Consider the following 72,089-nt stretch of genomic DNA (forward strand, 5'->3'; position numbering starts at 1 on the left):
GTGACTGGAATTGCTTAAAGAAACCACATTACCGTGTCCGCTTGCACATGGCCGTGTAAGTGTATTTAATATTTTCACCAACCCCCAGCAATATTGTTGTAACCACATTAATTTTATTGTATTTTATTGTCAAATGTTTTTCTAATCCCACGCTCCCCCATTGCTTGTATGTCTCTATATCTTTAAAAGGGTTCCGGATTAACCCTTCCCTGGGGTTGCAGCAGAGGGGAACTCCATGCTGGCTCAAAGCATCTGTCATAGAGCCGTGGTCTAACTTACTGCCACATTGTAAGCACACCTCATATATTAAGCTTAAGGTAAGCGCCAGGTTTTTTCCTATTGAGCAGAGGGTCTCCCAACTCATGCGGGTCTGGAAGATAGGACGCAGCGTGTATATGCACCAGGTGGTATACTGTAATGAGCGGGGATTGCCACGAGAGTATAGTGTAACCGTTCATGATGCAGCGGGGCGGGAGGTGAAGAAACCAGACCCTCGACACTACTATTAGGTCCGTCAATGAGTGGTCTGCCTTTATTCTTTGCTGCTTACTGCTGGTCAGTGAGCGGATGTTCCGTCATTATTATGTGAAGTGATAGTGTTTAAATGCTAAGTTTGTGTGTTCTTTTTCAGTGTTTCCTGGAGCAAGGTACACCAAATTTAGGACCCAGCCGGGACGGTGGGGATTCACCAGGGGGAGTATATAGCCATGTATAATAATGGTATATTGCTTTCCTCTCTGTTGGCAGTAAGTCCTGGTAAGAACAGGTATGCCAGCAGTAGTTAAGGAGGTTTTCCCTCATCCAATGGTGATGTGCCCTATGTATGGAGGGGAGTGGCTGTATGCTCTGAGTCCCTGGATAGTGACCTCAGGGATGCGCCTGCCTCCTGAAGTATATAAGGCACAACACAGTTAGTTACAGTGTGTTCTAGCAGTGTTCCAGCAGCTGGGGAAAGCTGTTAAGAAGTTGTATTGCCTGCATAAGGGATTGTAGGAACACTTTGTGACCCTAGTAACGTAACTAGCGGTCCAGGTTGACCAATCAGCCTGTCTAAGCCACTCTGTGTCCAGGGACCTGGCGCAGAGAGGATCTCCCTAGGAGAAGGGGGAATCCCACTTCAATTCAGGAGGACGTACCTGGCGAAGGGACAGCACGGAGCGATGTGCGGCTAGAGCCGGCAGCTGCATGGGGCAGTCTGCTACATAACCGTCTACAATAAAGATGACCTTGTTAACGATACCCCCACTGTGTGAGTGTGAAATTACTCAGCAGTGGATGGCACCACCAAGAAGGAGTTCCTCACCAGGACCATCTCCCTGCGGAAGCACAGATCCTGATGGAGGTGGAGGCGCTGCACATGATGTAAGTTGAACTCGCACCCACTACCTCAGCTACCTGTTCTGTTGAAAATCCCCTACTAACATCAAGCGGGAGACTCAGGAGTTCTGTTGCCTACAGGTGCACCACCACACACACACACACGTAATGGGAGTTGGTTATTAAAGTACCCAGGCCAATGTGAGATTGGGGGGGGGGGGAAACCCGTTACATATACATATATATATACACATACATGTAGAGGTATCAGTACCGTGTTAGCCGAGCTTCAATAATCAAAAAATAAATCGATGATACCGTTCTGTGGCTAACGAAATGCTTTTATCTGTGCGAGCTTTCGAGATACCCTAATCTCTTCTTCCGGCGATGTTGTAACATCGCCGGAAGAAGAGATCAGTGTATCTCGAAAGCTCGCACAAATAAAAGCATTTCGTTAGCCACAGAACGGTATCATCTATTTATTTTTTGATTTTACACATATATATATATAAAAAAAGAAACACACAGCGCAAATCTAAACAGGATGTTTAAGTGGAAGATATTATTCACACCACTTGTAGAGCCAATATTTTTAAGTGAGGTACATACCCTGGTGTACACCTATCCCTACAAACTGCAGCCAATTTAGGTCTGCGGCTCCACAATCGCCGCCTTGAAGATCTGTAGAAGAGTGACCTAGGCGCAAATAAGACAGGGAAGAGAAGAAACACAAAGAGGGATCATAGGGCAGTATATCTAACAATACACAGACAATGAGATGGTAAGGGATGCGCTTACATAGGTAGGATAAGTTTGAGCCTGTAATCCTCTATGGGACTCACGAACACAGCTATTTCTGCTTTTCTCCTTAACTGCTGGATCTCAGGATTTCTTCTCCACGGGAACTCAGCTGCAGCTACAGCATTCACTTCTTGTCTCTGGCAATCACGTGTCTCTATGGATGAATCTCACAAGAGGGGGGGGGAGGATGGGGAGGAAATAATGGAAGGGAACAGTATATGTGTAAAACCTTTTAATCTAAAATAGACTCAGTAAAAATATAGGTCATCAACTCACATTTTGTGAGTGAATAACAAGCAGTAGAGAGTGATTAGCGAGTCTCTCACACTCGTTTGTAGAAGCGCCGATTACCAGTCCGCTCCGCAATCGCGATTGCTTCCGTGTCACGTGGTTGGACGTAGCGTGTGACGCGGTGTGTGACGCGGCTCGGCTCTCGCGAGATTTACTGTCTGACAATGCAGGGGATCACCGCCGTAGCTCCTCGCGAATGTCAACACACATAGGTACCTCGGCGTGTCTCTCTCTCTGCTGCAAACAAACGCTGGCCCTACGCGTTTCTCCACTTGGGCTTCATCAGGGGATGCTAATAATCACCTAATCCCTACCAGGGTATTTATATGTACCTCCCCAAAATGATTGGCTCAAACGAAATAAACTAATATCACTGCGTGGAACATGATTGGTTAATTATTGTCAGTGCCATGAATAAGTTGTATCACTGCGTAATGCAGCACATAGCATTGCATGGATCGTATGTATCTAATTATTGAGAAAGAGAACAACTCCGTACGTAAAACATTCAATTGTGTACAGATTATTATTGATATATGTACATATACGGGACATTGTTATCTAAACAACATATAATGAATGTACTTATAATTTTTAATATAATAGAGTGTTCTAAACCAAGTATATATTATATATTAAATATTTAATATATAATATATATACTTGGTTTAGAACACTCTTTACGTCAAGGACATTACGTCACCACGTTGCGCATGAACAGGCCGGTTCGTGTGTGTAACAGCTACAGGCCATACAGCAAGGAGATCTTCTGAGGACTCCAATCCGATGCTGGTTTACTTTTTCCACGCTTGGATAATATCCTGATGACCACGGATCGTCTACATCCAGAGATTGACATCAGAGACGAGCAAAGACAAGTAAAGACACCGGATGGTGGTGATTTATTCACGACATGCTTTTAACTTCCTTACCCTTGTAAGTGAGATTTATCCCCCCCCCTCTTCCCTTTATTAAATATACAGTTATACACTATGGGGCGTGCGCTCTCTTCATATATATATATATATATATATATATATATATATATATATATATATATATATATATATATATATATATATATATATATATATATATATATATACACAAAGCAGCAAAAATATGACTGGTTAAGACTGGATTTACCCAAACCATGCATCAGTTTCATGTGTTTGGTATGGGGCAAGTGAGATTCCCACTGCAAACTTAAATTGAGAATACATCTTATGCACATGTATACAGTAGACAAGTGTTTTTCAACCAGGGTTCCTAGGAACCCTTGGGTTCCCCGGGCATCCCTAAAGTGTTCCCTGTAATTTTCCGGTCATTTGAAAATAGTTTGAAATATAGAAGAACTTACAATGCATCTGATCTCAGACACACTATTAGAGAGGGTTGGGGTTCCTTACAACGTATCTGATCTGATCTCAGTCGCACTATTAGAGATGGTTGGGGTTCCTTACAATGCATCTGATCTCAGACGCGCTATTAGAGAGGGGTGGGGTTCCTTACAATGCATCTGATCTCAGACGCGCTATTAGAGAGGGTTGGGGTTCCTTACAATGCATCTGATCTCAGACGCACTATTAGAGATGGTTGGGGGTTCCTTAGAATTTCACTTGGGGTTCCTTAACCAGAAAATGGTTTGAAACCACTGCAGTAGACATTAGAATTTGGCTTCATGGTAAAAAATAAATGGGGTGTATGATTGACTGAATAAAAGTACATTTTGTGGAGAATAAATTATTATATTTACAATATATTAGGCAAATAAAATTAAGAGGTCGACCGAAGGCCTATTTAAATTTTTTATTATTTATTTTAAAAGGGCGAGTGTATTTTTCAGGAGAAAATGAAATGTTATGCACACAGAGTTGTGGGATAAACAGTGAGAACAATTTTACATTATATCCCAAAAGTAATCTTTAAATTATACTCAAAAGATCATTTTACATAAAACTAAATATGTCTCTATTTTTAGCTTTATAGGAAGATAATTATCTACAATGATGTATTTTGGTTCACAAAGGGACTTTAATGTAGTATATTGCCATCGAGCAGTGTTTGATTTCCCTCTGACATAGCTGCCAATGAATTCAAGAGCATATTTTTTAATGTAATTATTCAAAAAGGTTATTGAATTTCCCAGAAGCTTTATATGACTTTAACTCATATACTGTAATGTTTCCATTTTCCCCATGAGTATGCCCTGCTCTCTCTCTTTTTTTAAATGCCTTTCTAGTGTTAAAAATCATGATTTTCTTAAAAATGCCAAGGAATTGGGATTAACACAGACTGCTACTTTAAGTGTTATACTATAATATAAATGATATATAATCTATAAAATGGTTAGTTAAATAAAAAAAAAAAGATAAACACGACCACAGCAATACTATTTTGCTCTACAATACGCATCAGTATAGACCAGGGGTCGCCAACTCCAGTTCTCAAGGGCCACCATCAGGATATAAGGATATCCCTGCTTCAGCACAGGTGGCTCAGTAAAATGACTGAGCCACCTGTGCTAAAGAAGAGATATCCTTACAACGTTCCCGGTTGGTGGCCCTTGAGGACTAGAGTTGGCCACTCCTGGTGTAATCAGTACAGGATAGGGATGTCTGAAACCAGAGCAAAGTTTTCCCTTTGATTCTGTAAAATAAAAGTCCCCCAAGCATTAAATGTCAATGTACAGGTCACATGACCCGTTATATACGGCCATTTTTGCAAACAGTGGCCAAATTCTGGAGATATTGGCGAAAAATCTGAGTGCTGTGACTTTTCATCAAAATATAGTGAATACACAACATTTAAAGCTGCAGTTCAATCAATATCCTGCATGTGTGTTTTTTTAATAAATCAGTTCTGTAGTAAAAAAAAATACTTTTAGCATTTTCTGTTTTTAAAAAAAACAACTTTGAAAGACCAATTTTCTTGTATTCTATTTTAACAAGCATGTTTGTTCCTATAGCAACCATTTACATTCCCCAGACCTAAAGATGTCGCCAAACTACGCCGATCAATAGACGGAGAAAGAATTGACCGGCAGCTATACAGTTCTTTAGGTAAGTAGAAATTGCCCACATGAAACTATTAAAGTAAAAAATAAAAATAAAAAAATAAAAAAAACGGGAGCTTGAACTGCAGCTTTAAGACAAATTTGCGTAAGATTTTGAGATGCACATCCGAAGACATTCCCAGCTCTCTTGTACGTTTCCATAGCAGGGCTTTTCCAATTGGTTCAGATGCTGTTAGAAAATCAGCATATAAGGGGACATGTGGACTAGCAGATATAATTAGAATTTGGGGGTAGATCCTCAGAAGTCTGCTCATTTTTAAATGTTCTGTTAATGTCAACTTGACATATCCGTAACGCATAACCTCAAAGATGCCCTGGCATTTTCCTTAAATTTTAATGGACCAGAGGCTACGGCTATAGTCAGCCAGACGGAGCGGAACGGAGCAGAGTCGCACACACGCTCCAATACTCTTGCTGAAGCCCAGCTTTGCAGGGTATGCAGCGGGCGCGAATTGGGGGCGTGTCAATAGGCGTGGCAATGACATTCCGGCGCGGACGTCACTTCCACTACTGTACCTCACATCCCGATCCACCGGCATTTTTTCAAATGCAGCATCTGATGCACTGTGGTATTTCCCCCCGGTCTGGAAAGTAACTAACTTTAATTTTTTGTGTGTGTTGTGTTGTGTGTGTGTTGTGTGTGCTTACCACCGGCATCCAAAAAAGAAAAATGGCGTCACTTTGAAAATGTAACCTCACTTTGATTGGAGAAGACAGGTCATGTGATCATGCCATCGCGCAAAAAATCACTTGGCTCTGTCTTCTTCAATTTTGCGCCTTTGCCAGCTCTGTCTGGCGTGCGCGCTGGCGCCATCCGTAGACATCCTCAAAGAGGACCATTAGTGTGAACGCGCAGCGTGCGCGCGCCTCCCCTCCGTTCCGCTCTGTCTGAAATACTATAGACGCAGCCTTATGCTTACTCGTATGCAAATCATATGGTAATGACCAGTTTTCCTAATAACGGAGATCCTCAGACCTCCGTTCATGGGAACAACGCTATGATATTTAGCACCTTCCAAACGCTGCCCTTACTCACATCCAGGCCCTGATTATCATGGAGTTATTTCTGGGAATAGCCTAAAAGCAATGTACTGAGTATAGGACTTAACCCTTTCATTACAAAAAGTTATACGTGTAATACAAAGATATATATTATAGATCATATAAATGTCTGAAACACGTTATGAACTATCTTATGGTTTTTAGTGATTAAAGTGATATGTATATAATGTAAAAAGTATATAGTATAGACTGTATAAAGTATGTACGTACAATAATGTATATCCATACATACAGTACCTCAACAATATAAATGAATATTTAATTATTATTAATGTACAATTAAAATTAATTAAGGATGTTCTTCCTTCATTTTTTATTGTATATTAACAATGAAAAATGAATTAATATTGTTGAGGTATGTATGGATGTACTGTACATTATTGTACACCCATACTTTATACAGTCATTAGTACATTATATACCATATCATTAAGTGTAAAAATGATACATTTCTCAATATTATAACAAGATTTGCATTAGCTTTTGGTAACACATGAGAATCTCCGTTAATAGCGCTGCCTTAATAACACGTCTTAAAGTTCGACCAATGCGCACGTGCAGTGTATTGGAAAACGCAGGGAAAGTAACGATGGTGGTTTTGCTAACGGGCTTTATTTCTGAATATGATTAGCTTTGAGGATCCACGTTAAATGAAGGGAAAAAAACGCCTGTTACCCAATTAGGTAACATACGTTATTTGCCTTCATGTAGCGCAATTCAGAGGATCTACCCAATGGTTCTTTCTTCTCAGTAGGTAAGAAAAATCATCTTGGTTCAATGAAGTACCACCACCACCATCCTCCTCACCACCACCATCATCCTCACCACCACCATCATCATCATCCTCACCACCACCACCATCATCATTCTCACCACCACCATCATCAATCTCACCACCACCATCACTGCTTATTTTTGAGAAATCTAAGCACCCTTACCATAAACATCATGTCTTGTGAAGAATGTATTTAGAGAAATACAGTGAGCGCTGTCCCTTGATTCCTATCTCATCATAGTCAGTGTAATTCTCCTTGCAGCTCCCAATCTCCCGTGATCAGCGGGGCAAATCCAAGCACATAAAAACAAAAAGGGGCACAAAAGAGAAATAACAAAGTCACAATTAGTAAAACATAATATAATTTATATGCCTAAATGGAACATATAACCCTGACATAAAATAGAGGGGGATCACAGTGATCCGGAACATCCACAATTCCACAGAGGGTCGGGCCCCAGTTCCCAGAGGCCCCGCGATTTCAAAGTCCCAGATGTTTCAGAAAGGGTGAAGTTCCGGCTCCAAAGATGGTATTACGATGCCAGATCAAACTTTTAGTCGGTGTCCTCGTGGTATGCTGAGATGGCAGCTTCCTCAGTCCGTCGTCACGGATCTTACGTCGCTGCGTATGACCTCACCGCAACGCGTTTCGTGTCAGAGCAACACTTCATCAGGGGCTTTGGTTGGTCTTGTGATTCCCAGGCACATCAATCACTCCCTAGCGTCTTCTCAATCAACGTTCTCCCTTCTTCCATTAAATCCCCCAGAACACTTTTCTGCTCCAGGGATCACAAGCCTAGGTTTGGATTACGCATGCCTTTTTTTATATTTCTTGTGAAGAATGTATAATACTTTTTTAGTTTCACAGGGTCCAATGAAATTCATGCATATGAGCTCATTGTTATCACACGTGTTGTATCTGCTCGGTTCATAATGGCATTACAGTTACTTCACAAAGAAAAAGAAACAAAAGACTGGGGAATTGACAAACTGCCCTGTAAAGAAAGTTCATAAAAATCCAAAGCCTTTGGAAATCAGGGAAATATTAAACGTTTAACAAAATATTGGAAAATACTTGTACCTGTCAGATTTTTTTTTCTCTAAATGTACCAATCGATTACATTTACCCGACTTAAAAAGTCACTTCTGTTCATTCACTCTGATCCGTTATAGGATTGCTCCTGCAAAAAAATATTGAAGCTATACAAGGTCAAGGAGCCCAGTGCATTTAACAATATGCATATTAAATGATATATAGTCTGCGAGGACCATCTCATCTAACAGCATAAATCGGTAGTCAAATAACATACAACAAGCTCTAGAAATGCTGTGTAAAGAAATAATATAAGGGCCGATATGGGTGACATTAAACATAACTCAAGCTTAAAGAAATGCAATGTTTAAGACCAAGCCATTTCCTTGAGCCTTTTGCGCTTTATTACTAAATCAGAAATCATATATTATATAGTTGTATTTCATATAATTCTACTTTATATACAGTTGAAAAGCGTCTTTTTTTTATTACAGATATCTTCTGTCGGAGAAGATTTTCAAATAAATATTAAAATAAAGCCCAAGGGAGGCAGGATTATGGGCGTCAACCTCAAACCTCTGCACTTTTAACGTTTTAACATGTTTGTGACCAACCCACACTCTTAACTTAAAACAGTTTTTAAAAAAAAGAAGAAAAATACACGATACACGTATGCATATTAGTACAGTACAGTGGATACATTCCTTCTCATTGAAACGCTTATGGGTACTTCTGCATGAACACATCCAATTGGATTCATACGCACCATCAGTATGTCATCAAAGTTTCTACTCAAGTAAGTGTGTCATCACCCAGCTTCACTAATGAGACGAAGATTGCCGCCTACGGGAAAGGCAAAGGTGTCTGCTTATTGCTAGCTGCAAAAAAAACCCACCTGGGCCTGCAAGATACCGCTGTAGTTAAAGGGCCCAACCTATTTCTTTTGAATTGCTTGTCAAGTTTGCATCATTTTTTTTTTTTTTTAATTGCCAATCTGATTGTACATTGAAGTTTGTGTTGCTTTTTAGCTGACAGTTGAAAGCGTCCAAAGTCTTATCTTAATAAAACTTAACAAACGCCTACTGTATCTTAACAAAAAGTTAAACCTGTTTTTCCCATATTTACTATAAATTGAACTTGAGTTTAATGTTTGGGATAAAGACGTGTATAAAAGTGCTCCGCAGCATTTTTTGGGAAGGTGGCAGTGCTCGATATGTTTGACATTTGCCAAACCTGAATTTAGGGTTCGTACACGTCAGTGTAAATTTTGCTCCGGTAGAGGGTACTTACAAACGTGCATTAATACACTAAAAAAAAACGCCCTGTACGGTAGCTCAAATCACATTTATAAAAGGTGATCTATGGTGTTAGAAATGCCATCTTGACTCATTCCCCCATCAAACCTCTGACAGTTTGTAGATTCTTCTACTTTGACTTAACAATGAGCGAGTATTCATAATGATACATTATTTTCAGGCTGCCAATTTTTTCTTCTTCTAGCTTTCATAAAAGTTAGAAAGCTGGCAAAATTGGTGAATTTTACCAGAGAATCTATATTCAAACATCATGCACACCCTGAGATACTTGAGAAATAAGCCAATTTAAATATGAAAAATATATTTAAATCATTTTAATTTAAATATTATCCAGGTATCTCAGGTGTGTTCACAGGTATCTCTCCACGCGCAATATACTGTAAGTGACTGTTTGGAGATCTATACTGCAAGTAAATGGTTCTTCTGCTCCATAGGACTTTACTAAAATGATTTAAATGTGCATATTTCCCAGGTAGGTCCCTATGCGAGAGTTATGTTAGTGTATTTGGTCTGGGGAAAAAAATTCTTGCATTGGCGCACTATTCAAAATAAGCCTCATCACGAGACATCATCAGAATATTAGCAGAAGTTTAGAGCGCACAATGTTTCGGCGGAACCCCCATCCTCAGGGGCAATATTCACATCCACCTACTTTTTTTCCCCCAGTACTACTTATGGCAGCAGCGGGAGCCTGGCTATTCTTCAAAGTCAGCACCATCATATCAGCATAATCCTCCGAAAAGAAAAGGCGTACGGTAAGATCCACATTTACCATGAATGTATTTGGAGGAGCAGTATATAAGTTAATGGACCCTCTCTCGCCTTCTCTAAAATGGGCACATTTTGCCGGAAAACCCCTGTATTGCCCTTCCTAATGGAAAGTCTATATCAGGGGTGGGCAACTCCAGTCTTCAAGGGCCCCCATCAGATTTAAGGATATCCCTATTTCAGCATAGGTGGCTCAGTCAGAGACTGAAAATTTTCAGTCAAAGACTGAGCCACTGATTGAGCCACCTGTGCTGAAGCAGGGAGATCCTTAGAACCTGACCTGTTGGTGGCCCTTGAGGACCGGAGTTGCCCACCTCTGGCTATATGGTGTCTTCCAGTGGATACATGTTTCTTATGGTAGATAAATATGCCCCAACATGTATGTGATCTTATCAGCTGTGAAAAGCTACTGCATGAATCACTATTAAAATGTGTTCTCATTTGTTTAGCGCACAATGAAAATATATGTGTGTGTTGGTTGCTACATTCTGGTAGATGGGTAATTTCAAGACAAACCTCCACTGTCAAACCCAAGATATATAACTGTGATCAGGATCATTCTCGTTTCCCTCGGTACGGGCATTACCCTTACAGCATGAAATGAACGGGGGTAAACCAATGCATATTTGTAGCTTCAATGAGATCTAATCAGGATTAGACTAAATTGGTAAACGTACAAAGTGCTTAATTTGATTTTGCTGTCATTTGATTAGTGTTCTCATTGGCTATTCATCATTTTAATTAATCTGAAATTCTAATGCTCTTTTTTTTTTCTCATCAGGGCAGAGCAAATGAAGAAGCTCCCTATTGCTTATTAGAGATTAATGAAATGTTAAAGAAAAAGAGCTCCCTGAATACACAAATGTCCAAGAAGTAGTTACACTGGGAGCTTATGGCTAACTATATACAAGCTACTAAGTATCATTCTGAGCATATTTGTGCAGCTATACTAATATTACCTTACATTTTCAATGTAACTGTTTCTTGACTCTCTATTTCTATTATTTATCCGATCTTTCCTGGTGTCACGTCTTGCTTTTATTATTTTTCAACAAGACAATGCATTGCTTCCCATCCAGAGGCATAGAAAGAAAATAACTATAGTGTAATACAGTATATACAATTTAAATACGAATAGGAGTTGCTGTGAATGTTCCACTCACATGTTCCACGTGTAAGTCAGGCACTGGGGTTTTAATGAGTAACCGACTCAGAATGACATCTAGATCGCCTCTTCATACATCCATAGCGAATTCCATGAGGGTTAAAAGAGAAGGGGGAGGGGAATCTCACATAGAAAAGACAAAGCAAATATAGTGGTTTGCTTTTATATATCAAAAACACAAAGTAATGCACTTACATACTGTATACAACAAACGGCAGAGAAGCCCAATGCTACATCCAATATGACACAAATATACACAGTAAAATACTTATATATTATCTTGAAAAAGGGTCATTTAGTTTAACCCTTTGGCCAAAGCATTGTAAGCCTGTGAGCAATGACAAGACAGACCCTGTTCGCAAGTCCTAACACTACCAGATAAAATACTAATATACCTCTATTAGAATTTAAATTCTCATTTACCTCTATTAGGAGGGAGAAAGACCACATTGGATCTATATCCAGTAAAATGAAAAGGACCTGCTGACTTGGGAAGTGGGGAGGGGCGGGCTTAAACCCTGGGTTGGAGGAGCCACTAACCTCCAACAGCTGAAAATAAGTTAACAAACAACACACAGAACCCCAGCAAGCTCTTTTTGGGAACCCCTGAGCCCCCACAAAATATATATGTATAAAGTGTCAAAAATGAGAGCTATTGAGCGTGGCAAATGTATACAACAAGCGACAGAGAAGCCCAATGCTACATCCAATATGACAAAAATACACAGTAAAATACTTATATATTATCTTGAAAAAGGGTCATTTAGTTTAACCCTTTGGCCAAAGCATTGTAAGCTTGCGAGCCACGACAAGGCAGCCCCTGTCCACAGGTCCTAACACTACCAGATAAAATACTAATATACCTCTATTAGGATTAAAATTTTATAGGGGCTCAGGGGTTCCTAAAATGAGTTTGCTGGGGTGCCTTACATATTGTAGGCAACTTTGAGACACGCATTTAGACAACTTTGGGTGAAAGCACTGGAACTGGATAGCAGTACCTCCAAAAAACCCTTGATCCTGCTTCAACGGCTGCTTCAGCAGTAGATGAAATCACAGTGTTGAAAATTCTGGAACCAAATCTCAGCTGCAGTCCTCCAGCAGCAAACAAATGTCCTCCCAAAGTTCCTATGCTCAGCAAAACTCTGCCCGACGTGTTTCGTTCAAATATGAACTTCCTCAGGGGAATTTTCAATGACCCTGGATTAAATTTGCGCCCCACAATTTTTTGCTCTCTCTGTGTCTGGACTGAGTCTGAGTCCTGTTTGGGAACAGCATTTTCTCCAAGGATAGTAATTTATTATTCATTAATTTATTCATTAACATCACATTGTCACCTTGATTTTCACTGTGGATTTCTTGGTAAACTTAAACACAGATAAGTTGTGCTATTTGCGCTTGCATCTCTTTTTTTTTCTCTCCATTGGTTCCCATCCAGCAGAAAAAGGGTTCAATAGAAAATGTGTATTTTGGAGGTGATGTATCAAGGTAAAAGGGACGCATAAAGGATGCAGATTGTGTCATTTTCATCTTGCGTTTGTTTGGGTCAATGTATTAAGACAGGGTTCCTCAACTCCAGTCCTCAAGCGTCATGCCCAACAGGTCAGGTTTTCAGGATATCCCTGCTTCAGCACATGTGGCTCAATCAGTGATAACTGATTGAGCCGCCTGTGCTGAAGCAGGGACATCCTTAAAACTTAACCTTGAGAACTGGAGTTGAGAGCCCCTGTACTAAGGTCTTTGCTCCATGTGTCAGCTTGTGATGTATTAGCAATAGGACAAAGGGAGGAGTTACATGACGCACAGACTATATGAGATGCAAAAAATGCCATTTAAAAAAATCTGAATCAACAATTCTGCCAGGTCTGAAGTAAAGTAAAATTCTCTGGCTAACAATTTGCACAACATGTAGAAAACTCTTACATTTTAATACAAACGCAAGCAAACAAAAAAATGGAAAATGAAATCAAAACAGACTTTGTGCTTTCTGTACACTGACACATCATCACCCATCTTTGTGTTGTCATCACACTTTGGGGTATACTTATCAAGTCTCCCAGCAGCAAAAGATTTATCAAAATAAAATATGCCCTAGCATTTTATGGTATTTCAGTTTTGCAGTCAGGACAAGTTAATGAATAATCCCCATCCACGGTGTTCATTACAGTCCATTGTGGGTCAATGCACTGAATCCAGCGTTAACTGCCATTAAAGCGTGATGTGCAGTACAGCCAAACTTTGATATGTAAATGGTGCAACGCTGAACTGAAACTACTCTGGACTCGTGTCATCCATATGGTAGTGAAATGGAGCCATGCATTTAGTTATAGAAAGTAAATCAGAAAGGATGATAAAGTAACTATTTAAAACCTTCCAGTCCAGTTATATACTTCTTGCAGTCAATGCTATGTCCTGTTGGCTTTGATACTGATCGGGAATAGGACACATTACATCTCTTTCCTTTTTTCTCCTCTTTTAAAGGCGCAACTCCATGCTGTTTATTTTTTTTAAATACAAAATTGAAACAGGGGGTCTCCGGAGCTGAGCCCCATTAATTTTAGCTCTGGGGACCCCTGGCTTCCCGAGATAGTTACCTCCAAAGGGGGTACCTGTATTGCCTGCAGTTTAAAGCTCCCGCGTCACATGGGCCAATAGGAAGCCACTCCGGATCATGTCACGCCTTCCTATTGGCCAACAAGGCCCGGGAGCTTTGAAAATCAGCCATGCTGTGAAACCTGGAATGGCTACCAGCACCCACTACAAAGGTATGTATGGAGACCCCCTGCTTCAAGGCATGGATTGCCTCTTTATAGTTTCTCAAACCTAATCCCACACCATAACTATGTCATTACCCCGAGCCCACAGTCATTTATGACTAAGTGGGCAATCTATATCCTGCAAGTCATTTGAACTTTCACAGACCTATGATAGCTAGCCTCCAGTTTGAAGGCCAGGTAAAATGCCCTAACCCTCAAAGCTAGAATCAGGCCAGCCTGACTCGCTCCCCAGAAAAACAAACCATTCGTATAGAAATACAAGGACAGCGCTGTCCCGGAGCTCAAACCTTAGCCACCCCCAGTTCTTCCCTAAACGTCATGCGGCTGAGGAGAATAGTTGAAGACAAGTAACCCAGTAGTTCAGGGGTAGCCAACTCCGGTTCTCAAGGGCCCCTGACACGTCAGGTTTCCAGGATATCCCTGCTTCAGCAAAAGTGGCTCAATCACTGGCTCAGTCATTGACTGAGCCACCTTTGCTGAAGCAGGTATATCTTGAGTTGTCTTCCAGGTAGGAGGAGCGCTGTGGTTCTCTTGAGACCTGACCTGTTGGTGGCCCTTGAGGACTGGAGCTGGGCACTCCTGCAGTCGTTGATCTCTTAAACTAAAAGGCCCATATGGTTACACATAAAGAGCAGTATATGAGAGTAAGGACCCATATGAAAGTGTAGATGTGGGAACTGTGCAGAGAGAGAGAAAAAGATTGCAAGAGAATGAAAGAATACCACGGTAGACAAATGAGGCATTTATGTTGCAATTGCCTTGAGGAGGCAATATCTATTTAAAATCAGTGAAAGCAACGGAGATAAGGTCATTAATAGCTATTGTGTTGTAGCTCAGTACGGTAATAGTTTAAGTGGTTAATGAAATTTTTATGCATCAGCTGTAGATGGGTTGGTAAGAGTGGTATGGGGGAGGGAGAGAAATGATAGTCCAGAAGAGGATGAACAAAGCACATTAACCTTTTCAAATAAATGGGTCTGATATTAACAGAAAGGTCTCATTCCAAGGACTGGCCCCTGTCAATCTCAATGGATCACTGATTATTAATTTTTTATTAGTATCTATTTATGACCTGCATTAAGCCCAAGATGAATGGCAAAGCATTGGATTAGGCTGGGGACGCTGTATTGAACTCATTTGTCATTAATGTGGCATTGTTATCAGATTTTTTTATGTGGAAGAATTAGGTAACACAATCAGATAGCAATCTACATAATGAGCACCCATTGAGAAAGATTTAGCAATGCTGTGTATGCTGTGGTTTTATTTAGAGGATTATCTTAATCATGTTAAATGTAACAGAAATAACGCATAATGAGCTCTGTTTAAAAACCAAATACAAGAATGTCATTATTTATTTAAAGTTTGAAAATGGGACCATCCACACAACATTTTATTTCATATACACACACACACATACACTTTGACTGCACTGCTATATAAATACTTGCTGAATTTATAAAGATTGATTCACTACATACAAATAGAGCATGTAAAAAAAATGCTATATACAGGATGATATTAGGACTGATGTGTATATAAGGAGGGCCTATAAACGTAACAAATGAGGAGTCTGTGACAGATAAAATGTACCTTTTATTGGACAACTGTATCTGGCCTTATACTGTCGGTTCCCCAAGTTGGAACTGTTTGCTACAAGAGTCATTCTGGCAACTCAAAATCAGCTTTTCAGTCCAACAAGGACCTAGAATCAAATAATGTCTGCGTGCTGGCCAGAGGAATGTCACAATATCGCTGGTAGGTGACGCTTTCAGATTGATGGTGTTGGAGCTGGACCAGTTACGTAAACTTGCATGGAAAACCAACACCAGCTTCCTGCTAACAATAATTGCCAATATTTTCTGAAACATCTTCCTGCGGTGAAAGACATTGTATGGTCTATTCAGGTGAATATGCAGCAAGGTAGCAACCGGGATTAAAGCTAATTTATGGCAGAGCACTGCCTAGCAAATATGGCCCAGTGTACTAAACAGGTTATTAATATTTACACGTCCAGTTTTGAAACGAATACATAATAGCACTCTGACTATGGAACAAGCACCACGTCTACAGCAAGGAAACGTATCAATGTGATTGTACATTTAGCAAAACGTCATTTTTGTAAAAATTGAGTAAAGCGGAGTATATTTGTCCTAAAAAGAAAGTAATGTCATAAAATAACAAATAAACAAACATATCCTTCCATATTTTAGTTACATTTCCTAAACATCTGTCTTTGATAGTGCAGCTCTGTCAGTTCTGTATCTTTATTGATCTGTGACCATTCAAAGCTATTCTTCAAAATGTCCAAAATCAATTAAGTATTTTACAGCTTTATCACATGAAGATTCAAACACGTGCCGTCTGTATCATCATTAGACATTTGTCTTATCTTGTGGCTTAGTGTTTAAACAGTACAGTTTCTTGATGTACGAATCAAAAAAGATGAATCTGTTGCCTAAAGCAAAGTGCTCAACTTTCAAATGTGTCTTTTTATCATCTAACAAACGTCATGAAAACAAATTGGATTTTCAAATAATAAAAATTGCATTTTTGATAAGCGCATGAATGTTTAATTTCCCAAACTGTTGGCTTTAGGTTCTGTCATAAACAAATGTGATACCTGTCTGAAGTTTGGTTAAATGGATGCACTACATCATTGCCGCACTAATGCAATAACTTATTGGCTGGTTGAGCCGGGAATCTGTTGAGGCTGTCAGGGGTTTGATAAATGATTTGTTAGGCATTTCATGCTTAGCATCTTATTAAAAATATTGTGATGAATTGAGGGGTAGAAAAGCATGGTTTAGTTTTATGTTACAGTGCGTCGATTTTATTCATGCGTCTTCTAAATGATGATAGTTATGGTTTGTTTATTAATTCAACAAAGTTTATTTGCTATTGTCCAAAATATTTGGTAATCTTAAAACAGACAGAATTTAGTAAAACGTAAGAGGAATTGCCTATGTGTTGTTCCTTTGGGGTGTGGGTGTCATATGGCTTCTGTATGTACTTCTTTAACCCAGGCTGTGCTGAAAAGTTTGTGATATGCGGCAGGTATAAGCTTACAGCACTGTGTCATATATTCTCCTCTTGTACACGGACAATAGGTAACTAAATTGTTCTTAAAATTGTGTCACATGTACTGTACATATCCCAGTTAATCTGAATGAATGTTGGCTTTATCATTTGGACGAAATTTCATTTGAAAATTACAAATATTGAATACGACTTCACCTACAAACATCTAAATCTTTTTTCTATTTCTCATAGCTGTGTAATTTCCTGTAATATGATAGGTATAAGCTTATAGGGGTCCATGTTAAAATGGATAAGTAAAAAATTACACTGAGTGTTCATTTGCATATCATTACCCAGAATCCCTGGCAACAGTGGATCATTGTATGCCAAGGCCACGCTTACAGTTGCGGCATGCGCGACCAAGCGCGTAACATTACTTGCGGGAAACATGTGCTGAGGCTGGAGGCGATCGGGAGGCGGGGTGGACGCGTCACCAGGCTGGTTCGCCCTCATTGGCTGAACCACTCACGTGACGTGAAAAAAACAAATTCAATTGTATTTTCAAAAAACGCCCGCGCGGTCGCTCTGCAGCGCTCGCGCGCACTATGGGCGGCCTCATTGAGGAACACACTCGCGGTGCCGCGCGCAGATGCGGCCACTATAATCGCAGCCTTAGAGATAATGCGGAAAGGCAAGTTTGTGAACCTGTCTGAGTCGTGAATGTGCTCAGAACTGGTATTTATATTTGCTGCTCACTGTACGGGGGAGAGATTTTGGTCACTGTATCACTCACCATAACTTACTTTGTGTCTGGTTGAAGCCACTTCAAGCTTCCCATTGCAAAGCCAGTAAATGAAAAATTGTATTTTTATTTGGTGTAATTTGAGCAAATATTAAGAAATGAATAAATACAATATTGGAGGGACTTTAAAAAAAAATCTTCTGTATAGCAAGACCTTATACTGGATACTACAGCATACTGTAGATAAAATATTGTAATATTTATTTCTATATGTTTAGTATTAGTGTAAACAACTAACTGAAACAGTGAAGGATATCAACCATCTACCAGACACAAGATTTCACAATAATTTAGAGCAGGGGTGCCCAACAGGTCAGGTTTATAGGATATCCCTGCTTCAGCACAGGTGGCTCAATCTGTGGCTCAGTGACAAAGCCACTTATTGAGCCACCTGTGCTGAAGCAGGGATATCCTGAAAATCTGACCTGTTGGTGGCCCTTGAGGACTGGAGTTGGCCACCTCTAATTTAGTGTTTTCTTTGCATACAATGTTTAGGACACACACATTCGCACATATAAGGAACCAATTATAGTGCTATCTGTTGATCAAAGTCTCCCGGATACAACACTGGGACAAAAGAGGAGCACAAATAAATGCACTGTATCCTATACGGGCCCTTTTTCTTTATAGAACGTTATTCCCTAGCTTTGCAGGCAGGAGGTTTTCATACAAAACTCCCAATATCTTCCAAAACTTAACATGCCGTATTCTGCGCTCATATAATGTAAATCGTCTTGAAATCATGTCCCTTCATGCAACAAAGTTAATTCCAAGCGCTGCATGTGCTCCATTCACTTTCCCTGCTGACGTAGAGCTCCGATTCCTGCCTTTGTACTGGATTTAAATGCGCCTGCAGCCTGTTTAATGGTGAAGGGGCTGAGCCACAGTTCTCTGCACCTCCAGACTGCAGGAAGGTTACAGCTAGGTGCTGCTGCTATCCGGAAGAACGACTTCTGCAGCTGTGTGCTGCCACAAACACAGAACCATCTGTCATTGAACTGCGTTTTATATACAGGGAGAAAAGTGATGGCTGTTGATTTAAGCGAACACGATGGCCCTCAAAAGACTGAGACACGTGTCAGAGTTGTATTTCATTGTTCAGCATGTCATAGCGTCATTGGAAGGAGAAACATCAGAATGAAAGCTCCCAATATCTTATTGCTACCACCATTTATTTTGAGTGCATTGAAATTAACACTTTAAGGCCTGGGCGTTGTCATCAGCACATTGATTCTATATGGCAGCGGTGCCACCAACAGGTCAGGTTGTTAGGATATCCCTGCTTCAGCACTGATGGAGCCACCTGTGCTGAAGCCGGGCTATCCTGAAAACCTGACCTGTTGGTGGCCACCCCTGCCATATGGGGACAGGTCTGTGTAACACTTAGGGAGTTAACCGATCGTCCATAATGCTCCAAGGAAATATTACATCGCATGACCTTTAGTTTGTAATTTCTCGCGCTTCAAACGCGGCGCTGACGGCATTTAAATAAATACCTGACACTTCCGTGACATTTCATCTCAGCCGTGTCACAGCAGATGACACCGACACTGATAGCAAATGACTGTCGGACCACAAGGTCACTCAATTACAATCAATACCCGCACGCGCGGCTTAATTTATTGGAATCCCACATTTGTTCACTTAAATCACGCGGTGATCATCTACTTCCAGGCCTCGCTGGTCGGGTCTCCCAGGGGTAATAAAAAAAGAACGACACAAGGCTTCTTCCTGGTGGAATTTAATGTAAAATAAACACATAAGGGTGAGTAATGCTGGAGTCAGTTCAGGGTAAGATGGAAACAGAATACGCTAACAACGTTCATCGTGCCTTGTCAGAACAGCGCCGTCTGCTGGAGAACATATCTTCTGCACAGCCATTAACTGGCAAATACATTTCTAACCGTACGGCAATACGAAATCCTGCAGTCCCACCATAACGTGTAGCAGCACTTATTGCAGGGGCGGGCAACTCCTGTCCTCAAGGGCCACCAACAGGTCAGGTTTTCAGGATATCCCTGCTTCAGCACAGGTGGCTCAATCAGTGGCTCAGTCGAAGATTGGGGCACCTGTGCTGAAGCAGGGATATCCTTAACCTGACCTGTTGGTAGCCCTTGAGGACTGGAGTTGCCCACCCCTGCTTTACTGTACACAGTGCCTGTGTATTGTAAAAACAAATCTTACCGAGGTGTAAGAACGGTAAAGGAATTTGCACGACTGGCCCTTTTGGGAAGAACCTGCGGCCAATGTGCAGTACATCTGTATTCAATGCCAATTCAGCTCTCCCAAACTGCTCTTCTCATCTCTCCTACTGTAGCATATTCTGTTCTCAAGGTGGAATAAAATAGAAGTGCCAAAGATAGTATTCCACACCGGTCTGTCACAAATGTAATGTGGAATACAATAACAGACCCTTTTGTAGATGTGTAAGCTTGTTGTAATGTCAGAATAATATAATATTTTCCATTTAACTTGGTTGAACTCCTAGAAAATTGGGGGGGGGGGTGTTTTGGGGGGAAAGTCCACTTTATCGACAGTGTCTGGGCCGCAAGCACCAAACATTAATTAAACTCTACAGGGCAGAAACATCTGCCTAGAAATAAAAGTCTCCCTACTCTCGCCCCCTTTAGGACCTTTCCTAAAACACACCTCTTTAACGAAGCCCATGGACAGCTCTGTGGCTGATTCTATGCACCTCACACATCGACCTTGACCCCCTTACAACACCCTCCTACTGTCTGTACGTTCTTCCTACTCACCACTCAGATTGTAAGCTCTTCTGGGCAGGGGCACCCTTTTCCTAATATTACTTTGTGTCTCAAGCACTTATTCCCATGGTGTGTTATATTCAGGGCAGCAGACAGCTTTCCCGGGGCCCAGGACTAACGTTTCCACTGGGGCCCCCCACCCACGTGTTCTCTTACACCACCTCCCTTCTCACCCCCCTCTGACACTCCCCTGTCACCCTTTCCTTTCCCCCCTTTTTTTCTTACACCCCCACCCCTATGTATTTTCTCCCCTCCACACACTAAATAACCTCCCACCCCAATATACGCGCACACAGTGACACGCACACACAAACACACAGTGACACACACACAGTGATGCGCGCGCACACACACACACAGTGACAGACCCACAGTGACACACACACTGACACACACAAAGTGACGCACGCGCACACACACAGTGACGTGCACACACACAGTGGGACACACACACACAGTGACACACACACATACAATGTGTTTAACCCGGATATGCCTCATGAAGGACCTCAATTAGTGACAAGGATAAATGCCTTTAGCGTGCACACATTAACCTAACTCCCTTTACTGAGCATATTATACGGTCAAACTCTTTCTAACAAGGTCACATACTCAACTAATTTCCCCAGAATATCCCTGAGTGTAGTCACACTTTACAGAGATCGCAATGTTGTAGAACCCAGATAGAGCGATGGGGATATTTACTGAGGCTTCCGGCTGCAAAATTGGGGCGAAAGCCCCATGCGCAAGTATTGTGATACATTTATTTTTTTGGAGCAAGCCAAAAACAATTGGGAGGAAACTAAATCTACATATCTTTAAACTAAATAAAGACAACTGGGAAATGTATGTTGACATTTCAATTGAGAAAATTTACATTTTAATTGAGAAAAAAAATGAACACATAAGCTGTAAAATAATGAATCGCTCTGGCCCCCTGTGGAGCTTACAATCTATGTTTTTGGTGCCTGAGGCACAGGGAGATAAAGTGACTTGCCCAAGGTCACAAGGAGATGACACTGGGAATTGAACCAGGGTCCCTGCTTCAAACTCTGTGCCAGTCAGTCTTTACTCACTGAGCCACGCCTTCTCCCTTCTCCCTCACCTGTTCGCTGTTCTAATAAACCAGCATAATTTTTTGAAACATTGAGTCACCTTCTTTTATCTAATCGGGACCGGATGGTGGTGCGTCTGCACTTATTCAATTTTCTCTTGTTTTAGAGCGCCCTCTTGTGGAATGTTAAAGCATTATCAGTATTACCGGCATCTATTCTGTACAATAACTGTAAAGCCATTTCCTGCTTATTTCTGTTTCCATCAGTTTGCTGGAGGCTATAGGCAGAGCCGCTGATGGTGGGGAACAGCTGGGGGTGCTGTCCCGGACCTGGTGAGTCAAGGGTCCCCGCCCCCCCACCCCCTGGCGGTCGACCAAGCTGTAAAAAACACACACTCGTGCAGTTGTTGAGTAGGGGAGCGAATCAGGCCTTGGCCGGGGACTACGTAATAATATAAGCAACTGCACAGCGTGGGAAAAACGTTTCAAATTCTATTCAAACATGGACTCCGTGTTTGCAGGCCGTACAGTTCTTTATACAGACGGACTGCCCGGGTTCCAGACTAAAAGTAAGTACTCACTGCATCCTTCCTTATTGTGTGTGTTTGGTTTTGTGCCTTGGGTGTCTGTCCCAAACCAAACCCACTCCATACCTCCTATGGCACCCTTACCTTATCTCCCCCCAGTCCATACTCCATCTGCGGGCCGTCGCAAGTCCCTCTGCAGGCCCACGTAGTCCTGCTGCCTCTTCCACACATCTCTGGCCCACATAGCACCCAGGCTCATACCATTTCCCCTTAGCCCTTCCGCCCCTCCCCACCCCCCCTAAGTCCATACATTTTCCCCATTCACCCGGCTTCCCCCAACCAGCCCCTTACTTTTTCCCCTTAACCCCGCACCCAGGCCCATCTCTCTCGGCCATATCGTCCGACACCCCGCTAGACCCATATAATCCCGCCTACTGACATCATATCCTTAGCCACTCACATCATAACCCCACATACACAAACCATAACCCCCCTACTGACATCATAACCCTGTCCACTCATATCATTTCCCCCACCCACTAACATCATTACCTTACCTACTCAAATCATAACCCTGCTTACTCGCGTATAACCCTGTCCACTCCTGTGTTTGTATATCTTTATTTATATAGCACCATCCCTGTACTTAGTGCTTCACAGCAGTAACACAAGTGACATAATAATATAACACATAATAGGAACAAGTGTTTTAAGACATAAAAGTAACACTAGGAAAAAGGAGTCCCTGCCCCGAAGAGCTTACAATCTAAGTAGGGAGAACTTACAACGACAATTGGAGGGTGTTATGGAGAGCGCATCTGTGAGGGGTCAAGGTCACTGTGGTGAGTGTGCAGAGAAAATTAGAGACCCCAAAGTGTTTGGTGAACTATTCTGAGGATCCTGGGCCAATTCTACCTGGTTCTGCCCTACATAAAGGCCCTATGTGCTTTTGCAGCCTTGGATACATTAGATCAGGCATGCACGACTCCAGTCCTTGAGGGCTGCAAACAGGCCAGGTTTTCAGGATATCCCTACTTCAGCACAGATGACTCAATTAATGGCTCAGTATTACTGAGCCACTAATTGAGCCAGCTGTGCTGAAGTAGGGATATCCTGAAAACCTGGCCTGTTTGCGGCCCTCGAGGACTGGAGTTGTGCAGGCCTGCATTAGATGTATCCAAGGACGGGCCTAGCAACAGCCAGAGAGTGCCAGCCTGAGGGGTGGGTACTGATTGGACCATATACTGGATGTGATGGCCTATCAGTATCCAGATCTGTCTTTTTATGAGACAGAGTTACAGTTACACCCGAAGGGTATACTGTACATACTGGTACTCTCCCAAAAGTGAGGGGTCTCTCTCTGTCTCTCTCCTCCCCCTGTGGAGTGAGTACCAGCTACCCTGGATCTCCCTAGGAGGCGAACCATTAGCATGACCAGGTCTAAGGAGAAAAGCTATGCAATGCTGTGAGATCTGTACCTGCAAATAAACACAGTTGTACCATCACCAGTGTGCTTCACTGTCCAAGAATCAAAGAGAAAGGTGTCAGTATGGACTCTCCTCCCATCCAAAGGACCCATGCTGACTGGAGGCACTGCACCCACGACTAAGGTACCCTGTAAATCTGTCCTGTTCTCCCCACAACACCGCGGAGCACTCAGCCCTCCTGTTGCCACACAGGTACTGCACCACCGCACAAATGGAGTAGCCAGAGAAGCAGACCCCAAATCTCACTTTGGGGGGGGGGGTGTATAAGAGCTACATATAGTAAAAAACAAACTGTATTTATCTTTACAATTGTGCGTGAGATACCTATGCAGTGTCACTGTATTGCTGAATTAACTGTACAATATTGCACTATATTCTTTTGTTTTCTTTACATATAATTTTGGGAGTATTTGCGCTCTTGATTTCCTGCTTCGGTTGCCTGTTTTGGACTTTGGATTGAGTCCTTTTTTCTGGAGCTATTTATTACATAAATAATATACTTTATTCACTACATCACAAGTGTGCCCACAGGGTTATTTATTCACATTTGAAACAGTGCGTGCGCTTGAACTCTTTCATTGCCTTAGATCAGCGGTGCGCAAACTGGGGGGGGGGGGCGCGCGAGACTTTATGGGGGTGACACGTGGTTACAGAAGACCCGCGCTAAGAGCGTGAGGCCTCTGTAAATGTACTTATAGGTTCTTGTCCACGCGTCTCCATGGCAACGCGGCATCAATTTACACCCGTTACCATGGAGACCTGACGTCACATGACCCCACAGCGTTATTTGATGCTCCATTGAAGGTAACGGGGGGAGCGATCGTGAGAGGAGCAGGCGAGGGGGGGGCGCAGCGCAGGAAGTTTGCGCACCCCTGCCTTAGATTTAGGATAGAGTAAAGTAATTCTATCGGTAGTGTAGATTGTAGGGAAAAAGATGAGAGGCGGGAAGGCCGGACAGTATAAAGTTACAATAATCGAGACGGGAGAGAATAAGGGCCTGCATTTGAGTTTTTGCAAAGAAACGCCCTTTCCTCTGAGGAAAAAACAACATGTTTAAGCTATGTAGCCCCCTTTGGGACTACTATTTCATTTAAGGGGTTAACGGCCTTAATGGGTTAAGTGTGTGGGATCACTCTGCTATTCCCCTCCCCATCATGTGATGAAGGATGACTATGCGGAAAGGATTGCCACTCTCTTGTATGTATTGTGACCCGTGATGTTACTATAGGGAGATAGAAGGGTATATATAGCTCCACCTAATATTCTAGAAACAGGTTCCTAGGAGTTCTGGCAGAGGGCCTGACTGTGAGTCCTGTAAATATGTTTAAGTGTATAGATATGTGTATTAAGTGTTCTGTCCCTGTTTATTGTTTTCAGTTAAGGAACGTGCCCTATATAGTTAGCGCCTATAGTAGTTATGGCCCAAGATTGTTCTCATGAGGGAAGAGGAGTGAGCATGTGCTTAGGAGTTCTCAGAGTAGTAGTAGAGCATAATCGGATCGGCTCCACCGGAAGAACCTTAGTAAACTCACGATCCAATATGCATGGACGAAGTATGCAGTACACAGTAATGGAATACTGATCCCAGAAAGCGGAGTGTATTTCCAACAGGTAGGGCTACAGCTACATTGTGAATGTGAGAGGAGGATGTGAGGCAGGAATCAAATGTGACACTTAGGCAGTGTGCTTGTGATACTGGGTGTATGATAGTGCTGCCAACAGTAATGAAGAAGGGGGCACTAGGGCCAGGCATGGGAGGAAGTATGAGGAGCTACATCTTTGTCATGTTAAGTTTGAGTCGGCGGAGGGCCATCCAGGATGATATAGCAGAGACATTCAGAGACTTTGGTCTATACAGCAGGTGTAAGGTCTGTGTTTAAAAGTAAATTTGTGTGTCATTAGGATAGAGGTGATATTTGAACCCTAGTGATGTGATAAGGTCACCTAGAGAGTGTGTAAAGAGAAAAGAGAAGAAGTCCAAGGACAGACCCCTGAGGTACTGAGATATTGACAGAGGGAGAGGTAACTCTGTTACAGATACCAAGAGTATTGAGAATGTGAAGGAGCAGAGGGTGGTCCACAGTATCAAAGGCTGCAGAGAGGTTGAGTAATAATATGGGCCGATTGTAATGACCTTTGTCTTTGGCAGCATGGAAGTCATTCTTTATTTTGTTGAGGGCTGTATCAGGGAGTGAGAAGTGCGGAAGCCAGCTTGTAGAGGATCTAGGAGAGAATAGGAGGTAAGAAAATGGAGCAAGCAAGAGAATACAAGGCGTTCAAGGAGTTTCAAGGCAAAAGGCAGGCGGGAGACAGCGATAATTAGAGAGTCAGGTAGGGTCAAGCTTGATGTTTTTTATTAAGGATATAACTGTTGTGTGCTTGAAGGTACCAGAGCCAAGGGAGGAATTTAAAATGTGTGTGAGTTTAGGGATTAGAGTAGGAGCAAGAGGTTTGAGGAGATGGCAGGGAATGGGGTCAAGAGGGCAGGTGGTAGAAGGAGAAGAGATCAGTAGCGACACATCCTCATAGCATAACCCTGCACACTCATATCATTACCCCCACCCACTCCTGCTCACATCATACCTTCAGCACGTTGTGAATCTCCTGCTCCAGGGGTGCATTTGTGAGGCCTCCTCTCACACTCAGGAGTGGGGTGCCCTTTCACAGCTCTGTATTTACTTACAGTAATGTTTAAAACATTGGAAGTATTCTCTATATCGGATACTTTTCTTAGCAAAATATAAGGGCATACGTTAGGTAATTTAAAACACACAATTATTTTAAATGATGTAAAAAGAAAACATAGTAATTAGATGAAAGTGCATGAACTTAAAATACAATGTGACTGGGTCAAACAAGACTCATAAGGGTCTCTGTCTGTTCATTAAAGTGTGATTATTGCTGCCATTTATGGACTAGTGGTAATGTATTTATCACTTTTGGTGAATCAAACCTTGTTGTCACCTCTTCTCCCCCATACATAAAGAACAGCATGTTTGTGGAGGCAGAGCTTTGAGATCACAGAAATAAATAATCTTTTAATATGTAAGCATATTTTATTTGTAATACTTTCAGGTCTGCACAATATCACCAGTGGACATTCTCAGGTTAGTGCCTTCCAAGCACTCAGCACAGCCTGCACACCTGGTTAATCAGGGTACAGAAGCTGTGCGCTTGCGATATTTATTTTTTTATGTCGCTTTCGGATTTGCTGATTTACTAAGGAATTGCACCATCATTGTTAGATAAAGACAAACAGGATGAAATGTATCTCCCAGGAAACCATTGGATATAAAGTAAATGAATAGAAGAACCTGCTCTAGTAGTAATGGACTATTCATGTATACTAGTTAGGAATGGTGGGCACTTTCACTTGTGTTTTAGTTCTACATGTTTTGTGTTTTGGTTTTGCCAAATTAACTTCGTAGTTCAGATTTTTAACCTGCAAACATGCCCATCATTACTAATTCGTCTGAACTATTGCCGGTTATTGCTATTCCTTCAATATTTCCAAAATGGGTACATTTAGATGGGCACAAAATAAAATCAGGGTTATTTAGCCTGCGTTCCCACAGGTACACAAAGTGGTGGTAATAGATGTAAGGAATGGATTACATGTTTCCAAAGTGTATATAATTATTTCTAAGTGGCTAATTTCACAAAGGTTATTTCATTTACCCAACAATACAGCAGCGAATAAATATCATGAGGTTTTCCAAAGAAAATTCTAATTCACAAGAAATATTTGCACTTTGATAAACATATGGTAAAACATTGAATAAATACCTTCAAATGTCTTACTTTCTTAATCGATCGACTCAGGTTGAGGAGGAGGAGATCGGAGCTCACAACATGCACAACGTGCAGAGTTTTAGAGCAGAGTTTTAACACGTTCTCCTTCACCTTGAACGAGTTCCAGGAAAAGATTATACAGGTCATTTTATGCTACAATGTTGCAATTTATAAGCCATATTATGAGAGGCGAACTCTAGTATCACTTGCGTCGTTGTATTTGATTAATACAACTTTATTGTTTTATTCTTATTGACATTTTTGGTATATACTCTAGCTCTTTGGACTACCTACTTGTTAATGGTATTTATGAGGTGTATTATATACCTCCTCTTTAGGAATATTTGTATCCTGGGACTGGTTGAGTCGTACTCTAATACCCTTTGTACCCAGAGTGCATTCAACTAGGGATCTAGTGTGAATGCTGTTTCACACATTCTGTTGGTAATATGTTATATACATTATCCCTTTGCACCTCTGTACATTTTTTGTGGTTAACCCTATAATCAGAATCAGGCTGAGCGGTGTGTCACAGATAGTGGATACAAGATTATATAGGTCATTTTATGCTACAATGTTGGAATTTATAAGCCATATTATGAGAGGAGAACTCTAGTACTGGAAGCTTGTATATATAATATGCATTCTAAAACTAGCTTTGGTTACTACCATCCAGGCATGGAGTTTCGCACCTCTCTTCTACAACAGTACAGTTTCACATACCCCCAATACCACAATAATCTTGTAACAAAAAAAGAAAACGTAATTTCACTTATTTGTTTGTTTCAAATGCCTGGGTATCCTTTTAAACCATCTCTTGAAAGATGCCACTAGAAACTGGAATGTTTTAATATCTCTGGAGATAAAGACCAAACCACCAAGAAGTCAGTAAAGGTTTTCCGGCGAATCGTACAAAAACCTGAGAACGCCATGGAGTACACCCACAGAAAGAAATACAATATCTGTGTGCAGCTTATTAAGGGATTTTTTATCAAATGTAGACTAATATGAATATCGTTGGATTGCTCTGTTTAAAGCCCTTTGTTGAAGTACACAACTTTAGTATCTGGGCTTTTCTCAAGGATCTGGGCTCGGACCTCCGGCTCCAGGCTGGATGTGTGCATTGAGCTGGGGAGACAAAACCAGGGACATACTGAATGAAGACTTCCTCAATATGAGTGCTGCTTTTAATAATAATAAATAATAATGAAATAGTGACAAAATAGGATGAACTTGTAGCTGTTCAGAATATGCAAGTATATGTGGGCGCAAGTATATGTGGGCGCAAGTATATGTGAGGGCAAGTATATGTGGGGGCAAGTATATGTGGGGGCAAGTATATGTGGGCGCAAGTATATGTGAGGGCAAGTATATGTGGGGGCAAGTATATGTGGGCGCAAGTATATGTGAGGGCAAGTATATGTGGGGGCAAGTATATGTGGGGGCAAGTATATGTGGGCGCAAGTATATGTGGGCACAAGTATATGTGGGCGCAAGTATATGTGGGCGCAAGTATATGTGAGGGCAAGTATATGTGGGCGCAAGTATATGTGGGCGCAAGTATATGTGGGCGCAAGTATATGTTGGCACAAGTATATGTGGGCGCAAGTATATGGTGATTGGTTTTGCGGTTCACATGTTTATACACAGATTAGCCGTATTCAGTAAAGAGCGATGGTGTCGGCATTACCGAATGAAACGTCCCATTCAGGCCATTGGTGCCAGTTAGCTTTGTACCCTTTGCTGGTTTGTAGGGCATATTACACCACAATTTGATGAGGTTTAAATATGCAAAGGTATACAAATATTAAACAACAGTCTAACAAAACTTATTTTAGAAAATATATTTTTATTCAACTTCCACCACTTTGCCACTACAGTACATGTCGATAGATTATACTGTGTGCAAAAGATAGTTATACAATGTTATAGTAATGGTTTAAGAGGCTAAGTTATACATTCCAAGTTTGCACTTGTTGGTTTGTGTCACAACAATGTTTTCTCGTGTAGTTTCTTAATAATTAACAATATCAAGGTTTGATCTCGTTTATTTATTCAATACTGTACTGTATACCAGGAATGCTAAACTCCACTCCTCAAGGCCCTCCCACCCCCTCCAACAGGTCAGGTTTTCAGGATATCCCAGCTTCAGCTAAGGTGGCTCAATCAGTTCCCTGTTTCAGCACAGGTGGCTCAATCAGAGGCCTGTGCTGAAGCAGGTACTGATTGAGTCAACTGTGTTGAAGCTGGGATCTCCGGAAAGCCTGACCTGTTGGGGGGGGGGGTGGCATGGGGACTGGAGTTGAGAACCCCTGCTGTATGCCACTATCAAGCACTTTCATATTTAACAATTCCTTAAATCACCATTTACATGCATATTTGATAAGTTGAAGTAGTAACATGCAGATGTCACGTATTTAACAAACTACAATGTCCTCCTTATAACTAGCAAAAAATCTCCACTGAGACACCGATGTATGTCACCAAAAGCATATATTTTGTTTATGTACATGAAACTATACATTTACATGTATATTACGTGGATGTAACTATATGTGTACATAAATATACTGTATGTATTTGTGTATATCTCAATCATTGACATGGTAACATATGATGTGTGTGCTGCCTGTGTCTGTGCTCATCTGGTGAGTGTGTTGCACTGTTACATACCTTTTTTGAGGGAAAAGTGCACAGCAAAGAGGGGTTGCAAAGACCAAGCTAAAATAAAAAAATAGTAGTACAATTTTATTAAATGAGTATTTATACGATTGCCCCTTCCATCCTGAATCTTTACCCCCATAGAAATTTATTATTTACAGTAAAAGTCAGCATTAAACAAGCTGATAATTTGTTGCCAATATTCACTGCAGTTTGAGCTGCAAACTGTAACAATAGATACTGTTACCTTAGTAATATAAGAATACACTGTAGCTGTTGAGTTACAATGACCTGAAGGATTGATTGAAACTGAAAGGCAGCCATTTAGTGAACCCTGGGAAACAGGATCTTTGCTGATCAATCACGGGAGAACTTATCAATTGGCAGCTTAAGTAATTCATTTTAAATAAAGGTAATTAAATATTGCATATATTAAAACTATATATATATATATATATATATATATAATCAAAAAATAAATAGATGATACCGTTCTGTGGCTAACGAAATGCTTTTATTTGTGCGAGCTTTCGAGATACACTGATCTCTTCTTCCGGCGATGTTACAATGAATGAAGCAAGGATAACTTAAAAACAGTGTCTCTTGGAATGTTATCTGTGCTTCTCCTTCCCCCGGTGTGGATGTGTTTTATGGCTAGAGGTGTCAAAGGGTGACTGAAAGCAAGTGAAGAAAGAGTGTGTATGTGTATCAGTGTGAATAAAAATGAATGGAGAGCCCACAGTATAAACAGTGCTCTACACAAGGTGTGTGTGGAGTGAGAGGGATATAAATGGTGTGGGTGGGTGTGGAAATGTGAGAGTTTGTAGCACAACTAAAAGTGTGTGTGGATACTATGTGGTCCCTATTGGTGTATATGGATGGAAAAATAAGGAGTATTAGTATGTGTGAGAGACAGCTGTGTGTGCATACATATAGCACAGTATGTACAGACATGGCCTTTAGCGCTCATGGGAAGAGAGTTCGCTAGTGTCAGTAATGACTCATAAAATTTCGATCTCTGTTTAGGCCACTGCTAAGTGTCCCGAACAGTTGCATAAATTTGTATTCATGCAACCGTCTCTCTTTCGGGGTTTTAAGATTACCTTTGAGTATGGCAACCCTCAGATCGTTCATCTTATGGCCAGAGTCAGAGAAATGTTCGCCAACAGGACTGTCTCTTGTTCCGCGTGTGATGCTGTGGTGATGCAGGTTCATTCTCTTGTTTAGCCCCTGTCCTGTCTCACCTATGTAGTAGCAGCCCCCTGGGCATTTCATGCACATGATGAGGTACACGACATTGCTGGAGGAACAGGTGAACCCTCCTCTGATTTTGTATTCCCGATTCTTGTGTGGTATTTGTATTGTGTCCGCTGTGTAGAGCATTGCGCAGGTTTTGCATCTTGGGTCCTGGCATGGTTTTGTCCCGCATTCAGTTGTACTGCTGAATACTTTACTCCTCACCATAATATTCTTGAGATTATGGGGTTGTCTGTATGATAATAAGGGTGCTTCAGGGAAGACCTCAAACTCACCCATTCCCCGGATGAAGTACATTTTCTAGACACCACCATTACTATAAAGAACAACCAACTACAGACTTCTGTATACCGCAAACCTACAGACAGAGCCAGCTATTTGAGGGACAACAGCTTCCACCCGACACACACCAAACATGCAACCATCTACAGTCAAGCCATACGATACAACCGGATATGCTCCGACACAGCAGACAGAGACCAGCGGATTAAAGCCTTGAGATCAGACTTTATAAACCGTGGATATAATCACAGAATTGTAGACCAGCAAATTCACAAAGCCACCAGAATACCAAGAAGTGATCTCCTTGAATACAAACAGAAGGAGACAAGCGACAGGGTTCCTTTGGTGGTCACATATAACCCACACCTAGGAGACCTACGCAAGATCGCCAGGAAACTACAACCCATCCTCCAGGAAGATACAAGACTGCAACAGGTCTTCCCTGAAGCACCCTTATTATCATACAGACAACCCCATAATCTCAAGAATATTATGGTGAGGAGTAAAGTATTCAGCAGTACAACTGAATGCGGGACAAAACCATGCCAGGACCCAAGATGCAAAACCTGCGCAATGCTCTACACAGCGGACACAATACAAATACCACACAAGAATCGGGAATACAAAATCAGAGGAGGGTTCACCTGTTCCTCCAGCAATGTCGTGTACCTCATCATGTGCATGAAATGCCCAGGGGGCTGCTACTACATAGGTGAGACAGGACAGGGGCTAAACAAGAGAATGAACCTGCATCGCCACAGCATCACACGCGGAACAAGAGACAGTCCTGTTGGCGAACATTTCTCTGACTCTGGCCATAAGATGAACGATCTGAGGGTTGCCATACTCAAAGGTAATCTTAAAACCCCGAAAGAGAGACGGTTGCATGAATACAAATTTATGCAACTGTTCGGGACACTTAGCAGTGGCCTAAACAGAGATCGAAATTTTATGAGTCATTACTGACACTAGCGAACTCTCTTCCCATGAGCGCTAAAGGCCATGTCTGTACATACTGTGCTATATGTATGCACACACAGCTGTCTCTCACACATACTAATACTCCTTATTTTTCCATCCATATACACCAATAGGGACCACATAGTATCCACACACACTTTTAGTTGTGCTACAAACTCTCACATTTCCACACCCACCCACACCATTTATATCCCTCTCACTCCACACACACCTTGTGTAGAGCACTGTTTATACTGTGGGCTCTCCATTCATTTTTATTCACACTGATACACATACACACTCTTTCTTCACTTGCTTTCAGTCACCCTTTGACACCTCTAGCCATAAAACACATCCACACCGGGGGAAGGAGAAGCACAGATAACATTCCAAGAGACACTGTTTTTAAGTTATCCTTGCTTCATTCATTGTAACATCGCCGGAAGAAGAGATCAGTGTATCTCGAAAGCTCGCACAAATAAAAGCATTTCGTTAGCCACAGAACGGTATCATCTATTTATTTTTTGATTATTGAAGCTCGGCTAACACGGTACTGATACCTCTACATGTATATATATATATATATACTAGCTGAGAGACCCGGCGTTGCCCGGGATGTAATGTTCCCGTTCCTCTCTCTCCTCCCCCCTCTCTCTGTTTGTCCCCCATTCACATCAATCCAGTCCCCCCCCTCCCTCCTTTACAGCTTCATGTAGCGTGTGTGCGTCAGTCACTGTGTGTTTGCTCGCGCGTCAGTGAGTCTGAGGCAGAAACACAAACACACACAGACTGACTGACGCACACACAGTCAGTGTGTGCCTCAGTCAGTGTGTGCGTGCGTCAGTCAGGCTTTGTGTGCGCGTCAGTCAGTGTGTGCGTGCGTGCGTGCGTCAGTCAGTCAGTGTGTGCGCGCGGGGCGTCAAAGGCAGGGGGGGGCGTCAAAGGGAGGGGGGGCGTGAAAGGGAGGGGGGGGCGTGAAAGGGAGGGGGGGGGCGTCAAAGGGAGGGGGGGGGGGCGTCAAAGGGAGGGGGGGGCGTCAAAGGGAGGGGGGGGCGTCAAAGGGAGGGGGGGGCGTCAAAGGGAGGGGGGGGCGTCAAAGGGAGGGGGGGGGCGTCAAAGGGAGGGGGGGGCGTCAAAGGGAGGGGGGGGCGTCAAAGGGAGGGGGGGGCGTCAAAGGGAGGGGGGGGCGTCAAAGGGAGGGGGGGGGCGTCAAAGGGAGGGGGGGCGTCAAAGGGAGGGGGGGGGGCGTCAAAGGGAGGGGGGGGGCGCGTCAAAGGGAGGGGGGGGCGTCAAAGGGAGGGGGGGGGGCGTCAAAGGGAGGGGGGGTCGTCAAAGGGAGGGGGGGCGTCAAAGGGAGGGGGGGGGCGTCAAAGGGAGGGGGGGGGGCGCCTCAAAGGCATGGATTCCTCCCCCTGCATTTCCTGCAGTGGACAGGAGGGGGGGGGCAGTGGACAGGAGGGGGGGGGGGGCAGTGGACAGGAGGGGGGGGGGGCAGTGGACAGGAGGGGGGGGGCAGTGGACAGGAGGGGGGGCAGTGGACAGGAGGGGGGGGCAGTGGACAGGAGGGAGGGGGCAGTGGACAGGAGGGGGGGGGCAGTGGACAGGAGGGGGGGGCAGTGGACAGGAGGGGGGGGGGGCAGTGGACAGGAGGGGGGGGGCAGTGGACAGGAGGGGGGGGGGGCAGTGGACAGGAGGGGGGGGGGCAGTGGACAGGAGGGGGGGGGCAGTGGACAGGAGGGGGGGGCAGTGGACAGGAGGGGGGGGGGGCAGTGGACAGGAGGGGGGGGGGCAGTGGACAGGAGGGGGGGGGCAGTGGACAGGAGGGGGGGGCAGTGGACAGGAGGGGGGGGCAGTGGACAGGAGGGGGGGGGCAGTGGACAGGAGGGGGGGGGCAGTGGACAGGAGGGGGGGGGGCAGTGGACAGGAGGGGGGGGCAGTGGACAGGAGGGGGGGGCAGTGGACAGGAGGGGGGGGGCAGTGGACAGGAGGGAGGGGGCAGTGGACAGGAGGGGGGGGCAGTGGACAGGAGGGGGGGGCAGTGGACAGGAGGGGGGACAGGAGGGGGGACGCAGTGGACAGGAGGGGGGACGCAGTGGACAGGAGGGGGACGCAGTGGACAGGAGGGGGGGCAGTGGACAGGAGGGGGGGCAGTGGACAGGAGGGGGGGCAGTGGACAGGAGGGGGGGGGCAGTGGACAGGAGGGGGGGGCAGTGGACAGGAGGGGGGGGCAGTGGACAGGAGGGGGGGCAGTGGACAGGAGGGGGGGGGGCAGTGGACAGGAGGGGGGGGCAGTGGACAGGAGGGGGGACGCAGTGGACAGGAGGGGGGGGCAGTGGACAGGAGGGGGGGGCAGTGGACAGGAGGGGGGGGCAGTGGATAGGAGGGGGGGGCAGTGGACAGTGACACACACACACACACACACACACACACACACACACACACACACACACACACACACACACCTCAGTTGATGCGCCCTTTCTTTAGTTCCGTTTGGCGCCGGAGGTGGGGAGCGACACCTACCTGTACTTCCGGGCGCCGCCACCGTCTGACTCGGCGCCGCGAGGGAGGAAGGGGGTCCGCCATCTTACGCGCCGCGTGTCAGCTGCGGGAAGCGAGGTGATTTGGAGCGGGGAGAGGTGATTTGGAGCGGGGAGAGGTGATTTGGAGCGGGGAGAGGTGATGCCGCTGGGGAGGGGGAAGAGGTGATGCCGCTGGGGAGGGGGAAGAGGTGATGCCGCTGGGGAGGGGGAAGAGGTGATGCCGCTGGGGAGGGGGAAGAGGTGATGCCGCTGGGGAGGGGGAAGAGGTGATGCCGCTGGGGAGGGGGAAGAGGTGATGCCGCTGGGGAGGGGGAAGAGGTGATGCCGCTGGGGAGGGGGAAGAGGTGATTTGGAGAGGGGAGAGAGGTGTGTGTGTGTGTGTGTGTGTGTGTGTGTGTGTGTGTGTGTGTGTGTGTGTGTGTGTGTGTGTGTGTGTGTGTGTGTGTGTGTGTGTTAGTTATTTTTTTGGACCTTTGGCCCGTCACTCCGCCTCAGGCCAATGAGAGGTGTGGGGGGCGGGCCAAGGGGGTGGTGTGAGTGTGTGAGGCCAATGAGAGGTGTGCGGGGGCGGGCGGGCCAAGGGACCAATGAGATTGCCGCTAGGGACACCGGACATCCAGCAGGCAGGCATGCATGCATGCAGGCAGGCAGGCAAACATACAGTGCTTTCACTAATATAGTATAAGATATATATATTAAAGTGCAGCTTGGATTGCCCCTTTAATTCATCTTTTTACGTAATTTTTTTATTGCGCTTGACCACATAAGAAATGTGCACACTATGCAACTCAAGCAGCTGTAAAATGCCTAATACAATAATAATAATAATAATAATAATTCTAATAATAATAATTCTAATAATATCAGCTAGCATATCTTGTCCTGTGCTACCCATAATAAAGTAATTGAGCTACTTACCAAAGTCCAACCAGCCCAACCTGTAGAGGAGCATTCATCCATGGGAAGCGCTGTCATAAAAATTATTTGAAAAAGTTACATTTTCCCTCTAGTTTCCATCTCACTGTGTATATCGCCCGTTTTCTACGGCAGGAATTGTTCTCTCACACGGTTTCCATTAAGATCAGTAGGACCTATATGAAAGATCTATGTCATACTGACAGTTCCTATAGGGAACACTATTCTATTTTTTATATTAAACCAAAAGGAGCTCTCCCTGTTAATATCAGGGCCGCAGACAGGGGCGGGAGAACTGGGGCAACTGTCCCAGGTGCGGCGGTTTCTGGGGCACGGCTGGCCGGAGCTGGAAATTGGGTCCAGTCAGAGGTCGAGCCCAACGTTTGTGTCCGGCTGCCAGGCCTCTGATTCCTGCCGGGCCCCAGTTCTCCCCAGCTGCTGCGGCGGACCTCCAGTCAACGACGGACGCTGGTCCCACCCTGAAGTCGGGACCAACTTCCGCAGCCGCGCATGGGACTTGTGCAGCACCGGAGGCCTGAGTCCAGTGCCGTCTTAACGCATGGGCACGCTGGGCAGTTGCCCGGGGGCCCCACGAGCATAGGGGCCCCATGCTAAGGGGCCCCATGCTAATCTATGCACAGACCAGAATTTAACACTAATTTTACGATCACCCGCCTCAAAATTCAAATCTCCCGCTAACTCGGTAGGAGAAAAATGACGACTTGTAGCGGTATGTTGGCAGGGCCCAGCGCACTGCTTTGCCCGGGGGCCTATAATGCTGTTAAGACGGTCCTGCCTGAGTCCACCAACAAGCTAAAAGTGTGTGTATTTTTTTTTGTGCGGGAGGAGGGGGGGGGGGGGGTAATTGTGTGGTTATGCTGTGTGGGGGGCAGTGGCGGATTTCCCATTAGGCCCGGGCCTAGGGCCGCAAAATTTTAGAGTGGCAACATTTTCCTTTGTCTTTTTCCCCGTATTCAGAGGCCCTGCTCCCTTCCCCACTGATTGCCGGGGAGAGCGTGGGGCCTCTGTAAAGTTCTTACCTTCTCCTTCATGATGGCCTCCCTCTTTTTCAGCGTTGTGCCGTCAAATGATGCTGCAACGTCACATGGCGTCTCGGTGCCATGGCAACGTAGCGTAGCAATTTCAAATGATGCCGCAACGTCGTTGCCATGTGACGTCTCGGCGTCATTAGATGCCGCAACGATGAAGGAGAAGGGCAGCATGAAGGAGGAGGCGGCGGCCCAGGCGGCACCAAGGTAAGTGCCTACGGGCAGCGAATTTGTAAATCCACCACTGGTGGGGCAGATTGTGTGGCTATTAGGGGCGGGGGAATTGTGTGGCTATTGTGTGGAGGATTGTGTGGCTATTGGGGGTGGAGGATTGTGTGTGCGTGGGGGGGGATTGAGGGAGTGGGATTGAGTGAGAGGAGGGGGGGAGTGAGTGGAGAGGTGTGTAAAAGGGGGGGAGTGAGAAGGGGAGAGCGTGGAGGTGTGTAAGAGAAAGGGGACGGTGGCTCACAAGGCCACCAACACAGGGGCCCCAGAGGAAACCCTAGTCCTGGGCACCCGGGAAAGCTTTTGGTGGCCCTGGTTACTATTATCAATGTCATAGAACTTAGTGCACTGTAAATGTACACATTCACAGCTTGGATGCAATGTTGTAGTTTGGATGCAATGTTCTTACCTTTAAGAAGGCTCTCTTCTCCAACACATTCATTATCACCGGAGGAATTGCTAGGGATAAACATTAGAGTTGCTATTATTTTCTATCTCCACCCATGAGACATTTTGTTTTCTTTTCACTAAACACTAAAGAATTTAGAGACATATCCAGTGTTTGAGACTTCATATGTAGATATTAGGAGCTCCGTTACAATCATAATTACAAAGGAGCATCAACTGTGAACTGTGGGTGGAAAAGGCCAGTGGTATTTATTGATTGCTGAACCTTTGACCTCCGTTAGTGCTATCCAAAGAAAATTGAAGACCCACCATCTATAAAATGCGTTTACCTCTTCTTACTCACCTCATATATTGTCTACACCAGGGGTAGCCAACTCCAGTATTCACGGGCCGCCAACAGGTCATGTTTTCAGGATATCCCTGCTTCAGCTCAGGTGGCTCAATCAGTGGCTAAGCCTTTGAATGAGCCACTGATTGAGCCACCTGAGCTGAAGCAGGGATATCCTGATAACATGACCTGTTGGTAGTTCTGGTGTTGGCTACCCCTGGTCTAAACAAAGTACTCAATTTGTCCACCTACAGAGGTGATCCCATTATACTACAGGTATGAGTGGTATTGAATACATACGAGCATTGTTATTGGGGGTTGAAAATATAGGCAGATGCAAAACAACTACATATGTGGGTGAAAATCCTTTGCATATTTCGCCATAGGACTGTACATTTTAAGCTGCTTATGGGGGAATCAAAAAACAATCTGAAATGCTACACCTAAGAAATAATAACAGATACAGATTTCAGAGTAAGCGCGATGCGACGGGCGCGATGCGACGGGAGCGACCCTGGCGGCGCAAATTTTTAAAGTCGGTCAAATTTGATTTTTCAGAGGCTGTCGCCACATGTGACAGCCTCTGAACCAATCAAAGACCTGGTCACCCGCGACGTCGCCGGAAAGCGAATTACAACTTTCGTTAGCGGCGACGGGTGACGTCACCGGTCGCGTCACCGGTCGCATCACCGGCACTATAAGCTCGGCCTGAGTCTCAAAAGTTCTGAGAAATTCCTAAATTGAATGTGTGAGGTTGAACTAATTTCAGCACGGGATTTCCCAAACATTTTCAGAAAATCAATATTTTTACTTAATAATACCATATTTTTTTTTAAAGAAAAATATCAATCAGCACGCAGCATGCCAAATGTTGGCTAGAGTAGGTTCTTTGAACAATGATTATGGCTTAGCCTGTTAAATGTCAAGCAATCAACTCTAAAATGTGATTAGGGCAAGTGACCTTCCAAATATTCATGCTTTTTCTCAGCAGAAAGGAGGAATCTTCACAAATGCCTCGTAAACAACAGGCGTGAACTTTACAGTTCCGTACGTGCTGTATGGGACATGTAGCAGTATGAGTGCTTTGGTGGATAGGAAAATTAACCTCTTCACTTCCCATAGTAATGCTATGATTTGCGAAGGCATGAAAATATTGGGATATTTAAATATTCATTCATATTGACAGTTACTAAAATGTTTGAACCACATGACCCGCAAAGAGAACTGATAAAAAAAATGTATTGCACTAAAGCTTTTAAGTAGCCTAGATATTTATTTATAATAAGTTTACCAGGAAGTAATACATTGAGAGTTACCTATCGTTTTCAGGTATGTCCTGGGCACAGAGTTATAATGACAGATACATGGTTACATTTAGAGAAGGGCAATTTTTTTTATCGGATTTGGATCCGCCACGGATTGGCCGGTCCCTTTGATCCGCAGATCTCAAACATGGCGATTTGCCTTTTGTGGATATTTTGTTATTATTGACAATACACAATCCGCTGACGGATTCTTAAAATGCGTTAGCGGATTGCGGAATCCGCGGATGAATTGTTACAATTCGAAGCGGGTTGTATCCAATGGCGGTTTTGGATTAATCCGTGCGGATTGAAACTGTAACAATCTGTCGGCGGATCTTACACCGCAGAGCGGATTTTGCATAGAAAACTCTGGAAGTATCGAGAAACGGATTTGGACTGGTCCGCCCATCTCTAATTACATTAAATGAACAGTCATACATTATATTTACAGACATTTCATGGACAGCTGGAGTCTTCAAATAACTTAAGCTAGAGGCAGTTTTGCGAGTCTCTGGAAGGTTGTTCCAGTCGTGAGGTGCACGGTAACGGAAGGAGGAGCAACCAGATTCTTTATTGAACCTTGGGGCTGTGAACAGAATTTTGGAGTCAGATCTTAGGTGATAAGTGCTACGTGTGGTAGGGGTGAGGAGCTTGTTCAGATAGGCGGGTATCTTACCCAAAAAGTATTTGAAGGCAAGACAGGAAAAACTGTCTTTTTGCACCTGGACTCATGGGATAGCCAATCAAGTTCTTGGAGCATTTTGCAGTGATTTGTGTTACATATAATATACAGTATATATATATGTGACCATGCAGCAAGCTTAAGCCTATAGGGTACCATGTATAAAATGGTTTTTGAAGCAAAAAGTGGCAGTGTGTGCTCATTTGCATGTCATTTCCCAGAATCCCTTGCTGCAGTGGAAGTGCTATGTGCTGGGTGATAATGGTGAAAGGCAGGGTTGCAGACCTGCCTAAGACATGCAGATGAGCATACAGTATATTTACATTTGAGATAGATATATATATATATAGATATATATATATATATATATATATATCTATATATATATATATCTATATATATATATATATATACACTGATCTCTTCTTCCGGCGATGTTACAATGAATGAAGCAAGCAAAGGGTATACTTAAAAACAGTGTCTATTGGAATGTTATCTGTGCTAGTCCTTCCCCCGGTGTGGTTGAGATTTATGGCTAGAGGTGTTAAATTGTTCCTGAAAGCAAGTGATGTAAGAGAGTGTGTGTGTATATCTGTGTGAATATAAATGAATGGAGAGCCCACAGTGTATACGGTGCCAATAGGGACCACTTAGTAGCATAACTAAAAGTGTGTGTGGATACTATGTGGTCCCTATTGGCACTGTATACACTGTGGGCTCTCCATTCATTTATATTCACACAGATATACACACACACACTCTTACATCACTTGCTTTCAGGAACAATTTAACACCTCTAGCCATAAATCACATCCACACACCGGGGGAAGGACAAGCACAGATAACATTCCAAGAGACACTGTTTTTAAGTATACCTTTTGCTTGCTTCATTCATTGTAACATCGCCGGAAGAAGAGATCAGTGTATCTCGAAAGCTCGCACAAATAAAAGCATTTCGTTAGCCACAGAACGGTATCGTCTATTTATTTTTTGATTATTGAAGCTCGGCTAACACGGTACTGATACCTCTACATGTGTATATATATATATATATACACACACACACACACACACACACACACACACACACACATATACAAAACTCTTAAAAGATAACTGACCACGGTCCAGATTTAATACACTGCAAAGTCTTACTGAACCTACTTACAATGCTCATGAATGCTAAAGATAAATGATAAAGTTCTCCCATTATACTCACCCATCGCAGGTGCCGCCATGCCAATCCGAGATACCACCACTTGAGCTATGGCTTGCTGAGCAGCTTTAGTGGACTCTCCCAGCCTATTTCCATTTTCATCTGTGATGGGGATCCCATGCTTCAATTCTCTAATCAAGGAACAAAGGAGGGCGCAAAAGTGAGCCGCACATTTCTCAAAGACCCAAATCCAGCTGAAAGCAAATAAGCTTATTTCCATTGATTAACAAACTCTATCCCCCTAATTATTTAAGTACATCATAATAGGAAATACAAAACATATTTCCTTTGCAACATTGCTAACATGCTCCCCTTCCTATGTCCCACTACCACTAAAACACTAAGGCCTGCCCTTGTTCTCTCCCGGATTGATTACTGTAACATTCTTTTATCTGGCCTCTGCCTCACACATCTCTCCCTTACAGTCCATTCAAATGCTGCTACTGAATCATCTCCTGCTCTTCTGGGAGTGTATCTGCTTCCGACCTCCTGAATACTCTGCTGACTTCCTATTAATTTCTGTATAAACGACATTTATTAGTAATAGTCAGCATGGATGTAAGGTTATGCATTTGGGAAGCAAGAATAAACAGGCGACTTACAAATTAAATGGTGATAAATTGGGGGAACCCTTGATGGAGAAGGATTTAGAAATGCTTGTAGACAGCAGGCTTAGCAATAGTGCCCAATGCCATGCAGTAGCTGCAAAGGCAAACAAGATCTTATCTTGCATTAAATGGGCAATGGATGGAAGGGAAGTAAACATAATTATTTTATAAAGCATTAGTAAGACCACACCTTGAATATGGAGTACCATTTTGGGCACCACTTCTTAGAAAAGACATTATGGAACTAGAGGAAAAAACATCGCACGCGTTTCACGCAAGTTTTGCGCTTTCTCAAGGTGAAACGCGTGGGAGTTTTTTTCCTTTTGGAACACCTACCAATGTTCCAATAAAGCATTTTCTGTCGAGCTTCAGTGTACCTGGCTACCTATTTTTCTGTTTTCAATTGATTGTGGATTTCAAGTGAGTGCCCCGTTTTTCCTTACATCTTCCCACCGATATCTACTCCATGACGGCGGCACCCGGAGGAGAGGGGAGGGGGAGGATTTCCTGAGACTACGGAGGTCGGTGAGGATCAGTGCTGCCAGCAGTGGGACCTCAGGTGGATGCGAGTGCGTACATAGGAGATAAGAGGATTTTACTTACTGTACTTCCTGCTCCCCACCGTTTGTCCCATCGACTCAACTGCTTACATAGACAGTCTCCCGCTTCAGTCCCTATATTGAACATAGCCGCAGTGCTACCACCTCCAGGGACTGTCTGTGTCTCTCCCCCCGATCCACACACAGCCTGACAAGGTATTGAACGCACATCCCAGAGCGCAAGACAGCACACTATTCCAGCATGACTCGTTGCCTTACATACATTCTCCACTATCCTCTGGTAAAAAGTAAATGTTTGATCTCAGTTGCTACCTAGCTCCAGGAGTCCCGCAGTTCCAGGTAGAATAGCTTTTAAACTTTTTGTAGTTTCTTGAAAAACAAACTCAATTTTTGAAGATTTTTTTGCCAAGGACAACCCGGCGGCCATATTCTCCTCCCAGACAAGTATTTCTCTCTGGTAGCTTTAGGGGTTAATTTAGCAGCTGGTGAGTACCTGGAAAGAGGAGCACTGCGGTGGATCTCAGCGGGATGCTCTGGAGCTACTAAGGTAATAAAATATACCCCCCTAAATTCGAGCAGCATTGATTTATGCTTTAGAGGCAATGCAAGCTGTGTTGTATTTTGTATTTTTTTCTTCTTTATATAGGATTGAAGCAGGGGGGCTCTGGAGCTGAACCCCATTCATTTCAGCTCCGGGGGGGCCCTGCTTCCGGAGATACTTACCTTCGTAATGGGTGCTGGTAGACACTCCAGGCTTCACTATATGGCTGCTTTTCAAAGCTCCCGTGTCCTGTGGACCGATAGGAAGTTGTGACGTCATCCAGTGCGGCTTCCTATTGGCCCATGTGACAGGAAGGCTTTAAACTGCAGAAAACTGCAGAGTGATATCGGGAGGCAAGTATCTCTGGAAGCAGGGGGTCTCCGGAGCTGATATGAATGGGGTTCAGCCCTGCAGACCCTCTGCTTCAATTCTGTATTAAAAAATTGGGGGGGGAAAGGGGGTGGCTTGTATTGCTCCTTCAATATATACTTGTTTTAGGAATTAACATCAATGCTAGAATATGATTTCCAGGTCTTTAGTGTTTTTGAAACGGTATACTGTATTAATATCAAATGAAAGCCATTAACATGTATGGCAGTTTTTACAGTATAGTCACACACTTACCTCTGTCTCATTAAGGGGATGTTGATGCAATTGGCAGCAGCTACTGCAGCAAAGGGCACAAATCGCCCAATGAGGGAGGGGAGACGCTGGAAAGATGCAAAGCAAAGTCATGAAATAGCAGGAAAGAGATAGGAATGACAATCTAATGCAGGGGCGGCCAAATCCCGTCCTCAAGAGCTACCAACAGGTCAGGTTTTAATGGTATCCCAGCTTTGGCGCAGGTGGCTCAATTAGTCCCTTCTTCAGCACAGATGGCTCAATCAGTCCTTGCTTCAGCACAGGTGGCTCAATATCTGATTGAGCCACCTGTGCTGAAGCAGGGATATCCTGAAAACCTGATCTGTTGGTAGCTCTTGAGGACTGGAGTTGGACACTCTTAATCTAATACAATACAATACAGATTTGGAGATTAGGGTTGAAGATCATTTCCGAAGCCCAGACTACACTGTAAATCCCATTATCTCCATTTTCTCACCGCTAAAATAATACTTTGCAAGATATCTGGGGGAAGTGTTTTAATAAATCTAGGAAACAAGGTAATTACATTTTTTTGCAATTCCTCACGTGTAAAGAATATATATCTCAGTGAGCCGTATAAGATGGAAGACAAATAGAACCACACTAACAGGCCGTACAGGTAGATTCACAGAGCTCTGTTAGTGACTGAACGACATGTTAACTTCAGTGTTAAGTGCTGACAGGGATCTTCAAAGCTCACTAACGATGCGTTTTTGCTGTTTTCTCCTCCAAAGTGGAGGAGTAATGATTTAAAAGCAGGACTTTTGGAAACAAGTCCTCACCAGAGGTTTTGAGCAATTTTCACAACTAGAATCTATCACCTATATATATATATTTTTTTCTATCCACTCTTATTTAATTTATGTGATTAGTGTGGGAGCGCCGCCCATTATTTTGGTGTGTGGGATGTGCGGTTTTCTGCCATTACGAGCCTTTGTATTACTAGAACGGATGGACGCTAGTGCTAATGATATGCAAGGAGGCGCTTCCTCTAACATTGTATATGCACTGAGCTCCGTTATAGATATGCAGGGATTGGACAAGACGTTAGTGCGGCCATTGCTAAACTTGGTGTTACTCACATCCAGACACAGAAGTAGGTCTGTTACAGGGTCTGGATAAGTGTAAGACCACAGTTAGGTATCATTTAACTATCGTATTGTTAGTTACAGGGTTCCTTTCCTCTCCTGTCTTCTCTTTTTTTATTTTAATTAAATAACTATTCAGGGTCTGCATGGAAGTAATGCCATCATTGGGTAACACAGGCATAACGCCATGTTATTGGCAGTGCTAACTTCACATGGCGTTAAGCCTATGCTAATGAGATCACTAAAGCCATTCTTTTTGCATATATTTGATTTGTGGATAGCTGCTAAACACCGGTAAAATAACGTATGTTACCTATTTAGGTAACGTCGCGTTATTTGCCCTGATTTAACGGAGCTCTGTGGATCCAGTCCCCGGGTGCGCTGACCAATGCTGGCACTTCATGAGTCTGCTGCCAACAGTCAAGGGTTAGAGAAAATTGACTCTAGCCACTACACTCCTCCTGTTCGTTTACTGTATTGTACTACTGTGGAAAGAGTCCTTCTGGAAGAATGGGAAATGTATTCATTGGTAACATTACCAGCCACCCAAGTATCACAAATTAAAGCAGCAGTCCAAGCTGTGTCCGTCCTCCCCTCCCCCCCTTAATATGTGCATCAATACAATCCACACAATGATAAGTAATTAGTTAAGTTGCCGATTGATCCGTTCTCCTGTGATCAATCGGCGAACATTCGGCTCAGGTGTTCGCTAAATGGCTGTCAGTGCAGCAGAAGAGAACCAAAGATGCAAAGTTCTGTGGGGAAGATCATGTGACCAGGCAGTCACTAGATACAATTGGTGCACTGCTAGAGAGAGGGCCGGGCTCAAAAAAAGGGGTGTGCCAGAGCCTGTTTCAGAAGAGGAGGGGGATGTGACTGTAAATTGTTGCTATAGAAACAAAAAATGCTTGTTACATTATAATACATTAAAAAAATGTAATTTAGAGTTGTTCAGTATTTTCCCATAGTACAGAACGGATTTATTAAAGAAAACACATGTAGGATATTGCTTGGTCTGCAGCTTTAAAACATTTTTGTTTATTTTACATTACTATTTACCTGGGTGAGTGTTTTGAGTCCCAGAGCTGTAACAACAGCACCTGTGGTGGCGCTGACATATGCTGTCCCCAGTTGGCTGCAAGATCATTAATAAAAAATAAGGTATTATAGAAAATGCCTGAGAAGAGGAATGAGATATAAGATCAAAGGGGTGCAAGGCTAGTTATCATAATCCCAGCAGAAGAAGGGGAAGAGGGGAGTGAGTAGGAGACATTCTATTTGTGGAGAGTGAGGAAGCAAAAATCCTGTTGCATGTGCAATCATGAACATTCATGTTCAGGCAGCAAGGAATGCCACATATATCACATGAATTAACATTAGCTGCTATGCAATCCTGCCCACCATGACTTTCATGTTACCGTGTTGTAAAATCTTAAATCTGACCATAACTGCACCTGTTGTGCCAACCGATGATCATCCTCATCATCATCCAATCATATTATCATCCTCATCCGATCCTCATCATCTGATCATCATATCATCGCCATCATCCGATCATCATATCATCATATCATCATATCATCATCCGATCATCATCATCCGATCATATCATCAGATCATCATATCATATCATCATCCGATCATATCATCATCAGATCATCATATCATCCTCATCATCATATCATCCTCATCATCATATCATCATGCTCATCATCATCATCCGGTCATCATCATCATCATCATCATCATCATCTGATCATCATATCATCCTCATCATCATCATCATCATCTGATCATCATATCATATCATCCCGATCATCCTCATCCACCTGTGCTGAAGCAGGGACTGATTTAGTTACATGTGCTGAAGCTGGGATATAGTGAACACCTGACCTGTTGGGGGGCTTAAGAACTGGATTTGAGCACCCCTGCTGTAACATATCCTCTTAAAATATTAATAGCAGTAATAATCACCATGTTTGTTATTACCTATGCATGATGTTCAAAACGCCGGATGTTCTATGTTTGACTTTTTTTTCCAGCTGCAGAATAACATCAGATTTGCAGAAGCCTTTCAATGTCTGTGTAAACTGCTGGTATATTTCCCTTAGTGTAAAACTGAATGGGAACTTAGCTAATACAGTATATGACTGAATATTGTACTATTATCAGGGTACATTGCTTTTAGGATAGTCATCTAGATTCCATCTACTTAAAGCGGCTTCATAGTGACTTTATTCTCTTGGCTGAATTACGATGATGATATTGTGGCAACTTTTTCATTTCTAGGACCATTGGGCTACAGACAGGACACAGATTGCACTATATTAGCACTCTATGCTGCTTGGTAAATTCATCTTATTGTTTTCATTTTCAATACGAGTTGGGTGGCAACTAAGAACACAGGATTGACTTGTTTAGAAGATTCACTGGAAGAAGAAACCTGCGGGTTTTCAAAAGCTCTATACACTATAATTTCATCAATGAAGACATCCAGAGTTGGTCTCTAAAATGTGGCACAAGATACATTGAATCTGCTGGATCGTGAGACTTCCAGAACATTGCACTATTTATTTAGAAGCATATATTGCATTGCCAGTGCTAACAGAACGCAAGGTTAGGAAATGTACATCTGGTGGATATACACACCTTGTTGTGATGGGCGCATCCCCACTCCTGTTAGTGTAATTCACAATGGCATTGAAGGATTGATTCACCCACTGCCAAAATACAACAGCTGGCGTTGTTCTGCAAGAAGGAGACACAAACTTGTCATCAAATTGGGAAACCACAGGAAAGGAACATTTTGAAAATGTTTTTTTTTTTTAATTACTAATACATTATTGTATTGTGGATATGAAGAATTATTTATGGACAGTGATATATTTGTGTTTCCAGTGCTAGAGAGGTTAATAATGCCAGCACTCAGATCAGTCGCAAGGTATTTATTTAAACTGTCAGGTAGTGGGGACATGATTTTCAAAACAAAATAGGTAATTTAACTGTACAGTACTTACCTGGGTTACTCTAAAACAGCTCTTAATTTAATTGTCTAAAAGCTGCTTCTAAACTCAGCTATGACATTTTAGAATTGCTGTAATAATAATAGCAGCATGTACATCGCTGCTAGTTTTACGTAGCACTTTACAGAGACATTTTTCAGACACAGATCCCTGCCCAGTGTTTTGATGCCTGACACACAGGGAGAGTAAGTAACTTGCCCAAGGTCACAAGGAACCGACACCGGGAATTGCACCAGGTTCCCCTCTTCAAACTCAGTGCCAGTGAGTGTCTTCACTCACTGAGCCACGTAGTCAGTGGAGGTTTGTAAGTGTACACAGCCCTGTACATAGGATTTTGCATGCTGCCCAGTAGAATTTACAAACTAATTGAGACCTGAGGCACAGGAAGATAGTGACTTGCCCAAGGTCACAAGGAGTTGATACTGGGATTCGAACAGGGTAGCGACCAACACTGATTCCTTCAGCTGATGTAATGTACAGATGTGCAAATGTATCCCATTTTCCTTGTCCTGCTGTTCTTCTGGCAAGCTGCTGAAAATGTAAATAACCTATTAGTATGTTCACTGCTCTGGGTCCTAGGTCCACACCAGAATACCTGCATCTGTATATGTTAATTGTGCTGTTTGTACTTTTTTCAAGAGAGTACACTGGGAATAGCTGATTTAAGGCCTATAGGAGGGGTTCTCAACTCCAGTCCTCAAGATCCCCCCCAACAAGTCAAGTTTTGAAGTTATCCCAGCATCAGCACAGGTGGCTCAATCAGTGGCGTAGTCGACTGAGCCAATGATTGAGTCACCTGTGCTGAAGCAAGGATATATTCAAACCCGTGGGGGAGGTTTTGAGGACTGGAGTTGAACACCCCTGGCCTTGGGGATTTAGAAATGCTCTGTGTGATGGAGACATACTTATAAAATGTCAGCATGCAGCCGGTGATAGTCATGTTCATGGGCACCTGCGCAGACATGCGCCCTATCAAGACCATCTTCTCTCCGGTATCTGGATGGAAAGCAGAATCGTAGATGTATTTTGCTCGCCATAATTGGTCTTCCGTTAGCCCTGGTGTTGGTATTCCCATTCTGTAAAAAATGGGAATAAATTAGTTTCTAATAGACATATTAAAAAATAATGTAATAACTCTACTGCACAAAACATTGTTGTTATCCAGCTGCATACGGTGGGGTACAACAGCGTACAAAGCAGAATTTGAGTAAAATTCATCTCACGAATGTTCTTTTCTTTTGTTGGTATGCAATTTGATGCACAAATTAAACATACACAATATATATGAATACTGCTAGTAGTTCTTGCTATGTTGGTGGAATAATTTATTGTACTGTACACATCTAGATAAAGTTACCATACAAAAGAAAACTGTTCTCTCTAGAATTTTAATGGAATTGATAGTTAACCATTATTGTGCTAGAAAGTCAGTGCCAACTATTTTCTACAGATATTCCAGCTTTAGGGCTGTTTAATTGCTGGTGTAGTAATCACATGGCCCAATCCACCAACCACTGTCCCAATATCCCCTACAAATTAGTAAAAAAATGTGTGGTATTTAGGAAATGTCACCGGAGCGACAACCTTTGTGACGTTCAGTGGACATCACAAGACACTCAAAGGATTTAAATGCCTAGAAGTAGACCTGTAATTCTGTACAATGTTCTTTGCTTCCTCCAGGGTTTTAGGTCCAAGTAAGATATTCCGTGGATCTGTCACCATGAAGAAATGCTGGGCTCGTCCCTGAAAGGTGCTCTGATCCCATCGTGGTTCTTTGATGTTTATGTTGAAAGAAAGTTCCTCAGGCATAATCTAGAATGAAAAGGAGTACACTTTACAGATGAAGTATAACATATTATAACCACAGCATCAGATATTGTACATTTCTAAGTACTGCCAGCTAACATTGTAGACATTGTCGACCTAGCGTTTGTTGGCAGGTATGTTTTCTGTAGCAAATTACAGATATGAACGGTATATCTAAAGTTTATAGATGTATATTCCTCTGGAGGAGCAGTGATATTACGGTTACACCAAATTATCAACCTGGAGTCTCACTAACCATATCCTACTCAAATTCCACGAGTCTTAGATCCAAACTTCTACATACTGTATATAGCAGAGAGTACATACATAATCATAAAAACTAGCACATTATAAGTATAATTGACTACAACGCAAAGGGTTAGAATCATATATATGTATATACGTATATGACAAATAGTCAGGAATAAACTTGCCAAAGGGTAGACGAGTGTTCAACTTAAGTCTCCTGTTTTAGAGTCTAGCACCTTATTCATTAAGACATTCTCCAGGTCTATGCATTTAACTGCTTTCGCTTTCCCAAACACAAAATCTATTCAATCTGCCCACATGCAGCCAGCTTCATCAAAGTTTCCAGAATTCGAAAGTATGCTTAATTTCAGCTTGTTGAACCACTGCCCAGATACTTTTACTCAAACTTTCCATGTGGTGAGTCAGTTTCCTTGAAAAATAAGAATGGTTTAACCGTTCATATTACAGAATTCTCACTAACCCCTCTTTTTACTTTAGCAAAACATGTGCACAATGCATACTGCAATACATGTACAATGCATACTGCAATACATGTACAATGCATGTACAATGCATACTGCAATACATGTACAATGCATGTACAATGCATACTGCAATACATGTACAATGCATGTACAATGCATACTGCAATACATGTACAATGCATGTACAATGCATACTGCAATACATGTACAATGCATGTACAATGCATACTGCAATACATGTACAATACATGTACAATGCATACTGCAATACATGTACAATGCATGTACAATGCATACTGCAATACATGTACAATACATGTACAATGCATACTGCAATACATGTACAATACATGTACAATGCATACTGCAATACATGTACAATACATGTACAATGCATACTGCAATACATGTACAGTACAATGCATGTACAATGCATACTGCAATACATGTACAATGCATACTGCAATACATGTACAATGCATGTACAATGCATACTGCAATACATGTACAATACATGTACAATGCATACTGCAATACATGTACAATGCATGTACAATGCATACTGCAATACATGTACAATGCATGTACAATGCATACTGCAATACATGTACAATGCATGTACAATGCATACTGCAATACATGTACAATACATGTACAATACATGTACAATGCATACTGCAATACATGTACAATGCATGTACAATGCATGTACAATGCATACTGCAATACATGTACAATGCATGTACAATGCATACTGCAATACATGTACAATGCATGTACAATGCATACTGCAATACATGTACAATACATGTACAATGCATACTGCAATACATGTACAATGCATACTGCAATACATGTACAATGCATACTGCAATACATGTACAATGCATACTGCAATACATGTACAATGCATGTACAATGCATACTGCAATACATGTACAATGCATACTGCAATACATGTACAATGCATGTACAATGCATACTGCAATACATGTACAATGCATGTACAATGCATACTGCAATACATGTACAATGCATGTACAATGCATACTGCAATACATGTACAATGCATGTACAATGCATACTGCAATACATGTACAATGCATGTACAATGCATACTGCAATACATGTACAATGCATGTACAATGCATACTGCAATACATGTACAATGCATACTGCAATACATGTACAATGCATGTACAATGCATACTGCAATACATGTACAATGCATGTACAATGCATACTGCAATACATGTACAATGCATGTACAATGCATACTGCAATACATGTACAATGCATGTACAATGCATACTGCAATACATGTACAATGCATGTATAATGCATACTGCAATACATGTACAATACATGTACAATGCATACTGCAATACATGTACAATGCATGTACAATGCATACTGCAATACATGTACAATGCATGTACAATGCATACTGCAATACATGTACAATACATGTACAATGCATACTGCAATACATGTACAATGCATGTACAATGCATACTGCAATACATGTACAATGCATACTGCAATACATGTACAGTACAATGCATGTACAATGCATACTGCAATACATGTACAATGCATGTACAATGCATACTGCAATACATGTACAATGCATACTGCAATACATGTACAATACATGTACAATGCATACTGCAATACATGTACAATGCATGTACAATGCATACTGCAATACATGTACAATACATGTACAATACATGTACAATGCATACTGCAATACATGTACAATGCATACTGCAATACATGTACAATACATGTACAATGCATACTGCAATACATGTACAATACATGTACAATGCATACTGCAATACATGTACAATACATGTACAATGCATACTGCAATACATGTACAATGCATGTACAATGCATACTGCAATACATGTACAATGCATGTACAATGCATACTGCAATACATGTACAATACATGTACAATGCATACTGCAATACATGTACAATACATGTACAATGCATACTGCAATACATGTACTATGCATGTACAATGCATACTGCAATACATGTACAATACATGTACAATGCATACTGCAATACATGTACAATGCATGTACAATGTATACTGCAATACATGTACAATGCATACTGCAATACATGTACAATGCATGTACAATGCACACTGCAATACATGTACAGTACAATACATGTACAATGCATACTGCAATACATGTACAGTACAATACATGTACAATGCATACTGCAATACATGTACAATGCATGTACAATGCATACTGCAATACATGTACAATGCATACTGCAATACATGTACAATGCATTCTGCAATACATGTACAATACATGTACAATGCATACTGCAATACATGTACAATACATGTACAATGCATACTGCAATACATGTACAATACATGTACAATACATACTGCAATACATGTACAATACATGTACAATGCATGTACAATGCATACTGCAATACATGTACAATACATGTACAATGCATACTGCAATACATGTACAGTACATGTACAATGCATACTGCAATACATGTACAATGAATACTGCAATACATGTACAATGCATACTGCAATACATGTACAATACATGTACAATGCATACTGCAATACATGTACAGTACATGTACAATGCATACTGCAATACATGTACAGTACATGTACAATGCATACTGCAATACATGTACAATGCATGTACAATGCATACTGCAATACATGTACAGTACATGTACAATGCATACTGCAATACATGTACAGTACATGTACAATGCATACTGCAATACATGTACAATGCATGTACAATGCATACTGCAATACATGTACAGTTCATGTACAATGCATACTGCAATACATGTACAATGAATACTGCAATACATGTACAATATGTAGCAGGGTTCCCCCTGGGCCCCCCTTACCTCCGCTTAGCAGGGGGACCCCTGAACTGTGCCGGGGAACTGCAGGGGCGAGCGCATCGCCGGGGGCTCCTGGCGGCATCTGCCGCCAGGTGCCACTATCTTTAAAGCAGCGTTGCGGCGGCCATTAACGAGATTGCAGATAGGCAGAGGTGGCGCTCCGTAGCAGGGACATACCCAGTCGGTGCATGCGCAGACAGAGCCTGCGGCGGCCATTACAGACTTGCGCATGCGCAGTTGCGATCGCGCATGCGGCCCCAATGTAAAAGAGCTCTGCAAAGGACTACAACACCCAGCAGCCACTGGGGCTGCTAAACCACCTGACACCAGTTAGACAATAGGTTTAGAGACTTCCCTGCAGAGAGAGATATACATTGTTGTGCATTACACCATGCTAAAGTCAGAGCTGGGAGCAGGTTAGGGAAGGGTGTGTGCTGGGAGCAGTAGCCCCTGCACTAGGCCAGGTTACCCCCCCCTAGGCCCCAAGCCATAACCCAGATTGTGGTTGCAACAGGGACAGGCCCTAGGTAGGGACCCTGCCCCTTTAGTTATTGCTAAGTTCAGGGACACAGTTCACCTGCTGTGCAGATGTATAGAACACCAGTGCATTAGAATGAAACAGTCTTTTAAAGCGTTTGAATAACTGCAACAGGATAACTCCCAATGAATTAACACATAATAACATAAATTTACACCTTGACAAAGGGCGTGGAGCCCGAAACGCGTAGGTGGTTACCTGCTATAGCCCTGGGGGCCTGCTGTCCGAATTTTAATGCAATAAACCCCTCTTTGCTACCGTGAGCAGTGCACTGCCTTTTTTTGCCCGCACTTGCTGTGCAGCCCTGATTATCATGTCTGGACGCAGACCATCGCTCAAGATAGGACTACCTTCCTGGTGGGACTGTCTGGCAGGACGCCACACCATGCAGAGGCGGAGGCATCGTGGATCACGCTTTCGAATCCATCATCCAAGTACAGCATCTGCGCGCAGGTACCGTCAAGTCACCAAGTGAACCAACAACACACCTCATCTTAGTGGGCAGCACTGTCCCACACTTGGGTGGGGTTGTGGGACTTTTGAGACACTTGGGTGGATGGTGGTGGGGTTGAGGCCCAGTGATGCCAGGTTACAGGGTGACACTACTGTGATGCTGTTGATGTTATATTGGGATGTGTTATAACTAAGTTGCATATAGTAAACTGTTTTATCCATAACCGGGTGTAAGTGGTTACTTTATGTGGTTCCTGTCTCAGGGGTTATTCTACACACTAGAATCCCTGCACAGGTGGAGGTGCTGTAAGCAGTACGTTCCAGAATACACCCCAGGCTCCCAGTGGCGGAGGTTCAGGCCTCCTGTGAGCCTGACAGGTAACGCACCATACACCTGGTAACATATGTAGATTTCTCCACATGGTCCCTATCAGCGATTGTGGGGGAAAGTGTGTTACAAATGCATACTACAATACATGTACAATGCAGTGTATGTTTTCTTTAATAATTTATGCTAAACCAGTCAGACGCATTTGGTGAATTTAATCAAGCATGCTAATTAGTTTCTTAGTGTATAAAACAGCTGACTTAGTTATGGAAAACTGCTAAAAGTTCAACAACAAAGATGACAATGTTATGAGAAATCTTGACGGTTTCTCAACATTATAGCATTAAAAAAAAAGAAGTATTAAAAATGTACACATTCTTTATAGAAGAATTCTGTGCTGCTCTTTTTTTTTTTTTTTTTAAATCTGACATATACTGGAGAGATCCCCCAAAGCTGCTCTGTGGTTCCCCAATGTCTAGGGACCCGCCCCCCTCCCCAGTTCCCACGCTCAAGTACTGGACAGAATATATGCCCAGTGGACACAAAATGGCGTCCGGTTCAGGGCTCGACTCGTTAGCCAATAGAAAAGTTGTAACGTCATCAAGAGATTACGTTTCTATTGGTAACCCAACAGGCTGCTCCCCTCTGCACAGGACCAGCGTGCTAAGGGTTTTAATGTGTTTATACTATGTGGAACGTCAACCCCACCCACTGGAATGTTAATGAGCCAAGAGGACAAACAACTTTGTATTCGCAGCTGCATTCAATCTGAACCCCTTCAGTGTATATCTGTGTCGCCCCAAAGACAGACAGCCTTTGGCAGAGACGAAGGGCAGCCAAAGGGTATGAGCCGTTTGCTGCCATTCGCTGATGTTTGGTGATGTTAAAGCTTCTCTATTTCAATCTGAAACTCACCAGCCCTTTTATTCCCTGTACCCAATTTTCCAGCTCTATCTGTCCATGAAAGGTTTGTGAATTGACTGTATAACCCTGTTCTTTTAATGTAACCATGTATTGTTATAACTCTGTGCCCAGGACACACTTGAAAATGAGAGGTAACTCTCAATGAATTACTTCCTGGTAAAACATTTTTATAAATAAACTAGCTGATATACCCGGCGTTGCCTGGAGGCAGGGAGGGGGGCGTGAAAGGCAGGGGGGGGCGTAAAAGGCAGGGGGGCGTGAAAGGCAGGGGGGGGGCGTGAAAGGCAGGGGGGGCGTGAAAGGCAGGGGGGGGCGTAAAAGGCAGGGGGGGCGTGAAAGGCAGGGAGGGGGGCGTGAAAGGCAGGAAGGGGGGCGTGAAAGGCAGGGAGGGGGGCGTGAAAGGCAGGGGGGGCGTGAAAGGCAGGGGGGCGTGAAAGGCAGGGGGGGGGCGACACACACACACACACACAGTGACACACACAGTGTCCCACACACACGTCACCTAGAGCGACACACACGCGACACCTACCTCTACTTCCGGGCGCCGCCATCTTCTCACTCGGCGCCGCGAGGGAGGAAGGGGGTCCTTCCGGGCGCCGCCATCTTAGGCGGCGCGAGGGAGGAAGGGGGTCCTTTCGGGCGCCATCTTAGGCGCCGCGAGGCAGCTGCATCCTGCCTGGCCACTGCCTGTTCCCCCGCTGGGGAGGGAGATGAGCGGAGTGCCGGGAGGGAGAGGTGAGTGGAGCGCCGGGAGGGAGAGATGAGCGGAGCGCCGGAAGGGAGGGAGAGATGAGCAGAGCGCCGGGAGGGAGAGATGAGCGCCGGGAGGGAGAGATAAGCGGAGCGCCGGGAGGGAGAGATGAGCGAGCGCCGGGAGGGAGAGATGAGCGGAGCGCCGGGAGGGAGAGATGAGCGGAGTGCCGGGAGGGAGAGATGAGCGGAGCGCCGGGAGGGAGAGATGAGCGGAGCGCCGGGAGGGAGAGATGAGCGGAGCGCCGGGAGGGAGAGATGAGCGGAGCGCCGGGAGGGAGAGATGAGCGGAGCGCCGGGAGGGAGAGATGAGCACCGGGAGGGAGAGATGAGCGCTGAGCGCCGGGAGGGGAGAGATGAGCGCCGGGAGGGGAGAGATGAGCGCCGGGAGGGGATAGATGAGTGCCGGGAGGGGAGAGATGAGCGCCGGGAGAGATGAGCGCCGGGAGGGAGGGAGAGATGAGCGCCGAGAGAGAGAGATGAGCGCCGGGAGAGAGGTGTGTGTGTGTGTGTGTGTGTGTGTGTGTGTGTGTGTGTGTGTGTGTGTGTGTGTATGTGTGTGTGTGTGTGTGGCGCCGAGGGGGAAGAGAGTGGCAGTTGGGTGACGTCTGACCCACCAATCTGATTGGTCCTCAGCCTCTGGCCAATCAGATTAACCGCAGATAGCACTAACCATTCGATTTTATATATTAAGATAAAACATGTGTGTTTGTAGGTTTTTTGGGGGGTGTTAAAACAGACACAAAACTACAAATATCTGGGGAACAGGGTGGTCCACAGACGTAGGGGGAGCATGGATAAGCTTTTGGAGGAATTGCAGCTTTAAAGTCACGCTGCTGGTATTTATTTGCTCTATCTGGTTACATTCCAATCACAATGTTATGCTCTGTTTCCATAACGACCATTGGAATAAACCAAGTTCAGTCCTTTAAGCGTGTGTGGGGTGGTACTATGTTAGGCCACAGATCACTGTTTCTCAGGAAAAGCCTTAAATCAATGTAAATATGATACCGCATTCCTGTTTAATGGCTGATGTTACAAGATAATTATACGCTTTCAGGACCATAATACCCTATTCTTCAGGTAACACATACAATAAAAGTGGAATCATTTGGTTAAATGTATAGAATGAGAAACAATACGGAGAATACATGCTGTATGTGTATGCATGTATACTACGCATGTGCAGTACATATGGCGCGCGTCCCATAATAATGAAAAACACGCGGGAAGCCACATTTTTGTAGCTACTAAACGAATGCTTTGTGCATACACAATACCAGTCACCATTGTGCACCAACTGCACCTATGAAAAATGTATTTCTACAATACATCTTGCAGCAAAAGAAAAGAGACTCCTACCGTCTCTGTACTGCACGTTCTTCCTACTTACCAATTAGATTGTAAGCTCTTCGGAGCAGGGACTCCTTTTCCTAAATGTCACTTTTATGTCTATCCTATCATGCGTTATTTGTATTTGTTATTTATAAGATGGTCACGTGTATCCCGGCTGTGACGCGCTATGTACATTAATGGCGCTATATAAATAAAGGCATACATAAATGTGTGTTAACCTTTTTCACACATAATCGTGTTTTCATATAAGACAAATGTATCTGAAATGTGATCTGATCGGTGGGAGGTTGCGGATCAGTGCTCATACCAGTAATATTCTGCCTTCCACATTTTCAGCAGTACACTTGTTTTAGTCAGATAATGTGACTCAGCTGAGAGACCACGCCTGGCTCAGTTGCTTTAACAGATATGACTGGGAGCAAAGAAATGTTCATTTAATTTATCTTTGCAATTCTAAGGGTTCAGTGTGTTGAGGATTGTGGTCCAGTCTTACAGCGTGTAAAACGATGCCCGGCCCATGTACCTGGTAATCTTTTAACAATACAGGTCCCGCTGGCAGGGAAAGGGTTACCAAAAAAGGACATACATTCCTATGAAGTGATAAAGTTAAGACATTTTTTTTTTCCTTTGCGTGTCAAAGGGCTGCGTTCCAGCCGACGCAGGGTTAATATACTCCAGCGAGGCAGGATTTCGTGGTCTGAAGCAGCTCCGTCACTAATCCCCTCATTATAGGAAGCCCCTGGAACCAGCATCACACCCCAGGCAGCTCGAGGAAACGAAGTATCGGAAATAAACGGGCGTTTTCCCTATACCTAGAACAATATGTTATAATAGCACTTTTCCTGCCACATGCTTCAATCAGTCAGAGAGAATGCACGGTTAATACCTCTCTCTCAATGTCACCTATGTATTAACCCTTTTAGTGCTAAAGGAAATTGCACTGCACGCCCCTCCAGCAATTAATAGGTGAAGAAAGGTATCATACAAGTATAATAGGTCTACCTAGCCAAAATCAGACAGGAAAGGCTTTCTAAAAATATATATAATTAGAGATCAAACTTACACGTCCTTCTTCAGAATCCAAATGTTATTTCACATCCAGTGACAACAATGACCTCTCAATAACATCACCAGCTTGAGCAGTACGAGAGAGGACAACCTAACTTGTGGGCCGTCCCTGCCGGCTTGTCAGCCCCTACATCAATACTGTAACCCAGATAAGCAGAAGGGCAGCCCACCATTGGTTAAGCCGGTTTGCTGTCAGTGGGAAATCATGGAGGGTGTGTAGAGGAGAAGAGTAGTAAAACATGTGGGTTGGTTGGCTAAGAATAACTAAGACTGGGCAGGAGAGCTGGCTGAGGCTGGTTTCTACTTGATGCCAGGGGGAGTACGTACAGCAGCACGTGAAGAGACCGAATATGCTCGCTGCAATTATTCAAACCACGGAGGAGCGAGCAAGATGAATCCAACAAAGAGCAGGCATATGAATGTGCTCACAAGTGGTATTTTTATTTGTACAGTGGAGGGGTTTTGTCACTTTTTGTACCCACCATAACTTATATAATGTGTGATTGAAACCTATCCCAGTTTCACATTGCAAAGCCTTCACAACTGATCTCATTCACATTGATGAAACCCAAAAGGTTGAAATAGCTGTCTGTGAGTAGGTTTACTGGCTTTACACTTCTTTAACCGCAGCTGTGCTGAAAAGCTGTGTAATACAGCAGGCATGCATTTTTAGGGATCCCATGTTAAAATTGATTATCAGCTAAAGGTGACGTGGTGTGCTCATTTGCATGTCATTACCCAGAATCCCTGGTTGCAGTGAAAACACTGCAGATAAGAGACTAAGAGATAATGGTGAAAAGCAGGGATGTACACCTCTCTGAGACATGCACATCTGTTCACAAGTGATATTTTTATTTGCAACAAAGAGTAGAAAAGGCAGTTTGTCATTAAAACTCACACATGGTTTATTGCCAGATAATCTCTTCAGGGCAGCGCCTGCCTTTGACTAATGCAGGGGGGCGCGGGAGATTTTTTTGGGGGGTGGGGGGACGCAGGCAGTTGCAGTGGTCCCGCGGCATTTAAATGAAATGCCGGGGGATCGCGTGAGGCCTCTGCAACAATACTGGGATTCAAACCCTGTGACACGTCTCCAAATGACGCCGCAAGTCACGTGACCTGACGTCACATGACCCCGGAGCGTCACTTGATGCAGCTGCAAGGTAGGGGGGGCGCGTGCACCGGAGCAGGCCAGACATGGGGGCGCAGCAATAAAAGTTTGCATTCCCCTGGCCTGATGAGGTGTCATTTACTTGCATTTATACTTTATTTTTCCTTGTATTGTAATGTATACGTAATCATATACACAAATTACTTGAAAAAGATGCATCTTAATGTCCTTTTCCTAGTAAAATATTTAAAATAAATAAAAATGGTGAAAGGTGCGACGTGCTCGAGAAAAGGCGGTGGGGAGGTATGTTATTTATAAATCGATCTGACCGCTACGTCATTTTTTCTAAATTTCACTGCAAGTGTGCCCCAATTTGCGCCATTTCATATTTCATAAAAGGAATCTGGGGAGGGGTCTGGGGACGGCGCCCCCTCCCCAAAATCTTTTTACGAAATAGAATATGACATGGTTCAAATTGGTGCATATCTGGAGTGAAATTTAGAAAAGATGACATAATGGTCAGATCATTTATAAATAACTGACCTGCAGTCATACTGTACATGGCGAACAATATTGATCTTAATGCACCTCTCCCACAAATTCCAAGATTGTTGCACCCCTCTTCATCCTCTCACCCCCCTTCATCCTCTTCCTCTCTCACCCCTCATCCTCTCACCCACTCCCTGGCATTCTTACCCCTCCCTCTGTCATGCTCACCCCCACAGGACAGCAACAGAAAACACAAACACATCAGGATAAAACAGAACAAATATACACAGGATTGCCACACAAACCACACTCACACACCCACACACCCACCTCTCTCCCGGGCTATCTTAACAGCATTATAGGCCCCCGGGCAAAGCAGTGCGCTGGGCCCTGCCAACTCTCCGATACAAGTCGAAATTTTTCACCTTCTACCGACTTAGCGGGAGATTTGAATGTTGAGACGGGTGATCGGAAAATTAGTGTTAAATTCTGGTCTGTGCATAGATTAGCATGGGGCCCCTATGCTCGTGGGGGCCCCGGGCAACTGCCCAGCGTGCCCATGCGTTAAGACGGCACTGCCTCTCTCCATGCCACACTGCTTCCTGCTCTCCTTACTTCCCCCCAGGCTCCTGACCCCTTCTCCGGATTGACTGCATTACCCAGCAGCAGCCAATCAGGTTATTACCTCTCATTTTTTGACCAAATACAGAACAGTCTGGTTCAATACCTGGCAACCCTATAATGTGATATACATGAAATTAAATGTGCCCTTAATGTTGCCTCTGTAAAACTTACAAGAAACATGTCGATGTAGAAATATTTAAAAACAAACTACTAAATGCATATGGTATACAACGCTAACACTGAAGTAATTAAAAAGACTTGCAAAGTGGAATATGAGAACCTTATTTAATTACATTTTTTGTTATCCCAAAAACGTTTAAAAATAGTGTTTACCTGTTACACACTATTTCCACCACAACAACTCCTATTCTAAGGGGTAGATCCACAGAAGGCCGTGAAATAATTATCGATACGCTAAATCGGGTTAACGGAAACACTAAGCCATATCCCCAAAGGTGCTTAGCATTACGATGTCCACGCGTTCACCTAAAAAATAGCGGATCGATAACTTTTATTGAACGTCTGGCTTACTTGTAACACCTCGATTTTAACTCGGACTAACACCTACTGCTGAGGTAGGGACCCGAGTCTATATCTATATATATATATATATATATATATATATATATATATATATAACCGCACATGTTGGCGTAGGTCAGACAAAATGTGTCAATACAGTTAGGTGTATAGCACAAAGGTATTTATCAGGTAATTGTGTTCATATACCCAAATGAACCACAGGATTCTAAACAGGAGCATCATCCAATGCACATACCACCATAAACAATCCACACAAAGCGCTGCGCAACTGTGTGTCCATGTCTCTCTGCTTAATACCACCAACCCTAGATATACGGGCCGGCATGGAAGTGCATGAACACTGTTTGAACTCTAATTTGGTGTACAGTAACTATGCAGTGGCATGTACTTCGCAAATGCTTCGAGACCCTATACTTGGCTTTCGCTGAGGATCCTCTCTGACAGTTCATGTGCCTGCTACTCTTTGCCAATGAATGCGCCTCTTGGATCCCACTCGAGGGGTCGACGCCGTGCACCCCAAAACTGTAACAGTCTACTGGAGACTCGTACTTCCGCCACCAGTCTAAGTTTTTTCAACACTAAGGCTGCCTCACATTTTAATCTGGTCTGTACCTGTTACATACGCCTATAATATATATTATCTCTAACTATCCTGAAGCCAGGGTCACGAATGGTGTATGAATGACTCCAGGTAGCTTAACTCGTGTCTCACCTCTTCCAAAGCACAAACAAGTCCTTTTCTCTTTCTTGGTTTTATTGAGGGAAAACACAGGGAGATAGGTGCTTGTAGATGGAGTGTGGGGAGAGAGGGCTTCTCTGTCTGCTGTGCAGTGTATCAATAATGAGACAGTGTAAAACAAAAAGGCCTTGCTGGGGTGATAGCAGGCAGTTACTCACTCAGAGTCCAGGGTCAAAAGGAAATGAGGAGTAAGGGTGTAAGGAATCCGCTCCACGGTTTACTGGTTACCTTACCTTGCAGACCGGTGCAGTCCTGGAACAGCTTTCCTGAGGTTTGCTGCAGCCTGGATTCACTCAAAGCAATACACACTCCCTCTGGTATCTACTGCAGCTGTGCAGCCTTTCATTGCAAACTATACTTGCATTCACTCATTAGGGGCAGGACCTTCACACCCCCGCCGGGGATTGGCCCTCTGGCCTTTAAGTATTGCTTGCCCATAATGCTCCTTGCCGAGCATAGTCCTTACTGGATGTCAACTGTTTTGCCACAAGCTCTCGCTTGTTCCCCTTTGCTGATACCAGGTCACGCCCTGCGTCCTTCAGCTTCCTTCAAGCCGTTTGTTCTCCAATGCTGATTCCAGGTTACGTCCTGCATCCTTCAGCTCCCTTCAAGCCGCTTGTTCCCTTATGCTGATACGGAGGTATTCCCTGCGTCCTTCAGCTTCTGTTCCCCTGTGCTGAAGCAGTGGTTTCGTCCCTGCGTCCTTCAGCCTCCTGGATTCCTGCACTAAAGTAGAGGTTCGTCCCTGCGTTCTGCAGTCTCCTGGATTCCTGCACTGAAGCGGAGGTTTCCCTGTATCTACAGCTTCCTGGTTCCTGGGGCCTACTCTTTCCCTAATATAGAGAGGCCGTGTCCTGGTTCCTGCGCTGAAACAGTGGATTCCCTTGCCCGCTCAGGACTTTTGCGTTGTAGCACTGGTGCACCCGTGCAGCAAGACGGTGTGCTATTCTGGTCTGCCTACCATCTCCTGTGACCAGCACCATGGGCCATGGTCGTCGCTCGCGCAAAGGCCAACCCCGCGCTCCTAAGCTGAAGCGGGTCTCTCCTATCTCCTTATTGCCGAACTCCTGCATGGACAATGTTTATCCTGACGTCTCCTGTTCTGACCCTGGCTTGTACAACGACGACACTGTCTTCTCCAATCCTGATCCTGCGACATATGACTACGAACTGCGCAATCCGGATCAGCCTGCGCGGTCTCAGGTCGGTGCTTTTACAACCCCACCTCAGCCTCGCGGTCCGACCCTGGTTTGTGGCGAGCAGAACCCTGACAGTATGCTCGGCCCTACAAACTCGGACCCCGCTGAGGTGTGGGTTGGTAAGTTTTTTCCTAAAAACCTGTCCCAGCCTGTAGACCAGTCCCAGTTTGAGGATAATTATTTGTGCGATATAATACCTCTGATGGAAGATCCATTTATGTTGGAGGGCTTGACTCCCTTGCAAAAGAAATGCCGTAATAATCTGGTTTACAAGGCTTACTGCCTCAGAGACTTAAAACAGTATCTGGCCCGTCTTTTGGCCATTATTAACATTGCTTGCTCCCCTGATTCCCCTTTAACTGGGGAGGAGCTGAGTCCTGTGGAACTGGTCAACGCCTGTAGTACACTCAATGCCCTGACTTTATCCTTGGACATTCCTATAGTATTCCCGGAACCTTCCGTCATGGTGGCTCTCGCTCACGAGACGCTGCATGTACTTTCCCGTGCATTGGATGATTGCTTGTTAAAACAGGATCGTCTCTTAGCCGCTCACGCCGTCGTTTGGCGGTATCCCTCGGCTACCAGTCCTGTTGCTAAACCGGGGGACGTATCTCTCTCTCCGGGAGATGACCAAACAGAACTATTACCAATATCTCCCAACGTAGCAACTGCCACAGTCCCAAGCTCTGATTGTATGCCCGGGTTCCCTGACACTAATGATATGTCTACATTAACCCCTGCCGATCAGTCCTGTGAGGTCCCCTTGGAGAACACATATGTGTCACTAACTAACACTAAGGTTCTTGTATCAGAGAATAAGTCCCTTGGTTCTCCTATTTCTAGCTTTGAATCCCTCTCTCTAGGTCTTGAGGGTTTTCCAGCTTTAAACTCTGCTAGACAGTCCTGCGCGCTTTCCCCGTCAGAGAAAGAATCCCTAAGTTCTGTTCCCAGGGTTATTTCTGTATTAACCTCTGTGGGGCAGCTCTCTGAGTTTCCTTTGGTAAATCCCTGTTCTCTGGCAGCCACGGTCACGCCCCTAGCTTCAGACGAGAGATTCCTGCGCTCTTCTAATACAGAGAAAAGGTTACCTATGTATTACTCTCAGGCATTGTCTGCATTAACCCCTGTAAATTCTTGCTGCCTCCAAGTTAATACCTTCGTTGTAGCCTCAGAGAATGAGTCCACAAGTCAGACAGCAGAGGTTGCATTGAGGGATTCCCATAACCGTACGGAGTCTCTAGATATTCTTTGCTATAAATCCCCTGCTTCAGCTCAAGTTTCCGCAGTTTCGTCTCCGGAGACTTCGGCTAAAGTTCTGGTTCCTGTTAAATGTATTCAGGAGTCAGGTTTTTCCCTAAGCTTAGTCGCAGAGTTCCTTCTCCCGGGTATTTCACTGAACCAGCCTGTCGCCCACATAGCGGTGATCCCTGCTTCAGCGCATAGTTCCCACATTATGGAGTCTGCAGTAAGTTCTGGTTTCCCAGACATTCCTTACCAAATACCTACTTCAGAGACCAGTGCAGTTATGATTAACCCCCATGTACTGTCTGAGTTCTCCTCCTCTTTAAGCTTAGGGTTAAAGGCATACAGTAGTCTGTATGTCTCTCCTGGGGTTCATATTATGTTCCCAGGAATGTTTGCTGACGCACGGTTTTCTCCCAAAAGTGACGCTTTTCCATATAGATTAGTAAAAAGCTTGCACACTCTTTCTCTTTTCGCTGAATTGTGTCTTTCTAGTTTTGAGACTCTGAGAGGTAATGATTCTCCTTCTGATTCTGAAGCTCTTCCTACAAGGAGTATCCTGTCTGGGGGTCCCCCTGATTTCTCTCTCCAGGCTAATTCTCCAGGGATCAGCATATCTGTGGTCACTCCCTTAGTACTGTCTGAGGTCACCATGCATATATTACAAGTCCTGGGGTTTAACTCTGAGCTGTTTAGCTGTCCTGCCTTTGCTGAAACCCAGTCCCTCAGTACTGTGTCTAAATATGCCCCAGCAAACATGGGGTTACTCTGGGAAGAAATTAAAGCTCCTGTCTTAAAGGGTATTTTTTCTCACATGTCCAGCAAATTTAGAATCTCAGTAAGTGTTTCTATGTCACTTATCAATACATCTGATTTTTTCTCTAATCAAACCCAGATACCCTCACTATCGGTTAGGAGTCCTGTGATCAGAGATTTTGCACTAGAAAACACACCAATTCATGTTTTTGTCAGGTTAGGTACCCCTGTGGTTAGGGCCATTGCAGTTTTAGAGAAGACTCTTTGTACTCCTAAGGTGCATGTCATTAAGAGTTTTCATAGTTCATACTTGCTGCTTGTTGATTCTCAGGGCCCTGTCATTGAGGTACAGACTTCAGCTTCTGATGTTAGCTTCCCTCCCACCACTACCCTGGCTCTGCCTTTTTCTCAAGCTACTGATTTGAAGATCCCAAGGACTATCCCTGATTCACTGACAATATTATCTCCCAATGAAGATTTCCCAGTATTAGAGAGCTCTACTGTTGTTTGCTTCTCTGCTCCTGCTAAACCATGGTTTTGTCCCTCGGAATTTTCGGTTGCCCCTGTTATTTCCTCTCAGTTGGAAATACTCTGTACGTATCCCAAGATTTCGGTCCCTATGCCAGGTTTACTGCTTGCCTTGTCACCTTCCATACCAATACCGGGAGATGCTTCTAACCAGCCTATACCTTTACTAACCATTACTTGGGAGCCTTCTACAGGAAAAATTCCTCGCAAATTCCAACATGCAGTGGTAAGCCAAGACTTTTTCTGTTACAAAGTTTCTCCTGGTGTATTCGATCAACTATCAGGGCCGCTGATCCTAGATTCAGGTTTCTTTATTAAGGACTGGGCTTTCAGTGGGGGTTCTTCTACCGTTTTTGCTCTGGAACTCTCTGGTTCTTCACAGCCCTGGATTTCCAAGACATTTTGCAAGGCAAGCCATGTACCAAGGATGTTTCCTCCATCAATCTTATATCCTAGAACTGTACTCACCAAAGAACTGCTCGTTTACGGAGGCCCTTTCTACCTAAAGAATTTTAGGAACAACTCAATGTCCCCAAGGCCCATGGATGGTCCTGTCTGGCCACAGTTCTCACCGGGGGGTGGGGGTACAATAAGGACTAATCATGAGTCTCTGGAGTACGACTCTAGCCCCAATCCTAGACGGTTCAGCAACAATTCCCGGGCCGCCAACTCTATGAGTGCTCATGTTCGCCCGGAGGTCTCGCGTGAAGGGGGGGGTACTGTAAGGAATCCGCTCCACGGTTTACTGGTTACCTTACCTTGCAGACCGGTGCAGTCCTGGAACAGCTTTCCTGAGGTTTGCTGCAGCCTGGATTCACTCAAAGCAATACACACTCCCTCTGGTATCTACTGCAGCTGTGCAGCCTTTCATTGCAAACTATACTTGCATTCACTCATTAGGGGCAGGACCTTCACACCCCCGCCGGGGATTGGCCCGCTGGCCTTTAAGTATTGCTTGCCCATAATGCTCCTTGCCGAGCATAGTCCTTACTGGATGTCAACTGTTTTGCCACAAGCTCTCGCTTGTTCCCCTTTGCTGATACCAGGTCACGCCCTGCGTCCTTCAGCTTCCTTCAAGCCGTTTGTTCTCCAATGCTGATTCCAGGTTACGTCCTGCATCCTTCAGCTCCCTTCAAGCCGCTTGTTCCCTTATGCTGATACGGAGGTATTCCCTGCGTCCTTCAGCTTCTGTTCCCCTGTGCTGAAGCAGTGGTTTCGTCCCTGCGTCCTTCAGCCTCCTGGATTCCTGCACTAAAGTAGAGGTTCGTCCCTGCGTTCTGCAGTCTCCTGGATTCCTGCACTGAAGCGGAGGTTTCCCTGTATCTACAGCTTCCTGGTTCCTGGGGCCTACTCTTTCCCTAATATAGAGAGGCCGTGTCCTGGTTCCTGCGCTGAAACAGTGGATTCCCTTGCCCGCTCAGGACTTTTGCGTTGTAGCACTGGTGCACCCGTGCAGCAAGACGGTGTGCTATTCTGGTCTGCCTACCATCTCCTGTGACCAGCACCATGGGCCATGGTCGTCGCTCGTGCAAAGGCCAACCCCGCGCTCCTAAGCTGAAGCGGGTCTCTCCTATCTCCTTATTGCCGAACTCCTGCATGGACAATGTTTATCCTGACGTCTCCTGTTCTGACCCTGGCTTGTACAACGACGACGCTGTCTTCTCCAATCCTGATCCTGCGACATATGACTACGAACTGCGCAATCCGGATCAGCCTGCGCGGTCTCAGGTCGGTGCTTTTACAACCCCACCTCAGCCTCGCGGTCCGACCCTGGTTTGTGGCGAGCAGAACCCTGACAAAGGGTCACACTAGATAGGAAGTGGGACTATACTAACTGTCAGCAAGGACAGGGGGGTAGGAATAGCCCACTCTCAGCTAGGAGAATATGAGCTGCAGGCAACCAACACAGGCTGTGTAAACGACATGTTGCAATAATGTTGCATTTTACATACAGCGTTGCTGCTGGGACAGGGGAAACTGACAGGCAACTAAAGAAGGGAGAAATGAATCCCATAACTAAAGGGGAAGACAGAGGAATATGGAATCTAGTTCCAGGACACTCCCCGTCTGGTATCTGGAGATACCACTATTTTAGGTATGTGTGGAACATATGTGCAATACAACATAACATGCAAAACTCATGTCCACATAACGATGGGATACCGCCCGGTACCACCAGCTTAAGTCCTTGCCATCTCGGTAAGGTAGGTGAATGCACAGCTCTAGGTTAGCTTGATGCACCACAATGTCTCTCAGAGTCCATAGAACTGGTAGCCAGTTCTTCTTTGTGATAGTCCGATTTTGGCATTAGGAGGATAGTCTCTGTGATAGGTCTCAAAAAAGTCTTAACGACCCCGTTCTGGGTCACCCGAACTTCCACTTTGCGGACCCTTTCATCTTCGCTTGGGAAGGTTTTGATTATAAGTCCCATGGGCCACTCGTTTCTTGTTACCTGTTTGTCTTTCAACAAAACCACGTCTCCTACTTGGATGTCCGGTTTAACCGTTTGCCATTTATGGCGTTCTTGGAGTGTCACTAGATACTCGCGTCTCCAGCGATCCCAAAATGTGTTAGCCAAGTGCTGCACCTGTCTCCACTGTCGCTTGTACATAGCTTTAGAGTGGAAGCCTTCGACTGGGGTGGGGATGTTCCCTACTTTCTGGGTTAGCAGCATTGCTGGCGTCAAAATACTTGGCGATTCTGGATCCGTTGACACTGGAATCAAAGGCCTAGCATTGATTATCGCTGATATTTCGGCCATGAATGTGGTTAACACTTCGTGAGTGAGTCGAGTCAGGTTGCTTTTTAGCATCATAGAGTCCAAGATACGCCGGACTACCCCGATCATGCGTTCCCATGCTCCGCCCATGTGAGAGGAGTGAGGAGAGTTGAATGTCCACGTGCACTCTTGGTCGCGCAAGTATCTTTTGATACTATTGTCTCTATCTTTAGTGTCTATTTGTAATTCCTTACATGCTCCAACGAAATTGGTACCACAATCGGAGCGTATTTGTTTAACTGGTCCTCTGACTGCAAAGAACCTTCTGAGGGCATTTATGAAGCTTGAAGCATCCATAGATTCTATAACCTCGATGTGTATCGCTCGCATACTCATGCAGGTGAAGAGTACCGCCCATCGTTTGCTGTTTGCTAGTCCGCCCCTAGTTCTACGCGAGATGACCATCCAGGGCCCAAATACATCAAGTCCTACATAGGTAAAGGGGGGTTCTGTATTAAGTCTGTCGACAGGTAGATCCGCCATCCTTTGGTCTTGGCTTTTGCCTCTCAGCATTCGGCACCTAACACATTTGTGGAGATTACTGGCCACGCACCTTTTCATGCCAACGACCCAAATGCCCGCCGCCCTAATAGCGCCTTCGGTGAAGTGTCGTCCCTGATGCATGACTTGTTCGTGGTAGTGGCGCACCAACAAAGTGGCGATGTGATGCCGGCCAGGGATGATAAGAGGGTTGCTTTCCTCCCTGCTCAGTTGGGACTTATTGAGGCGGCCTCCTACTCTCATGAGGCCGTCGTTGTCGATGAAGGGATTCAACTTCCAAAGTGGACTGTTTTTGTTAACACTCTTCTTTCCGCGAATGCAATTGATCTCTTCCGCATATGTTTCCCTTTGAACATGACTGAGAACAGTCTCCTTAGCCTTTGTAATTTCCTCTACGGTGCGCAGCTCTTTGCAGATGTGCCAGCCGTGGCAACCGGTAGTTTTACCGTCTGGTGTCTGGCGGAAGGAGGAGGCTATATGCCCGAGATGGGCTACTGTTCGCAGAAGGGCCGTCCACTTTGAGAAGCGTTGGAATCGATGTGATCCGAATGCGTTTTTGTGCGATACATTGGTGAGTACCACAGATACTTGTGGGGGCCTTATCTCCGTATCCTTTTCGGGATTCACGAGTTCAAAATCGTCAACTGGGGTTGGTAGCGTTTCCGCAGGCTGCGCAAGAAACATTGGTCCTGTGAGCCACGACGTATTCTGCAGTTGAGATGCGGGTACAGATCTGGTGGCGTGATCTGCGGGATTTTGCTCTGTGGGCACGTGGTGCCATTGTTCTGGTTGGGTTGACTTCCTGATTCTTTCTACGCGGTTAGCTACGTATACATAGAATCTCCTTTTCTTATTGTAGATGTATCCCAGTACCACCTTGCTATCTGTGTAGAGTTTGACGGCATCTGGTTTGCTGTCCATCTCATTCTCGATAAGCTCCGCCAGTTCTACTGCTAGCACTGCACCACACAGCTCGAGTCTGGGTATAGTATGGTCAGGTTGTGGCGCCAGCTTAGCTTTGCCAAGGATGAACCTGATGTGGCAACTTCCATCCACGTCCGTGGTTTTTAGGTAGGCCACCGCTGCTATAGCTTTGGTGGAGGCATCTGAGAACACGCAAAGCTCTTTGATGTGTGCGGCGGTGAGAGATATAGGTGAATAGGGTCGTGGGATTTGAAGTTGCTCGAGGGCCTTCAAGGAGTGTTTCCACGTTTCCCACTCTTTCCGTTTTTCTGGAGGTAGTGGGGTGTCCCATTCTTGTTTTTCGAAGGACATTTCTCTGAGGAGGGACTTCCCTTGTATAGTGACAGGAGCCACGAATCCTAGCGGGTCGTAGAGACTGTTAACGGTGGACAGGACTCCGCGACGTGTGAAGGGTTTTTCTTCGATGGCTACCTGGAACGTAAAGGTGTCTGTTTTAAGATTCCAGCTTATCCCCAGGCTCCGCTGTATGGGAGGCGTGTCGGTCCCCAGATCCAAATTCTTGAGATCTGGTGCTTGATCATCTGCGTGGAACGCCTTCATCACTGTGGCACTGTTGGAAGCTATTTTGTGCAACCTTAGGTTGGCCTTTGCTAACATCTTTTGTGTCCTCTTGAGTAGATCTACGGCTTCTTCTTCGGTGGGAACTGATTTTAATCCGTCGTCCACATAGAAGTCTCTTTCGACGAAGCTCCTGGCGTCTTTCCCGAACTCTGCTTCCCCGTCTTGGGCCGTTCTTCTGAGGCCGTAGGCTGCCACTGCAGGTGATGGGCTGTTCCCGAAGACATGTACTTTCATGCGGTACTCCGTGATTTCCTTTTCTATGTCGTCATCTTGGTACCACAGGAATCTTAGGTAGTTACGGTTGTCTTCTCGCACAAGGAAGCAGTGGAACATCTGTTGAATGTCTGCGGTTACGGCGATAGGTTCCTTGCGGAAGCGGATCAGCACTCCCAGAAGACTGTTTGTCAGATCCGGCCCGGTGAGGAGAACATCGTTTAGGGAGACTCCCTGATGCTGGGCGCTGGAGTCGAATACCACTCGGATTTGGCCAGGTTTCTGGGGGTGGTAGACGCCAAACGACGGGAGGTACCAGCATTCTTCGCCTTCTTTCAGTGGGGGCGCCGACTCTGCATGGCCACTGTGGAAGATTTTTTGCATGAAGGCCACAAAGTGTTCCTTGGTCTCCGGTTTCCTTTGTAGGTTGCGGCGGAGCGAAGAGAGCCTAGACATAGCATGGTCTCTGTTGTTTGGGAGGCGTCTTCTTGGCGAGCGGAAAGGTAGTGGGGCCACCCAACTGCCCAATTCGTCCTTGAAGAGCTCCTTATCCATTAACCTCAAGAATTCTTTGTCTTCCATTGATGGCGCCTGTTTGTCGTCGTCCTTTGTTGTCTGGAACACTGTACTCCCTAGGTCGTTGGGGTATTTTCTTGCTACAGGCGCGTCTCCATAGTTCCTTTTAGTCTCGAGCTTCTCGTGGACCTGAAAGTGGTTCGGACAAGGTTTGAAGTGGGATATACGACCGTTCTCCAACAAGTTCGTATGTAGGGCGCCTACGTTGTCGGGTCCTCGTATCCTGTCTATGCATACT

The 72,089-nt window shown here is 44.2% G+C and overlaps 1 protein-coding gene across 4 annotated transcripts; it reads right to left on the reverse strand.

Moving 5' to 3' along the window:
- Positions 1-27,076: 27,076 nt before the first annotated feature.
- SFXN3 (sideroflexin 3) lies at positions 27,077-59,274 on the reverse strand. Of its 4 annotated transcripts, none has more exons than XM_075612450.1 (11): positions 59,005-59,271; positions 49,770-49,936; positions 49,030-49,200; positions 47,751-47,849; positions 46,161-46,236; positions 43,996-44,081; positions 41,666-41,793; positions 38,134-38,183; positions 36,454-36,503; positions 30,506-30,553; positions 27,077-28,960 (listed from the first exon to the last, which is right to left on the reverse strand). In XM_075612450.1, the coding sequence occupies exons 2-11, from the start codon at positions 49,931-49,933 to the stop codon at positions 28,864-28,866; spliced, it is 969 nt and encodes a 322-aa protein (XP_075468565.1). In that variant the 5' UTR covers positions 49,934-49,936; positions 59,005-59,271; the 3' UTR covers positions 27,077-28,863. The 4 variants fall into 4 exon arrangements, with proteins under 4 accessions (XP_075468565.1, XP_075468566.1, XP_075468567.1 ...); XM_075612451.1 differs by lacking the exon at positions 59,005-59,271 and adding an exon at positions 50,365-50,383; XM_075612452.1 differs by lacking the exons at positions 27,077-28,960; positions 30,506-30,553 and adding an exon at positions 35,563-35,597 and having other exon boundaries at positions 59,005-59,274.
- Between the last annotated feature and the right edge of the window lie 12,815 nt (positions 59,275-72,089).

This window comes from Ascaphus truei, chromosome 8 (assembly GCF_040206685.1).
Source record: "Ascaphus truei isolate aAscTru1 chromosome 8, aAscTru1.hap1, whole genome shotgun sequence".
NCBI lineage: Eukaryota > Metazoa > Chordata > Amphibia > Anura > Ascaphidae > Ascaphus > Ascaphus truei.

Coding starts and splice junctions, on each gene's coding strand:
- SFXN3 (XM_075612450.1), bottom strand. CDS start 49,933: ATGCCTGAGGAACTTTCTTTCAACATAAACATCAAAGAACCACGATGG. Junction 49,201..49,769: donor AACATTGTACAGAATTACAG/GTCTACTTCTAG, acceptor CATTTTTTACAG/AATGGGAATACCAACACCAG. Junction 28,961..30,505: donor GCACTTTTCCCTCAAAAAAG/GTATGTAACAGT, acceptor TTGTCTCCCCAG/CTCAATGCACACATCCAGCC.